This window comes from Ursus maritimus, unplaced genomic scaffold (genome assembly GCF_017311325.1).
Source record: "Ursus maritimus isolate PB19 unplaced genomic scaffold, ASM1731132v1 scaffold_23, whole genome shotgun sequence".
Taxonomy (NCBI): Eukaryota; Metazoa; Chordata; class Mammalia; order Carnivora; family Ursidae; genus Ursus; species Ursus maritimus.
In genome coordinates, this window is record NW_024424786.1 from 36214156 (window position 1) to 36284677 (window position 70522).

The window sequence follows — 70522 nt, forward strand, 5'->3', positions numbered from 1 at the left end:
ACACTGGTCCCAGTAATGTTTGTATGTGCAAATTTCTTAGCAGTTCTAATGAAAAGATTAAGCTATCATGACATGGAACTCTTACAGGACACTTAAGATAAATCCTAAGTATTCAATTTTTCGATTCCCAATAGCTACTTTCAATTAAGGAGTTTAAACAAGGAATTGATCTTATGTGATCACACTGGAAGTGCTAACAAGAACATTTCTTTTTCTATTTCTTTAGTAGATGAGTCTTGACCACTAATACTTCGTAAATAAAGAGTATCTCATCAACCAGTTATTATATCTTTTTAAAATGTGACCCCTTATCCAAAGATGGTAAATAACTTGCCCAAATTCACAGACATATTTACAGATGTGGGACCAAAGAGTCATAGGTCTGATAAGTAAGAATCTGCTCTTGAGATAGAGCCAGGCTCAGACTAACACACCCCTTATTTAGCCTCCTGAAGCCCACACATAACATGTTTGAGTGTTTGAGGGAGCCATATCTTTCAGTATAATTTTGTCGGGGTGAAAATAAACTGTTGTGGGACACCCGGGTGGCTCAGTCGTTAAACGTCTGCCTTCGGCTCAGGGCGTGATCCCGGAGTTCTGGGATCGAGCCCCACATCAGGCTCCTCCACTGAGAGCCTGCTTCTTCCTCTCCCACTCATCCTGCTTGTGTTCCCTCTCTCGCTGGCTGCCTTTCTGTCAAATACATAAATAAAAATCTTAAAAAAGAAAGAAAGAAAAGAAAAGAAACTGTTGACTCCATAAAGTATCTCCTATCACTCCTCACTGTGAATGTCATTATTTACTCATCTATTCACTCAACAGATAGGGATTTTAGGTTCAAAATATTGACCATAATATTTACTGAGCACATTTTTTACGCCCTAAAATTCACTTTAATGATTTTTATTGCACATATGTTATTAGATACTGTAATAGTCTATCAAATCTTAAGCCTGTGGTTCAGCCTTTGCTCCTTTAAGCCACCGTCCAACTGTTCAATATTTTGAGTGGGATTTTCACATTTAAAGTCATCATCTTTCTAACAAATGTTGCTCTTTCACCTCTGTTGCCTATTTAGAAAGGACATTGCAGTATTTCTTGGTTACTCCACAATACAAAAATTAGCCTTGTTTACCACATGGTTCTCACCTTAAGTATTAACTTCAAAGCCCTATTATCCTTTATAAGTTAACATAACTTCCAAACCACCTAATCCTCCTCATTGTACGTCTGCAAGATCAGTTATGAAACTCTCATGATTCTCACTAAGAAAACTATTGTGAACTTAGCTGGCTCACCACGTCCAGTCTTGACGTTCCGAATTGCACTTGCATGTTGTAAACAAAAAAGTTTCAATGTCACAATTCTAACCGAATTATTCCCCCATATCTTAAATTGGGTCTGCTAGAAAATAGGGCTGGAGACCAACTTCCTTGTTCATGCTAAGCCTTACTCTCTATCTGCCGATGCGTAAAGTGTGCTTGCATAATCAGAAAGTCAGAAAGCAGGAACGAAGACAAGATCAAATGTGTCTAAGTCACTGGAACTTTCTACATTATCTAAAAAACATTCCTGAAATATTTGGCATTGAGTATCTACCAGTGGAAAGAAAGGAAGAGCTGTCTCTGCCTTGAACCCACATTCTGTCCAGTCTGTTTGACAGGTCCTACATCTGTGCCTCTCAGAACATAGACAAAAGTGCTTTCTGGTGCTCTGGATAATGGGGGGAAAAAAAAGTTCTACCTACCTAGGTTTATTCCACTGCACAGATGTGAGAGCCTGTAGTCTTAAGCTTTCTGTCTCTTCTGTGTCTATCAAGGACTGTACCAACATGTGGGGGAGGAAAATCTATGTTTCGATCTCTGTGTTTCCTCATTTGCTGTATTTGCACACCTAGAACTCCAGATAAGCGGTTCTGATGTATTCAGACAAAGTTGATATACATCCGGTTTTGTTGCACGAAATTAGAAGCATTATAACCATAATCCCCAATACCAACTGAGTTTTATTTCCACACATTCTCTTTCCATTTCTTTCCATTAATCTGACAAAGACTGTATTTGTTCTTTTTTTTTTTTTTAAGATTTTATTTATTTATTTGACAGAGAGAGAGACAGCCAGCGAGAGAGGGAACACAAGCAGGGGGAGTGGGAGAGGAAGAAGCAGGCTCATAGCGGAGGAGCCTGATGTGGGGCTCGATCCCATAACGCCGGGATCACGCCCTGAGCCGAAGGCAGACTCTTAACCGCTGTGCCACCCAGGCGCCCTGTATTTGTTCTGTTAACTTACTAAATAGAATTATTTCCTTTGGAGCAATTTCTAAGAAATTCATTTTTTCAACCAGCTTCTCTTGGTCTTTGCTTTAGCACCTCATTAACTATACCTTCACTAAAATAAAATAAACATAAAACAAAAAATAAATATATTTCCAATAATACTTAAATTTCAGGAATATCTATCTATCTATCCTCTATCTATCTCAGATCAGGCTCAAGTATACCAAGCAAAGTATTAACATAGAACTGTATTAAGATGACATTACAATAAAAACCAACAAAATGGATTAAACTTTGTTCAGATTGACCAAAGAAAGAAGAGAGAAGACAAAAGTTATCAACGTAAGGAATAAAAGAAAGGATTTCACTGCAGAATGCAGAGATGTTAAAAGGAAAATAAAGAAATACTGTGAACAAATTTAACATCTTGAAGGAAGTAGAATTACTTGAAAGACATAAATTATGAATGACTCAAGAATAGATTTACTCAATTATTATACTCAATAGTATAATGATTATACTCAATAGTATAATGTCTACTATAATCAAAAGATTATATTCAATAGTATAATATCTACTAAAGAAATTGAATGTATAGACAAAACCATTTCAACAACAACAACAAAACCAACTCCATCTTTTTAATCATATCACTGGCTAATTCCACCAAATATTTAAGGAAAAAAATAATTTGACATAATCCCTTCTATTTTACAAGGTCAGCATTACTCCAAAACCAAAATAAGACAAAGATGTCGTAAGAACTACATAGCAATAACTTTCAATATAGATGCAAAAATACTTAAAATTTTATCAAATCAAATCCAAACAAAGTATAATACACCACAACTAATGGGGCTTATTTCAAGAAAGCAACACTGGTTGAAGAAAAAAAATCAATGTATACAATTCATCATATTATCAGAATAAATACAAAAGCCCATATGATCTTCTCAAGATACAGAAAATCTATTTGACAAAACTTATTTATTCATGATAAAGAAAAAACTCTCAAGAAACTAGGAATAGAGGGTAATTCCCATTATCTGGAAAAAGCCATATACAAAAACCTACAGTTACAACATACCCAATGGTGACCTACTAAATATACTCCCTTGTCTCCCAATACTAGTGTATCTTCCCTCCTCAGTCCTGTTCAACATCTACTGGAAGTCATAGCCAATGTAATATGGCAAGAAAAGAAAGAAAAGACCTACAGTTTGGAAATTAAGAAATATAAATATCCCTATTGAAGATACAATCTATATATAGAAAATCCTAAAGAATCTTTAAAAAAATCCAGTTGAGTAGTGTAGAGTAGACTTGGCTTTCTGAAAAAAATCATTTAAAAAAGATAAGAGATAAAGTTTAATTTGTTAGACCATAATTGGATGTTTTTTCTACATTTTTTTTGTCCCCATAGATCAGAGTCTACCGTCTAAGACAGTGTTAAGTGCCAATTACTATATAGTAGTTGACAGCATGCTCTCAAACTGTGACAACAGTTAAGTCAGAATCATACCGTGATTGCCAGTGTCTCATCCTCTTGCAGGTGGTACAGGCAGGATTGTATTAAGCCATCTGCTAGCACCACCTTAAATTTTGGTTAGACATATCCTAAGAGAGGCCACCTATGACTTTGACTACAGCTTACAAACTTGATAGTGTTACAGGCCTTTCAAAAAAGTCAAAATGTGACGATGACTGTGCCCTTGTCAAGTAGTGTGTGGGTTATTTCAGGCTGTATCAGGATCCATGAAGCAAAGGAGACTAAGGACCTGCGGGGCATCAATCACGGAAAAAGCAGAACCTGTGTGCAGAAAGTGTGTGTACGTTCCTTTTTTTTAAAAAAAGATTTTACTCATTTATTTGAGAGAATGAGAGAGAGTGAAAGAGAGAGAGAGCACCAGTGGGGAGAGGGGAGAGGGCAGAGGAAGAGAGAAGCAGGCTCTCTGCTGAGAAGGGAGCTGGATGCAGGACTCCATCCCAGGATCCTGGGATCATGACCTGAGCCGAAGGCAGATGCTTAGCCGACTGAGCCACCAGGTGCCCCTGTATTTTCCGATTTAAAACATCAGTCACACTTTACTCATTGGATTGGTTTTATAGGACCCTGAGGTTAAAAGACCGTAACTGACTTCGTGATGTCAAATCTTCATGGTAGAGATGGAAAAATAAAAGGAATGACGACTACTTCAAGGTGAAAGGGTAAGAGCAGGGTTTATTTTAATTCATTTATTTCATGGAAATTTGTACTCGTTAGGGAAAGTGTCGGTAACAACATGATCTCACAGCTGGCCTATGGTACAACTCCCTGTACAGCGCTAGCATTACAGTCCGAGATGAATGGCTTCTCAGAAATTATGTAAGTCAGTGGTTCTGGTACCTATCCTCCAAGGCCAGACCAGAGTCTCAAAATACCTACAACCTTTCTGGTATGTTCCCTTTTTTCATATTACGAAGGGTGTGAGATGACGCCAGTGGTGATGCTGATGAATCATAGGCTTTATTTATCATGTCCAAATGTAATCATAATTGGGGGTAGAGTAGGAGACCACAGCGGAGTCAACGTCAGCAAATCTGTGACTTTCTCTCCCCTTGAGAACGCTGAAGGCTGTTCACTGCCTGATTACTGATTTACTCCCAATAATACAATTAGAGTAAATCCAGGAATGGTTCGAAAGTTGACATATCAAACAACTAAGTGGGTTGGAAAGCCACCTCATCATAGTCATGAGAAAGAGTAGCCATGGGAAGTCCACACTCATTGGAGGATAAGTCGACAACCACCTGTAGAGGAAGACCACCCAGTAGATGACATTTCATGATATGATACGACATTTCACTTGCCCATGGCCCTAGTTCTCTTAATGCACAGACCCTCCTTGGGGCCACCCTTCTCTTTCTTTCTTTCTTTCTTTCTTTCTTTCTTTCTTTCTTTCTTTCTTTCTCTTTCTTTCTTCTTTCTTTCTTTCTTTCTTTCTTTCTTTCTTTCTTTCTTTTTTTCTTTTTTTTTAAAAGATTTTATTTATTTATCTGCCAGAGGGAGAGAGAGAGAGAGCACAAGCAGGGGGAGCAGCAAGCAGAGGGAGAAGCAGACTCCCCGCTAAGAAAGGAGCCCGATGTAGGACTCGATCCCAGGACCCCGGGATCATGACCCAAGCCAAAAGCAGATGCTTAACTGACTGAGCCACCCAGGTGTTCCTACTCTTCTCTTTCTGACATAAACATCTACGTCCAGCCCAGCAACTTTCCTCTAGTGCCCAGTCTAATCTTACGCACGTGGCCACTAGTGGCAAACAGAATGTGACGGGCTCCTCATGTGACGGAGGGTCTTGGATGTTTTGTACGCTTTGAACGGTTCAGTAAAACTTAAAGAGGTAAATGTGAAAGTGGCAAAGAATATCCTAGAACACAGTTGAAGTCCTCTGGATCACAGGTACTCACTGAGGTCACATCACAGCAGACAGCGCTGCATCCAAACGCAGACAGCAGCACTGAGGTGACGAGTCCCAGGAGGACGAGGATGAGCTTCAGAAACGTAATCCCCTGCAAAGTCAAAGCCCGCGGGGAGGAAAGAGGGAAGGACTGAGCAAGGGAACTCCGCCACGGGCCCTGCGTGCTCTCTCACAGACTGTCAATGGTAGTAAAGTATCCCACTCTGGCTTCACCTTCAGATAGAATCTGGGTGGAGTTACACATAATTACTCTAATTTACAGACCCCCCAATTTGCAATTTCATTTATTTATAATTTTCACACAAATGAAGTGAGATCCTGTTGTGCACTTTTTTTCTCAACATAACCAACCAATCAAAAGCCTGCACATCTGCAAACCATGCCTTATTGAGGTGTCCAAAAATTAGAATGTTTTATTTATTTATTTTTTAAAGATTTTATTTATTTATTTGACAGAGACAGAGACAGCCAGCGAGAGAGGGAACACAAGCAGGGGGAGTGGGAGAGGAAGAAGCAGGTTCATAGCGGAAGAGCCTGATGTGGGGCTCGATCCCAGAACGCCGGGATCACGCCCTGAGCCGAAGGCAGACGCTTAACCGCTGTGCCACCCAGGCGCCCCCCCCCAAATTAGAATGTTTTAGGATCCCTTTATATCTCATAGTAATTTTCACCATATGATCAGTAGATCAGTGTTGCTTTTGTTAAATATATACTTTCTAGAAAGGATCCTGGACTTTGTCTATCATTGTGCTGAATGGACTGAACATGTAGACTTCTCTTTACCTTAGTGAAGACAGCAATTACAATCACTGAGTGAATTCGTTGGCACCCATTCTGATCTTACCTAAAACAAGGATTTTATTTGGCTTCACCTGATGTGCTTAAGTCCTAACATCACCAATAATTCATAGTTCAGAGATATTTATTCACTCAGGGTCAAGGCCCTGACCTTTTTCTTCAAGTTTTAAGTGGTGCCCTATTGCCCACCTATGATGAGAAAGACATCTGCAAGGAGTTTTGTATCTATGGATAAATATCAGGAGATTTTGTCACTGAATTTTTCAATACTTACAGTCATGAAATAACCAGCTGATACGCTTGATAAGAGGTGATAGGATATGGTCACTCTGATTGCAAGGATTATTAGTGACAGTCCTGTTAATATGGCAGCCACGGTGTTTGCCCCAATGCTGCCACAGATGTGAAATAGAATCAGAAACTGAGTCCCTGTTCTTGGACCTGGCAAGTGATTGTACATATGTGTGCATTTTATTTAAAATTCAAAGAAAATTGAAATTCGTAAAAATTATGCACAGGGTTGCTATCTGCGATGGGGTAATTTCTCATCTGAGCCAGATAGAGACAATGTGACCTGTGGGGAATAGGGAAGGAATCATTCTGGGATCTCAACTCAAGGCAAAGAAAAACCTGGGAATCGGAGACAGCTTGATCATTTTGGAGACGAAGGCTGGTCTACGCTATGCCTCTGAATTTTCTGAAACTGTAGATAAACGTACCATCTGTTTTGTCGTCTTCTTTCCAGACACAATGGACACAGTTCCAGATAAAAGTAACTGTACAAAGATAAAGTGTGAAGAGTTAGCCTGCAGATACATGATTCTGTCGTCCTTTTTCCTAACACTAAATACTTCTCAAAACTTCCCCCCAAATTTCGTGCTTCTAAATGATAACTATTAAGGATTTTACATAAATTCTAAGTAATACAGAAATCAAAGGGATACCAATTTACTTACAAAAATTGGTCCCAAAAGGAAAATGAAGGTATGTGCACTGTTTTCTAGTGCTAGATGTAGTTGGTGGAATGAAAGGAAGACCTTTATCATAATCCACAGGCAAATGTTCATTAGGCCGATCATGATTTGGCTCACCTAGAAAATGACAGAATGTCTCTGAGTTAGGAGGACTGAGGTTTACTTTTAGAATCATTTGCCGGGGCGCCTGGGTAGTGCAGTCGTTGAGCGTCTGCCTTCGGCTCAGGGTGTGATCCCGGCGTTCCGGGATCCAGTCCCACATCGGGCTCCTCCACTATGAGCCTGCTTCTTCCTCTCCCACTCCCCCTGCTGTGTTCCCTCTCTTGCTGGCTGTCTCTCTGTCACATAAATAAATAAAATCTTTAAAAAAAAAAAAGAATCATTTGCCCCACAGTTGGGGGTTGTAAATGACTCAAGCTTCCTTTAATTTGGAGAAGTCCGTGATCAGTGCTTACGTTTTTATTCAGCGTTCCCAAATATAAAACAGTTTGGTGATTTGGCTACTTGGCCAACGTGGTTTCTTATTTAAAAGTCCTATTTTCCTCTTGATACGGGAATTCGTGGGACCACTCCAAACTCTTCTCTCAGGTAATCGTGTAGCTTTGATCCAGAGCAAATTCAGGGGAACACAAGCCACCTCAAAATCCTTAGCTGACCTTCACTGTACTTACCCCAAGAATAACTGGCTTCCCCTTGAGAAAATTCTGCAGGTTGTTCTGTGCCTCGTGAGGGAAAGGCATTGGCCCAGACCGGCCCTGGTGGATGGCTGGATCTCTTCGTTGAAGACCCATAGTCGTGTCCCTCGATGCCGTTGGTCTTCACAAGCGCTGCTCCCGTCACGGGCGGTGTGCAGTCACAACACGTGGGAAGCATGGGCTGCCCAGAAAGATCAGGTAAAAGGACTAGTCTCTTTGATTCCACGCAGTAGTTAGTGTTCACGCACATTTTAAAGTCAAAGGTAGGCACTGTGCTACATGTAAGGAACAGGCCATGCAATTGTTTCCATTTTGAAGGGTGGGAAATCTGACATTTATTAAGTAATTAGCAACGTACCTCGGCAGTTCCGAATGACATACTCTCCCTTATATTGAGATCCAGAAAGGCTATGTAAGCAGTGTAAACTTACGTTATAGGAAGCTGAGGATCTTAGCCTGAGTGCGTGTGTCTTAGGGATCCTTTGGTCTTGACATAACGTTGACCATCTTGACCATGAAGCTGAAAATAAATATTGCCTGCTAGTCCTGGTATTCCCGCCCCACGGGGAGACAACGAAGGATTTGTTTCTTTGTTTCTTTGTTTTGCTGGGTAGAATTCTTTCATTTACACCTCTGTTCCTAGGTCGTATCTGGTATAGTTATTTTTGTTTTGTCTCTGAGTTCAGGCTCTTGCTGGAGTTTAAGAACTCACAGCAGTTGACTCAACAAGCCACAAGGTAACAGGCACGCTCTTAGACCCAGCGTTTGCTTCCTCCTGATGCCCCTGATTAACTCACCACACCAACGACCACACCAACGACACACAACTAAGTTATCACACAAACTAGGCACAACTCACCACGTGTCTTTGCGCTGACAGAGCTGGGGAGGTGGCTTGGAACCACGTCTGCCTGAGCCTTCAAACCTTTGCTTTTCTACTTGTGATCTACCTACAGAAATGTTATGCAAAACACCCACATATTAGGAATGCTTTCCTTCTCCGACAGCAAGAAATCTTCTTTTTTTATTTGAACACACGGACCATCCTGAGTATAAACAAAAAATAGTATCGCCTTTTCTGTCTTCATCGTGATGGCAAATGGATACTCCGCTTCGTGTATATTTCTCTTTCAAGTGAAATCATGGGAAATTTGCTATGGTCCACGGAGCTACAATTTCACTTTTCCTCTCGAATTCAGTATAAAAATTTCTGGCTGTATGGTGTGCAGGTGTGTTCGAATTTATCGGGAAAATATATTAAAACAATAATGATGAAACAGGTATTTCTTCTACCTACCTTTATTAAGTTCTGTAAAATCTGATGGTTCTTTTACAGAAATTAATGTCTTTTATTCTGAGGAGATTGACCAAAAAGCCCCAACCAAACAAAAAAGGAAACACTGTATACACTTGAACCTTGAACAACATAGTTTTGAACCTTGCAGTTTCAATCCACGTATATGTGGATTTTTATAGTCCAATAGTACAGTACTAAAAATGTATTTTCTCTTCCTTATGACTTTCTTAGTAACATTTTCTTTTCTTTAGTTTACTTTATTGTAAGAATATAGTATATAATACATGTCACATAAAATGTATGTGTTAATTGACTGTTTATGTTATTGCTAAGTCAACACTGGGCTACTAGCAGTTAAGTTTTGGGGGAGTCCAAAGTTATAGTCGGTTTTCTACTGTGGGAAGGGTGTCCAAAGCCCCCTGTGTTGTTCAGGGTCCACTGTAATAACTTTCAAATGCAAAATGGGAGGGAAAAGTCATGCACATTTGAAAGCTAGTATTTAGATGTTGAATTTGCATTTGTGTTTAATGCAGGCCAGTGATCCTTTATATAGAATTGTTTCATGATATTCTGACTTTATTCCTACCTTTGTTTCAATGATAGTTACTGAACATTATCTTCTCATGCTCAAAATCTCTGTTTTTGTTACCAAAGAAGATCTACATTAGGTATGGAAACAAATGTGCATTTTTTCTTATATCTTGATAACATTATTAGTATGATACTGCCCTTACTATCTTATTTACTTTTTTAAAAAATCTTTAATCCTGTCCCCTATTATTAATCATATCTGAAGCAAAAATATCATGTTTCTCTGAACAAACTATGACTCACTTTTCATGATGGTAAAGTCAACATCCTAAAAAATATTTTTTCATTGATACCTGATTACAAAGCAGTCTTTGGAACTGGGAGTCCACTCAATGTCATATACTTTTTCACAGTTAGAGTAATGACTATGCAGAGGATATAATTCCAGATCAAGAACATCCTCCTTTGGGATCAAAGTTCTTTCATTGACACACACTCAAAAAATGTCAAAGTAATCATTCATTACATAAAATTTAAAAAAGCAGCACTAAAAAACCTAGCAAGCCAGACCTAAGGACCACTAGAAAAGTACTCTGCGTCACAAGGTCTAGCTAGTATATGATTTTTAGGCCAATTGTTTTCTGTCTTTTGAAAATGATTACATGGCTGAGATCGTTTCAAAGCACAATCTGGATGGTTCTATGGGTCTATAAAATTGTAACATTAAGTTTGTTACTAGCGACTCAAGCATTTTTGTTTTATGGAAAAAAATTCCCTGAGATGTCGATATCCTTCTCAAGTAACTAGTTTTATAAAAAGTAGTTTTTATAAGATTATTCCACTGCTGTGGTTTCCTCCCATGGAACAATTCCAGGAAAACTTGTATGAGTCTTAGGGACTGGCATGGAATTGACATGCCCTCTTACAGGCCAAAGGAATACCCATGTAAATACAAAGAAAAGAAAAATACATACCTCTGTCCTAAAACAATATTCAGTCTTAACTAGATATTCATACAGGACCGAGGAACATCAGTAGCTCAGAGTTGGTCTCAGAGTCTTTCCAAGGACATTCCCCCAAAGCAGCAAGCAATTTATGCCCTGTGTCTCTAGCAGGCTCTGCAGGCTGCGGGAATTTGATATACGCAGGTTTTGCTCAATAAGACGGAACTCCCTGTTGTATGAAGAGATAATGATACATCACCCTAAAAGGCATCTTTCTGCTGTGTATTTCTTGCAGATGGGTTTCTATGATGGGGTAAAATGCATGATGTTGATGGAGATAACCACTTATCTCTGCTGTTCAGGTAGCCACGGTCTCGAGTGCCAACCCTTTGCACACTCTTTTCTCAGTGTGAGGGCAAATCTTAATTCCTATTTACCCACCATTCCCCCAAAGACCTTGCTAATGAAGCCTGTGCTTTCTGTTTGGGGATATATTTTGATTTACAAATAAAACCTTAATTTGCCCATAGAAATCCTCACCTTTAATAGAAAATATGGGATTTTTCCGTAAATATGGAGTTTTTACTCTCCTGGCTCCCAAATTATACTTTGTATGTTTTGCTAACAATGCCGGTTCCTCTGCGGTGACGTGAGCTTCCTTACTCCCATTTCTACTACTTGACAAATAATAATAGACAAATAGCACACAATATTTATAAAGCCCATGTCAGGAAATCCAAAGATGGGAGTAATGTGCTATTTGCCCACATCTCCGAAATTATATTCTCCAACAGTATAAGGGAGCTCTTGCATAATCTATAACCTTGGCTAAATTATCCTTTAACTTAGAAAGAACGTAGAAATCTGTCATCTTCTCCACTGTGTGATTCCTCTGGGTTCTTTCCTGGTACTTGCCCATGGTTACCATCATGAATGATGGAGAATCTCTGTACCACCACCCCGGCCTTCCTTCAAAGCATAATAATTTGAGGTAAAGCTTTTAATGGGGGAAAAGATGTTCTTTTCCTATCCTTGCGTCTGTCTACAACTGTGTAAAAGAAGGGTTAAATGTTCCTCTTCTTGTTAGTGTTTCAAATCCATCCAAAGGAACACTCTGCCTTTTCTTCACAAACTTGAGTGTCATCCTTGCTCAGAACCCATGCGAATCTTCTCTGTGTTGTTCCAATTTTGGTATCTGTGCTGCCGAAACGAGCCCTGCTCTGCCTTTTCTTAACTTGAGGAATTTTCAGAATATTCTTTAATTTGCTGAAAAGTTCTGTTACGAAAGGAGTTTGACCTCTTTCAACAGCTTTTTCTCCACCTATTGTAATGACCGTATGGTTTCTCTCCTTTATTCAAAGGTGTAAAACAACCTTGCACAGCTGGCATAAACCTGGGTGGTTATGACATACTTTTTATAGGTTGCTGGGTTTAATTTATTAATATTGGTAGGGATCTATGGGTCTAAGTTCACGTAAATATATCCATATTTTATTTTCTTATAATATTTTCATCTGTTTTGGGAGTTAAGAGCTGGTTACTGCTTGCCTCAAAAATAAACTTTGAAGTTTATCTTCCTCCTCAATTTTCAGAAAGTGTTTGCGTAATATTGGTATTATTTCTTCATTGAACGTTTGATAGAATTGACCAGCCAAGCTGTCTCCACCCAGTCTTCTCTGCATGACAAGCCTTTTAATTATGAATTCAATTTCTTTTCATGATACAGGTCTATTTGTATTAATCGGGGTCCTCCAGAGAAATAGAACCAATAAGATGCACTGATATGGACAATGACATTTATTATACGGATTTTGGCATATGTGATTATGGAGGCTGAGAAGTCCCAAGTTCCACAATCAGCAAGTTGGAGACCAGAGAGCCAATGTATAGTTTGGGTCCAAGTCCAAAGACCTAAGTAACAGGGGAGCCTACTACAAGGTGAGGTGTTAAGGATGGGGTTTATTTCTTGGTGACTAACATAACATAACAAAAAATTATTATAAAAATCCCCCCCAAAAAGGATGGGGTTTATTTTTAATTATTTCTATTTCATAGTTTTGTGGAGAGTGCATCAGAAAATTCACACTCTGACACAGATGGCCTAATCCCTAACTCCAAGTAGCATTCACAGTATGGTCTGAAATGAATGACTTTCCAGAAATTGTACAGATCAGTGTCCTGAGACATGCTCTGCAGGAGCAGACCAGTGTCCTAAATCTTCAACAGACTTCCTGATGTGTCTCTTTCTTCGTCTAAGAAGGCTGTAACATGATGACAGTCCTGACGGCATAAGCATTGTATGCTCGATTCATTATGTTCAAAGGTAATACATTGATGGAAAGCGTAAGTGACCCTAGCAAAGTCAACATTAACAGACCTATGACCTTCATATTGCTGAGGACACTTCAGCCCCTCTTTGGTAGACACTGATATATTTTCAAGAGCACAAACTAGAACAAAATAGGAGTTGCTCATTCAAGAGGTATATCACACAACTGAAGTGGGTTGGGAAGCCACGCCATCATAATCATGCTAATGGAGATGTTATGGGGAGTCCACACTTGTTGGGAGATAAGTCAACTACCAACTGTGGAGAAACCAGGACACACAACAGATGAGCATGTGGTGTTTCTCTTGCTCATGGCCTTAGATCTCCCAATATCTTACGGATCCTTCTTGGGGCTACTTTTGTCTTGTTCTGATCCAAACATCTACACCTATGTAGGCACCTCCTCAATTCGCGCCTAGTCCAATCTTCTGCACGTGGATCCTAGGGGCAAAACTGAGCACTAGGGTCTTCTCATATGGTTGTGTAACATGAAACGGGACTTTTATATGCTTTGTACTACCTAATAGCAATAAAGAGGTAAATATAAAAACGGCAGAGAATGTTCTAGAACACATGCCAAGTCCTTTGGATCACAGACACTCACTGAGCTCACATCATAGCAGACAGCACTTGCATCTAAGTGCAGAGACACTGAGTTGACAAGTCCAAGCACAAAGAGAATGCACCTCAAAATCATAATTCCCTGCCAATTAAATCATGTATAGAGAGGTGCCCGGCTGGCTCAGTCAGAAGAGTGTGTGACCCTTGATCTTGAGTTTGAGCCCCATGTTGGGTGTAGAGATTACTTAAATAAATACAACTTAAAAAAAATTTAAGTAACTCTTAAAAAAATAAAATAAAATCATATATAAAGAAAAGATTGAAGGATTGAGCAAAGTGAGTTTCTGCCATTGACCCTGCTTGCTCTCCTTCATAAATGATTGACATTTCTCAATGGGGATGAAATATTCTACCCTGGCTTCCACTACAGATGAAATATAAGTCAATGGGCAGCATCATTAACCACTATAGTATACAGATGCTCAAATTTGCAGTTGTATTCACACAACGACATGAGCTCCTGATTATCTGTGTCTTTCCTGATGTCACTAACACGAAAACTGAAACATGAAAACTGCTGATTAGCAAACATTGCTTTATTGACACTTATGTGATTTGGAACATCTTAACAACCCTTCTGCACTTCATAGCAATCTCGACTAGGTCCTCAGTGTATCAGTGCAGGATAGGTCCCATGTGATGTCTGCAGAGAGAATCTTGGACTTTGTCATTGTTCTGAAAGGAAAAAACACCTAGACTTTTCATTTTTTACCTTTTGGAGACAGGGATCAAATTCATTGAATGAATTCATTGGCATCCATTCTTCTCTCACCTAAATAAAGGTTTTAGTTAGTTTCACCCGATATACATGTCTTCACCTGACCAGTAACTTACAGCATAGAGAAATGTATCCAATCAGGGCCAAGGCCCTGGCCTTCTTCCTTCAAGTGGTCTTTCAGGGGTAACCTATGCTTTTCTGCCACCTGCCTTGAGAATAAATTCTGGAAGTCATGTTGTATATGTGTAAGCATCGGGAGATCTTTTCACTAGATCCGGAAATCCTTACAACAATGAGCAAATCATCTAATATGTTTTGCATGTCATAAATGAATCTGTCTGAACTGACCACAGTGCTTATTAGCCATACTTCTGCTAATATGGCACTCACAGTATTCATCCTAGGCTGACATATATCTGCAAGAGATTCAGAAAATGGGTTCTTATTTCACATTCTTTAACTGACAAATGATTATACATGTGTGTGCACTACATTTAAAATGAAAGTATCATGAATTGAAATTTATGAAACGTTATGGAAGAATTTGCTATCCACTACTATGGAATTTCCCCATATAAGCCAGAAGAGAATTCTGGGGAATTCTGGGGAAAGAATCATTCTGGAACCTCAACTCAGTCTCAACTGAAGACACACCGGAGAAGTTGAAACAGCTTGGTCATTTTGGAAACACAGGTTGGCCTATTCTGACTCTTAATTTTCTCAAAGCATAGAGAAACTAACCATCTTTTCTGTAATTTTATCTCCAGCCACAATAGACAGAGTTCCAGATAGAGCTAACTGGATACAAGAATAGAGTTAAGTGATTTAATCTATGAATATACCATCTGGAATCTTTTCTCCTAGAACTGAATGGTTCTCAATATGCTTCCCCAAATTCTGTGCTCAAAAACCATGTATGAAACAAGTCCTAGGAACACGTACATATTCTTTTTTTTTTTTTTAAGATTTTATTTTATTTATTTGACAGAGAGAGAGACAGCCAGCGAGAGAGGGAACACAAGCAGGGGGAGTGGGAGAGGAAGAAGCAGGCTCATAGTGGAGGAGCCTGACGTGGGGCTCGATCCCAGAATGCCGGGATCATGCTCTGAGCTGAAGGCAGACGCTTAACGACTGAGCCACCCAGGCGACCCGGAACGTGTATATATTCTAACTACTAGAAAAATCAGAGTGATTCCAATTTACTTACAAAGATTGGTTCCCCAAGGAAAATGTAGGAATTTTCAATTGCAAGCAGAGAGGCAGAACACAGAAAGGAAGGCTTTGCCGTAATCCACATTCAAATATTCATCAAGCCAATCATGATTTGGCTCATCTAGAAAATGAGAGAATGCCTCTGAGTTAGAAGAATAAGCTCTTCTACTTGCAAATTAATTGCCTCATGTTTCGAGAATGCAAACAACTCACGGCTCCTGTAATTTGGAGAAATTTTTTTTAAAAGATTTTATTTATTTGACAGAGAGAGAGACAGCCAGCGAGAGAGGGAACACAAGCAGGGGGAGTGGGAGAGGAAGAAGCAGGCTCATAGCAGAAGAGCCTGATGTGGGGCTCGATCCCATAATGCCGGGATCACGCCCTGAGCCGAAGGCAGACGCTTAACCGCTGTGCCACCCAGGCACCCCGAGTCACTAGATTCTACACCTGGAACTCATACTACACTGCATGTAAATGAATTGGAATTTAAATAAAAACTTAAGAAAAGAATTATAAGATTAAAAGTTTCCGAGGATCTGATATGCAGCGTGGTGACGATAGCTCATAAAACTGTATTGTTGCTTGAAATTTGCCAACAGAGTAGAGCTTAGGGATTCACACGGCAACTGTACAAGGTGATGGATGTGTTAACTTGATTGTGGAAGTCATTTCATAGTATATACACATATCAACTCATCACATCGAATACTTTAAAAATACTATGCTTTGTCAATTACACCTCAGTAAAGCTGGGGAGGAGAAAGACTATCAGAATAAAAGGAATTCCAAAAATTATGTTGAGGAAGATTTTGTGAGGGAGGCTTGTGCTGATGCTCTGGCCTCTTTATTCCAAGGAAAGACAAGAAAAATAATCATCATAAACGTGTGATCGAAATAAGTTAATAGTCTTTTACATTTGAGAAGCTTCCTATGATATGGGTAATGGCTGTAATGTTTATCCAGATTTATCTACATGAAGAGAGAATGACAAATCCTTTATTGATTAGAAGCTTTATCGGTTAGACATGACGGCGATGATGGCACGTGGTATAAACTTGGCTTTCACCTGTACTCAAGCTTCTACTGAGTTGCAGCCTAATCCTTTAATCTGTTTTGGTTTCATATGATTTTAATTGGCAGGGGCACCTGTTGGCCTATTAGGCCCCAGGGAAAATGCACTAATATGATCAAATTATGAAAAGCCCAGGAAGTGTTTCAGGGATTAGATCTTATTATATGGAATCATCGTCTAGGCTGACTGATAGAACTGTGGTCAACAAAAGAGGATCTAAACAAGCTTTTGACCGTATATTTAATTTTTCCGTTTCCATCTCCGTGACTGCAGGTTACAGAAGCATATTCTCACATCCGTACTTCTGTCTCAGGTGTTATAGTACAAGACTGCGTCCTTCTCAATATTTTTGTAGAATGAAAGCGGAGGCAGCAAGTCTTGGTAAGGACCTTCTGAAGCCTATTTCAGGAAAAATAATGCAGAAAGCTGTAAATAAGCCGAAACATCATTCAGAATCATTTCACCTAAATCCTCGGAGTTTTAGTCCAGTCCTGTTCCTAAAGGTATATCCTGGCCTCCAAAGTCTATCCCACATTACCGAGTTGCTGTTATTTAGTACGTAGTCCCCAGAGCGGGCGCGGTAGAGGTCAATGTCAGTCACGACACTGCCACATTTCCCCGCGATCCAGCCATGTGTCAGGGTGTGTGGGAACGTTTTCCAGCCTCTTTTACCTGTGTCCACAGAATTTATAGAGGGTAAAGGAAGAAGAAAGTCTATCCATTTAAAGATATCCAGGATGACACAAACAAAGGAAAGATACAAGATCACAGCCTTCCTTTTCTGTCATGAACATGGAAAAATCAGCCTGGCTATTTCTGGAAACCTTAGCTATTTATGAGGTCCTAGAAATTTAATCTGTGCCTGTTCGACGTTTAATATATATCTGTATGTGTGTGATTTTATGTCTGTCTGTACTTTAAAGTGTAAAGAAGATTTCACAAGAGACTATATGTAAGATTTTCTACATGTATGAGGGACGATCATTATGTTTTCCAAACATGTATTTAGCATTCTTTTTTAAGACACTTCTATGAAGTTAAGGTTACATTTTCTTACTCCTTTAAAAAAAAATCATTTGTATTTATCTGAGCAAACAGCTGTCCATTTGTGGCTTTCTTTTTTCTTTTTTTTTTTTATTTAATTTTATTTAAATTCAATTAATTAGCATACAGTTGTGACTTTGTTTTTCAAGGCTATTTTCATCTCTGTGTGGCCAGATTCTAAGACCTGGCCAAGGGAATGTAAGAAAAATTACTGTGAACCACTCCTGAACCACTCACTTAAAATAAATGTGTGTGTGTGTTTCTTTGTTTCTTTTCCTGCAGGCTAGAATGCACATCCAAGAACTGGAACTGAAGCAGCTGGAATGGATACAGACGTGAAATTCACAAGCAGAAGAGAACAAGGCGGTGAAACCATTCCTGACCTTTTTAAGATCTTGTCTTTTCATAAGCTCAAAGGCCAACACTGCAAAAACCTGCATTGATTGACATCTGAAACAATTCCCGGATCCCCCTGCACCACCAGAATGTGGGGTACAAAAATCGAGCAACCCCCAAAGAGGGAAACCTCCTTAATACCCAGAAGATAGTAAATGAAGTGCTGCTTAGTAAATGAGCAGAGGAGAAAACCACAACATTGCTTGGGCTTCTCAGAATCAGATAATTCCTATGGATGGGTAACATTAAGGTTATCAATGACTTGTTTTTCAAAGTGGGGATTGTTATTATTATTGCTGTTGTTGTTATTTGTTAGTGCAAAAAGGTGCTTTTATTTTAGCACGGGGACAGACCCCATGGACAGAAAGGGGGATTGTGAGGTACAACTGATTATGTACGAATGTTACTATTTTTAATCCTCCTACATTTTGGCGCTGAGTGGAAGCGAGTGCAGATAACAGGCCTTCCACTTAGAAACTTCTTAAGTAACAAATAAATAGTTCCAGAATTATAGGGGAAAATAACAAATCACTCAAAAATCCTGGACTTTGAGCCAAGTGTAACAAATGTGTGAGACTTGTTTTTCTAAGGATTTTCCACCTTGATGAGTGGGGAAGTGCATTCAGTTTGGGGGAGGAAAGTTGAACCTGACATTGGGGTGGCCAGGAAACACAATGTGACCAGGAAATACTGGTTGTCTACCAATTTTCAATATCATCTGCATCCTTGAACAGCAGAACTCCTAGGTTTAACTTACACAAACAACGGCCAAGCTAACGACGAAATTATGCAACTTCCCTTGCAGTTGTGTGTGGCCACAGGACGAAGATCTGGGCATAGGAGGCAGACAGAAAAGAAAGAGCTAGAGAAGTAATCGTACGCAGAAAGAGAAGCCACACCACGCAGGAGGTTAAAGTTACACTGCTCGGTGTGGGCTGCCCACTTCTGAGCTGTTACAGGAAAGGAAAATAAGATGACGACTTTAAGGCACTTTGGAGGTAGTCTGAGTTTACAGCACAAACCACAACAGTATCATCGATCTCTTCATAGGGTGATACTACTAATCACTCTTTGAGTTATTTAAAGGACAGACGGATTTTTGTCTCTTTGCCGTGTTACACAGTGCGTCACACAGGTAGGGATTCTGCATATGTTAAATATGCAAATCAATGAATCAATAAGCTAACCAAAAAATGGAATTACTTGGTGTCAACATGGGTGGACGTTTCTGATTCTCCTGGGCATTCGTCAGTGTGTTGGAAAATGTGATCAGCCTATGAAGCGTGGTTCTCAGAAGTTCTACACCACCTGGTTCGTCTTTGTTCCACTCCAAAATTATGCAAATACTCTCAGCCCAGATCACAAAATAATCAATTGCACCCTCATTCCCCCAAGAACTGCTACTTACCCGATCAATTTTCTCACCCTCTGTATTATAGCTGAGTATGGACAGGGAAAGCGTAATTGAAAATTGCAGACAGTTTAGTATCATCAGTATAACCACGAGACCCTGTTAAAGAGAATAAAATTTCACTAGGTTGGATTTCACTCCCACTGCCTTATGAAAACCTCTCTCCCAGAGCTCCACCTCAGGCCTTTGGAGGGGATCATCTTAGCATTTCATAAAATGGGGACACCAGGTTGAATCTGAATTTAAAAATATAATGTGCTGCTTTTGAAGAAGAACTGGATTTCAGAAGAAAAAAAAAAAGCCAGTGTTCCCATGAATTTTAACACATCAGTGACTGCATTAAAAAAATAGCCTTGGTTAATTTCCTGTGTCCACAAAGATCATTTTATAAGTTGTTAATATTTTAATATTGTTCATTCTCAGATAGCAAAAAAGATGCAATGTCTATAAGGGCAAATCTTTTCAATGGATAGGGGATTCAAGGAGAAATGGTAGGGGGTCCAAATCTCCCTACTGAATCTGGTCTCCTAACTAAAACCAGAAGTCTCCTAGAAGTCGAGGGTTCTTTTATAATAATTCATCTGAAAGATGTGAAATTGTCTGCAGGGCCAAGTCAGCACTGGTTCTCAAAAGTGATGCCAGCCCTTTTTAGCAGATATGTGGTATCAGGCCATCGTGACCTTAATCTGCGTTTTCCTGATGACCACGGGCATCTTTCCATGTGCTTGTTTACCATCTGTCCTCTTGGTCGAAATGCCTTTTCAATCTTTTTCCCATTTTTAAAACTTTTATACAGAAATAATTCAAGGAAGTTACAGGCAGTTGTTAAGAGAGCACGAGGTGGTCCCCTTAACCCTTATCCACTCTTTCCCGATGCTTGTATCCCATGTGTCTACGGAGCAATATCAAACCAGGAAATTAACATTGGTATGATGCGTGTGTGCGTGGTTCTGTGACATTTTATAGTATGTGCAGATTTGTGGCAACGAGCACCACAATTAAGGCACAGCATGATTCCATCTCCACAAAGATATCCCTCTTTTCTTCTGCCATCACGAAGCCCTGTTCACCACTGATCTGTTCTCTGTGTCTATAATATTGCCATTCTGAGAATGTCACGCAAATGGAATCATACAACAGGTGATATTTTGAGATTGGTTTTCCACTCAGCATCCTGCTCTTGAGATCCGAAGAAGCTGTTTTTAGGAATGAGTAGTTCGTTGCTTCTATTTGCTGAGTAGTGTTCTGTTGTCGGGTGTATCATGGTTAAATCATTTATCTCCAAGTGTCTGCGGAACACTTTGCTGTTGCTGGTCTTTGCGTATAGCTCTTAGGAGCATATGAAGCCGCTATGACCAACCAAGTACGGATCTTGTGTGGAATTCAGTTTTTATTTCTCTGAGATTCACGCCCAGGAGTGAGATTGCTGGGTTGCATGTTAAGTGTATCTTTCGTTTTTTAGAAAATTGACAACCTACTTTCCCGAGGGATATTTTCCAGAGTACCATTTTCTCTATCCACCAGCAATGCCTAAAAGATCCAGTTTTTCTTCATCCTTGACCCCTTTCAGTATGGTCACTACTTTTTAAATTTTATATATTATGTGAGGGAGGGAATCACGCCTTGTCATGGTCTTAATGTACATTTACCTAAAGAATAGTCATGTTAAACGTCTTGTCATGTGCCACTTTGACCCACGCACATATTTTCTTCAGCAAACCGTCTCTTCATATCGTTTGCCCACTTTTTCATTGGATTGTTGGTGTTTTATTCTTGTGAATTCTTTATATTTTCCACATGTATACTCCAGGTGCCAGTCCTTTGGCAGGTGTGTGTTTTGCAAACATTTTCTCCAGGTCCATTTCTCTTTTCATCCTTATTTTATGAATTCAGTTCCTATTTTGTTCATTTTTCCCCCCCAAATCATCTTTATCATTATAAATGACTTTCTTTATCCCTAGTTGTATACTTCACTCTAAAATCTACTCTGATATTAGTTCACAGACCAACTTTCTTTTCATGATATGTCTTTGTTTCCTTCCCTTACTACAAACATACCTGTCTTTTTATATTTACAGTGTATTTCCTATAGGGAACATGGAGTTTGGTCTTTTTTTTTTTTTTAATCCAATCCATCCATCTCTGGCTTTTATTTATGCTATTTATATTTATTGTGATCATTTATATGGTTAGCCTTAAGTCCTTTCACCTTATTATTTATTTTATATTTGTCCTATCTATTTTTGTTCACCTTCTCCACCTGCTGCCTTCTTTTGGACTAATTACATATTTTTGTGATCTCATGTTATTTCCTATTTTTGCTTATTAGATGTAATTCTTTGTGTGTTATTATCATGGTTGCTTTAGGATTTATATTATATATATTCAACAATCATATCTATATTCAACTGATATCATAAAACTTTATCTGTAATGTAAGATCCCTTTAATCATATATTTTCATTTCTACCCTCTTGGACTGGATGCTTTTGTTATTTTATACATGATTTATACATATTTTTAAGTCCCCCCCCAAATTGCTATCATTTTTCTTTAAAGGGTCAATTATCTTTGAAAGAGATTTAAATAACACAAAATTCTTATGTATTTACCCACGTTGTCACCATTTATGGTGTCCGTGCCTTGGGTAGATGCTCATTTTCCATCTGGATGCATTTTCTTCTTCCTGAGGAACTTAACACTTTTTTTTTTTTTTTTTGTAATGTAAGGTTCTGATGATAAATTATTTTAGCCTTTGCATGTCTAAATACATGTTTGTTGGGTCTTCATGTTGAAAGATATTTTCACTAGACATGGAATTTGAGGGTGACAGATTTTTTTCTCTCCATATTTTAAAATTTTTCTTCACTCTCTTCTTTGTGTTGTTTCTGATATGAAATCTGCTGTCATTCTCCATATGATATGTTCCCCCCCCCCCCCGCCTGCTGCTTTTCAGATTTTCTTTCAATCACTGGTTTTGGGAAATTCCACTATGATGTGCCTTGATATAGTTTATTTGTTTATTTTCTTATGCTCAGAGTTCATTCAGCTTCTTGGATTCTGTGAGAATATAAGTTTTGAGAAATTTTGGAAAAATTTACCCAACACTTCTTCAAATATTTTCTTCTGTCTCACATTCTCTTTCTGTGGGGATGCCAATTATATGTCTCTTCAATAACTTGAGGTTATTTCATTGGTTATTGATGCTTTTTTAGTATTTTCACATTTATTTTGTGCCTCTTTTTTTCACTTTGGAGAGTTTTTAATATTATTTCTTCAAGGTCATTATTAGTATTTTATTAGTAGTATTTATTTTCTTGAATGTTTATTCTGTTATTCTGTTATTAATCCTAACAGCCGGTTTTTCTTCTCAAACATCCAATAGTTTTCTTACTCTTTTTTTTTTTAAGTAGGCTCCATGCCCAGCGCAGGGCCCAGTGTGGGTAAGAACATGGAAACAAGCAAACAATGAAAATCACCACAGTCATGGACCAAGAAATAAATATGATTGGTCCATTTGTTTGCCATTTTTCATGAAGGTATCCAATTGGGATAAAGGAATATTGGGCTCTCTGCCCTGGCAATGTTCGTATGGAATGGAAATATTTTGCCTCTTGTTAAAAGGACACCAAATTTAGCTAGAAATTTTGAATAAACCTCAAGTGAAGGAACTTTTTGCAGGTACTACCTGATCTCCTGATCCTGGGTCTCATAAGTTTTTTCAGCATTCAGAAGAGAAATACTTACAGTTGCAACTGATTTGATATCAGAACATAAATCTCTGTCACAATCCAGGAAGACGATTTTTATTAGGTTGGTTGAGAGAATAAGAATTCCAACGCCGGAAACAATTGTGCTGAGAGTGTTAGCTCTCACATTTCCTCTCAGCTGAAATACAAAAAAAAGTTCATTCACTGAAACTATTCAAGACCCTTTACTTCCATTTTTTTAAAAATAGAGATTTATTGATTTATTTTAGAGGGGGCGACTGAGTGGAAGGAGGGGCAGAGGGAGAGGGAGAGAGAATCTCCAACAGGTTTTGTGCTGAGTGCGGAGCCCCATATGGGGCTCTATCCCACAACCCTGAGATCAGGGCCTGAGCCTAAATCAAGAGTCACACGGCTCACCGACTGAGCCACCCAGGTGCTCCGTTTCCATGTTCTTATAGGCCTCCATAAGCCTTTCCCAGCAGAGATAGTCACAAAGCATTCATAATACCTCTTCCTGCCAATTACATTAGATGGAAACCCACAACCGAGCAAAGGAAAGCTGGAGGCATTTGACAACCGAATAAAATGTGCCATAGGCAAAGTCATCAGCTGTGGGCCTTTGCTATTTCCCTTTCCTGCTCTAGACACGCCCATAGACGTCTACCCCTATCAAGCCTACAGGCATTCATTCTCTATACCAACATCATTCATGACCGGAAAGTCGATCTCCAATTTTACTTATGCAGATTTGTATTCTGAAACTCCAGGGCAATATATCTTATCTAAACCTGAGAGAGCTTGTAGTTGCATCCAGACCTGGGGTGATCAGATGAATCAGTGGAAAGCAAAGACCTTTGTACTTGTCCTCAAAAGTACTGAAGAACATGGAACTTCTGGCTCACTGGGCTTTGTACAGGATATCAGAGTGTTAGATGGCCATACACTATCCATAAATGAAATAGGAATTAACTGATACTTTACCAGAGCTTTTGTTCGCTTCTTTGCAGACACAACTGTCACAGATCCAGAAATGATAAACTGCTCATGAGAGAGAAATGGGCGTATTAGCACTGCTTCCTGGACATTGACTGTCCATCTCTAAAGGACCAACTTTATCTTAGTGTGTATTTTTTTTCCTATGAAAATCCCTTCAAAACTTTGAGTAGAGCAGATTATTGAATTGTATATTGTACATGACTAAATTTTCCTGGCTATCTTCACATCCTTATGAATATAATTGACAATATTTAAAGGTAAAAAAATCTTTATCTAAAATATAGGGGTGATATCAAAGGAATCCTGTGAATGTTTTAATGGAAGGGGGAGAAGAATGAAAAAGAGAGCTATAGATAAAGTTATTTTGAGGTTCAGACAAGGGACTAAATGCACTCATACAACAAGATATTCATCTCAGTAATTTTGGCCAGGAAAACAGAGAAGTTGAAAGGAGTAGTTCACCCCCTCACCATCATCTTCCACACTCCAGTAGCCTTTGCACACGTGAAGATACGTCTGTGGATGAGCCAGGGATTTTCTAATAACCCACCCAAGATAGTCTCCTAAAGCCAGTGAGCAGGATTTCACTGTATGGCTTTATGCTACACACCCAGAATTTAATAAGAATCCCCAACACATAGACCTTAAGGCTCATATTACAAAGGCAGATGTCGAATGGCTGAGATTGAATATCGAATCGGCATGTTTGAAAACTCCGCGGCATTTGCAGGAGGCTAATGCACAACTGGATGGATGACTGAATGAAGAGTTAATTGACTATTTTAGACATAAGTCAGATGTACTCACAGCTAAAGCTGCCCATAGGGGGAAGCCTATCTTAAATGAGTAGAAACTGATTTTGTGTATTGTGAAATGGAGAACCATAATTCCAATGAGCCCATAGAAGATGAATGTCACACCAATCATTATCTGAGCCACCTGGATGAAAGAACAGAATAAAATATAGACATCAGTGAATATTCCAAGAGAGAAGATTTCTTTGTTCAAACATGGATTTTTTTACTTTGTTCTTTTTTCTTTCTTTCTCTTTGTTCAAACATGGAGGTCACCCATGGATTGAACCCTCAGATGTCACTAATTCTACCCCTGAAACGAATAATACACTATATGTTAACTAAATTGAATGTAAATAATTTTTTTTTTTTTTAAATGAAGAGCTCCAAGTGAAGCCTGGTACAGCGGGATCTGCTCGCTTTAGTGGCAACAGCTAAAATAGCATCACTGCGACCCCTTGTCCTGTACGCTGGCATCACCTGGACAGGTGTTCACTGGCGTCCATCAAGGCCTCCTCCATGGGTTTCCCAGCACCCCACTCTACCACCTCCCAGGCAACCCAACCACCACCACCACCACCACCCAAGATTAAACAAAACTTCTGGGGCGCCTGGGTGGCACAGTGGTTAAGCGTCTCCCTTCGGCTCAGGGCGTGATCCCGGCATTATGAGATCGAGCCCCACATCAGGCTCCTCCGCTATGAGCCTGCTTCTTCCTCTCCCACTCCCTCTGCCTGTGTTCCCTCTCTCGCTGGCTGTCTCTATCTCTGTCGAATAAATAAATAAAATCTTAAAAAAAAAAAACAAAAACAAACTTCCAGTCTCTCCTCACCAACACTTCCACCTGGCTGAGGCTCACTTACCCCCAGTTGTTTGAGATTTTCCTTCAGGAATCTTTGCAGCTTGTTGGGTGGGTTTCCTGAGGTGTCAGACGTCACAGCCCTTCCTAACTGGGTACCTTGGTTTTCACTCGAGGAAACATCTGCAGTTATCTCAGTGGAACCCACAATTTCTCTCATTCTGTAAAGAAACCCACTGTTAGCAGCTTTGGATTCACTAGTGACTACTCACGATTCACAATACTCTGTGCTCTTCTATGAGACGTATCAGTAGGAAAGTAGACACGAGTGTTCCTCTTTGTGCAGACTTCACATCTCACAAATCAAAGGAGTCTCGAGCCAAGCCATGTTTGTCTATGATTACAGAGCCCAACACTATGCCCACTAGGCTCCTAGTAGCAAAAGTAGGAAAACTACAGGAGAAAGAAAATGATGGAGGCTTAGAAATGTCATTTATCGGGAGTCTGGAAAAATTTCTAGGTTATAGAAACATGTCACTCTTGTGTCCGGGTTTGAAAAAGAGTTCTATGTGGATTAGGTGGCAAGATGGCCCAGAAAGAACTATTTCATGTTGCAGCATGTATCGTGCTGCCTTTTTTTTTTTTAAAAAATGACCAAAGACTATCGCATTTTAAGGATATATCACATTTTGTTTCTGCACAGCTGTCAATGGGCATTTTGGTTGTTTCCACTTTCGGATGACCACGATCATCATATACCATGTTGCTATAAACATTAACGTGCAAATTTTTGTATGTACCTGTGCTTTTAGTTCTCTCGGGCATAGACATGGACTGGAATTGCTGGATCATACGATAATTCTGTGTTTAACTATGTTTAACCATTTTGAGAGCTCAAGTGCACATAGATTAGTCTCCATGATAGACTATAAGCTAGGCCATAATGCAAACCTCAATACATTTAAAAAGATAGAAATAATATAAAGTATGTTTTCTGACCACACTGGAATGAAATTAATAATCAATAATAGAACTGAACTTGGGAAACACACACACACATGGAAACTAAGCAATGCACTCCTTAAAGCGGGGGGTGGGGGGGTGAGGGAGTAGTGGTCCAGGAAAAAGCAAAAGGGAAATTAGGAAATGCATTCATGATAAATGACATATACTTATGGAATGCAGCTGTGGCAGTGTTTTCCAGAGTGGATCGACCATTTTCCATTCCCACCAGCCGTGTGTGACGGTTCCAGTTTCTCTGCAGCCTCACCAACACCTGTTATTGGCTGACCTTTTGATTATAACCATTCTAGTGGGTGGAAAGTGGATCTGATCTTGGTGTTGGGTTGTATTTCCCTGTGACTAAGGATTTTGAACATCCTTTCATACGTTTATGGCCATTTGTATATCTTCTTTGGAGAAATGTCTGTTCTGATCCTTCGCACATTTAAAAATTGTGTCATTTATCTTTTTAGTATTGACTTGTAAGAGTTCCTTATATATTCTAGATACAAGCCCCTTATCTGATATATGATTTGCAAATATTTCTTTCCTATTCTGTGGGTGACTTTTTGCTTTCTTGATGGTCTCCTCTGAAGCCCAGCTTTGATTGTGATGAAGTCCACTTGATCTATTTTTCTTCTGTTTCTCATATTCTTTTGCTGTTCTTATTTCTAAGAACCCCTTGTTAAGTCCAAGGTCATGAAGATTTACTCCCATGTTTTTCTAAGAGTTTGGTAACTTTAGCTCATAAATTTAGATTTTTAATCCATTTTGGATTCGTTTTTACTTATGGTATGAGCTAAGGGTCCAACTTCATTATTTTGCACACGGCTTGTCACAGATCGGTTGACTGTAAACAGACGCATGAACTTACTTCTGGACTCGCAACTTTATTCTATTGATACGTATGTCTACCCTTATGTCAATACTGTGCTTTCCTGATTATTATGGCTTTGTATTATTGCTTTGAAACTAAGCGTGAGTCTTAAACTTTATTTGTTTACAAAAACATTTGCTATTCTGGGTCTCTTGCAATTCCATATGAATTTTAGAATCAGTGTATCAACTTTTTAAAAAGTAGCCAGCTAAGGGCCTCCTGGGTGGCTCAGCCAGTTAAGCGTCTGCCTTTGGCTCAGGTCATGATGCCACGGGGTCCTGGGATGATTCCGCATCAGGCTCCTTGCTCAACGGGGAACCTGCTTGTCCCTCTGCCTGCTCTGCCTGCAGCTCCCCCTGGTTGTGCTCTCTCTCTGTCTCTCTCTGACAAATAAGTAAAATTTTAAAAAAATAAAACAAAAAGTAGCCAGCTGGGATTATAGGAGACAGAGTATTGAATCTCTATTGACCACTAGTGGCTATTGCCGTTCTAACAGTATTAAACATTGTATTTCATGAACACAGCATTTGTTTCATTTAACTATACCTTACTTATTTGAATTATGTCTTTGTAGCATTGATTTTTATGCTTCTTTTATTAAATGTATTCCTAAATAGTTTATTCTTTTGGATGCTATTATAAATAGCATTGTCTTATTAATTTCATTTTCAGCTTGGTTATTGCAAGTGTATAGAGTTACAGTGATTTTTGCATATTGATTTTGTATCCTGCACCTTGTTGAACTAGTTTATTAGCTCTAATAGATTTTTTAGTGGATTCCTTAGGATTTCCAATATACACAATGAGGTCATGTGCAAACAGAGACAATTTTGCTTCTTCCTTTCTAATTGGAATGTCTCTTATTTTCATTTCTCCTTCTTCTTTTTTTTTTTTTTCATTTTCTAATTGCCTAACTAGAACTTCCAGTACAGTGTGGATAACAGAGGTGGTGATAACAGGCAACCTTATCTTATTCCTGCTGTTGAGGAGCAAGCATCCAATCTTTCACCATTAAGTATGGTATTAGCCATGGGATTCTCATAGATGCCCTTAAGAACGCTCCCTTCTATTCCTAGTTATTGAGTGCTTTTATAACGAAAGGGTATTGAATTTTGTCAAATGCTTTTCTGCATCATGTGAAGTTTCTTCTATCGATGGTGCATTTTTTTGTGTGTGGTTGTGCAGTACATTCATTGATTTTCAGACAGTAAATTTACCTTATATTCCTGGCATACAGACCATGTGGTCATGGCATATCATTCTGTTATATACTGCAGGATTTAGTTGGCTAGTGATTTGTTGAGGATTTTTGCATCTCTATACCTACGAGATATTAGTCTGTAGTTTTCCTTTACTGTGAGGTACTTTCTGGGTTGGGTATCAAGGTGAGACTGGCCATATAGAAAGAGTTTGAAAGTGTTCCTCCTTCTTCTACTTTTTGGAAGAGTTGGTGAAAATTTGGTAGTAGCTCTTCTTTAAATGCTTGGGAGAATTCACCCATGAGGCCATCTGGGCATGGGATTTTCTCTGAGGGCAATTATTTTTATTAGTAAACCAATCTCTTTTCTCGTTAGAGGTCTACTCAGATTGCTTATTCTTGAGGCTTTCAGTACTTTGTGTCTTTTAAAAATCAATCCATTTCGGCTAAGAAAGCTAGTTTATTTGCATACAATTGCTTATTGTATACAGTTATAGTGCTGCTTTCTATAAGATAGTAGCAATGTTCCCTCTTTCTCTTTCTTTTCTAATTTCTAAATTGAAATTTTATCTTTTTTTCTTGTTCAAGGTAGCTGAGGATTTGTCAGATTTGCTGGTCTATTCAAATAATCGGCTTTTAGTTTCACTGATTTTCTATATTTATTTTTGTTCTCTATTTCATTAATTTCTGCTCTGATATTTCCTTTCTCCTGCTTGCTTCAAGTGTAGTTTTTTTTCCTCCAGTGTCTTAAGGTGGAATATTAGGCTATTGATTTTTGAGATCTTTCTTCTTCTTTTTTTTTTTTTTTTTTTTAAGAAAGAGAGTGTGCACACATGCGTGTGCATGCAGGGGTGGGGAGGGGCAGAGGGAGAGGAAGAGAGAGAATCTTAAGCAGGTTCCACGCCCAGCATGGAGCTTGATTAGTGGCTTGATCTCATGACCCTGAGATCATGACCTGAGCCAAAATCAAGAGTTGGATGCTTAACTGACTGAGCCACCCAGGCGCCCCTCTTCTTTTTTAATATAGGTATTTTCAGGCACAAATTTGCCTGTAAACACTGCTATAGCTGCATTCCATAAGTATATGTCATTTATCATGAATGCATTTCCTAATTTCCCTTTTGCTTTTTCCTGGACCACTACCCCCCACCCCCCCACCCCCCGCTTTTAGGAGTGTGTTGCTTAGTTTCCATGTGTGTGTGTTTCCCAAGTTCATTTCTATTATTGATTATTAATTTCATTCCAGTGTGGTCAGAAAACATACTTTATATTATTTCTATCTTTTTAAATGTATTGAGGTTTGCATTATGGCCTAGCTTATAGTCTATCATGGAGACTAATCTATGTGCCCTTGAGAAGAATGCCCATTCTGGGGTTGGATGGGTGTTGGATGGAATGTTCTCCTTAAGTCTATTAAGTCTGGTTGGTGTGTAGTGTGTTCAAGCCTTCTATATATTTTTTGATCTTATGCCTGGTTGTTCCATCCATTATTGGACTGGGGCATTGAGTCTCTATAATTGTTGCATTATCTATTTCTCCCTTAATTTCTGTTGGTTTTGCTACCTATATCTTAATGTTCTATTGTTAGGTGCATATATGTTAATGATTGTGTTTTCCTGGTGGACTAACCCTTTTATCACTATGAAATGCCCCACTTTATCTCTAGTAACATGTTCCTGCTTTTTTGCATGTCTCATATTTTTTGTTAGAAAGTGGACATTTTATACAATATTCTGTAGCATTTCTGGGAATGGTACTGCTCCCGGGCTCTCTATTTTTATTTCTTTGTTTACGTTTACATTCACTGGCTGGACTATTTTAGTAAGCCCACATCTCCCCCTGTGGTGTGAAGCTTCCCGTTGCCTCCTGGGTAACACAGCCTTGGGTATGCACACAGTCACCCTGGGATGCCCGTGGTTTCCTTCCGACTTGCTTTCATTGTTTCTTTCCCTGCCCTCAACCAGCTATTAATCTCCACTAACTGCAGGCTGATCGCTCTGTTGTTTTCCACAGTGCCTTTCCCGCCTTTTGGATGGCTCCACACACACATGCAATCAGAATCACGCTCCTTTGAAGAGGTAGTTCCTGGTCAGTGTTTGAGATTTGTTCCGGCCCCAGGCAGACTTCTGTCTCCCTTTTTCCCTGCGAAGCTAGCCAGTGGATAGCTTACCATCTATCTCCAGTTCACCTACTGATGCTTTCCCTCCAACCTACGCTGTGTTTGAGAGAACCTTCAGGCTCCAACTTCTCCACACTCCGATTCAAAGGAAGTAACTTCCTTTGGATTTGGAGACCTCTGTCTAGGGTCAGCTACTCCCCATCCCCAGGCAAATAAAATACTAAATAAAATAAAATCCCCAAATCATAGCTCTGGTGCTGGGGTATTGGAACAATGACACATGTCTTTATGCGTGAGACGGCTGCTTCAGGAGCTAAGTGCTCCGTGGAGGAGAGGAACCACCCAGGCCCCTCAGCTTGCCTCTCATGGTGTGGAATCGAACCCAGGAGCTGGAGTGGGGCGGTCAGGACCCCGGTGTTCTCAGCAGGGCTGTGCCCAAGGAAGCCAAAAGTGCGGGTGAGAAGAAAGTAGGAGCGCCATGCTTCAGGTCCGCTCACCTGGAACTTGGCCTCGCAGCAGGGTGGCCGGGGGCAGGGTGAGAAGTGTTGGTGTCCTGCCCGTCGCAGGAAGAGAGCCCTCTGAGTGGGAGCCCGGGGAAGGTGGGCGGAAGACGCAGGTCTGGATTTAAATATCACAGATTCTTGCTTCCCCCCCCGCGTTTTAGTTGATTTGCCTTCAATAAATATCATTCGTTGACTCTACGCGCACTTATAGACACACGAAATACTTTTTAAGAATTTTTACCAGTTTGCCTGAGGATAGCTCTGTAAACCCCCTCACACTGGCGAGCTGGAAGTGGAACCTCTGAACCACTTTTTAGGTAGGATTTTCCTACCATGATGCGTTTTGTTAATCTTGTGTTTATGAAGCAGGAGAGCGAGATTCTTGTTTTACGGAGTCGAAGAATGAATTTTGTGAACAAAGGAGCGTGCGTAAAGCGAGAGAGTTTTGTTAAGCAAGGATGCAGGTTAGGCCCTCAGGAGTGAGAGGGGTCCCGAGCAGGCTGCCAACGTGGGCCTCCACTGACGGTCTTTTATGTAGAACTGACCGGGGAGCTTGTGGCCTTAACATTTTTGTGACATCTTGGTTTGGGGAAGGACTGGTGATAAGATCTTTTATGGCTTACTTCTTCTTTGGGGTCTGGTTACAATGTGACTGCCATCAGAAGGCCCCACCTCTGACAGCCAGGGCAGGATGGTCTGGTTTATTCCCTTATCTCTGGTTTCCTTAGGCCTCAGCATGTCTGGGAGTTTCACTGAGCCTGGTGGTGTAGCCCCCTATGTGAGCCTGGTCGTGTAGCCCCCGGTGTGAGCCTGGTCGTGTGGTCCCCTATCTAGCCCTCCCTATCTAGCCCTGCCTGTCTCTTACTCATTTATGCTATGGTAATATTTGCTAAATACTAGTAACATGCTATTACTCCAGGTATATTTTATATTAAATCATTAAATTCATTAACTGAATAATTCATTGGATCTCAACAATCCTACTTGGTAAATTTTAATCAAATTTTTGCTTGTTTTACTGAATAAACGTGCACACTGAGGTACAGACAAGTAACACGTTCCATGCCACAAAACTACTACGAGGTGAGCATAGCCGTCTGGCTCCAGCGTCCTCATCCTTAAGCATCGTTCTAAAAATAAACGTTGTCGTACACAGCTCTCCAGTTTTGTTGAGTGAAACTTGGAGGACACATTCCCAAGTAAGGAATTAATGAAATAAAGTAGAAGTATAATATTATGGGTCTTTAAACTTCTTGTCAATTTTTCTAAAGGAAAGGAGTAAAGAAAGATTAAGGAAAAATGAGGGAGGAAGGAAGGGAGGAAGGAAGGAAGGAAAGGAAGGAAGGAAAGGAGGGAGGGAGGGAAGGAGGGAGGGAGGGAAGGGGGGAAGGGGGAGGGAGGACGCACTCTGCTCATTACTCTGGTGCCAGCATTGTCTGGTTCTACGTATTTCACTGCAGCCTCAGTGAAATTAAGGTGTGAAGACAATCTGAGACAGTCTATATTTCAACTAATCTAAAGCCAGCAAGACTGTCTACGTGCTGAATTAATTTTTGATAAAAAGAACAAAGTGGAGCAATTTGGCCCACTGAGGGGCTGGGGGCCCACTTCTTGCTGTTTGCTTGCTTGCTTCTGGATCTAATGGGAGAGTCTCATCACCTCCCAGGAGCACTTCTCTCTGCTGACTTCATTCATCATTCATTTGCTCCACAGGTTTCTAATAAGTGCCAGAATTGATCTTGGTCATTCTGTACACCACGGTAATTCAAACAACTCCTGAACATCGAAGGACTTGGAGTCTAGTTCTGTTNNNTTTCCCTTGCCTGAGAAAGGATGCTCGAATGATAAAAACACGAATTCTCCCCAGTTTGTGGTCCAAAAATATGTTACTGGGGCAATCCCACCTTCTTCTGCCAGCCCTGCGGAGTGCACAATTACACAAAGTCTGTTTCCTACTCAGTAGTCCGAAGAGATGAAAACTTTCCCATAGTCACTTTTATTACAAAAAGCCCTACTGGGGCACCTGGGTGGCTCAGTCGGTGAAGTGTCTGCCTTCAGCTCAGGTCATGATCCCAGGGTCCTGGGATTAAGACCCACATCTGGCTCCCTGCTCAGCGGGGAGCCTGCTTCTCCCTCTCCCTCTGCCATACCCCCCGCCCCCCCGCCGCACTCTCTGGCTCTCTCTCTGTCAAATAAAGAATTAAAATCTTTTAAAAACGAATAGCCCTACTCCAAGGATCCCGTGGGAAACATAGCCTGAAGAAGGCTTATTTATGATCAAGGGCAATTCCCTCAGGAAAGCAGAAGTGAGGATACAGGGAAGGGAGGCAGGGGAGCAGGGAGAGGAGACACAGAGGCTCAGAGCACATCTCAGAGCTAGCCCCTGGCGCAGGAAGCAGACGTGGTTGCACCAGAGCCCCACCCTGCCCAGTGTCTATTTATCTCCAGAGTCAGGCTCTATCTCCACATCCCAGAATTTACCCAAGAACCCCCTCCGGGGGCCCAGATCATGAAGAGTGAGGAGCGCTGCGTACCTGGTTGTTCCAGCGTCCAGAGGTGGGGGTCCGGGGTCTCCTGAGGTCTTGCTTCTCTTCCGTGTCTGACACGGACTGAACCACCACGTGGGGGACAGATCCTCACTCTGATCTTTCTGAGGCTCCTCATTTGCTGTACTTCCGCACCAAGGGGTTGTGATGTCTTTAGGCAAATGCGGCTAAGGGTTGATACTTATCAAATGTCACTGCTCAGAATTAGGAGCATTGTAGCCTATTTCTTACTCTAGCTAATAGCTTTATTTGCCACTCCTTCTAATTCCATGTCCTTCCAGTTTGCTGACTAAAGCTGTCTTCATTGTCCCATCATCAGTCCGTTCATGTGGGTCCCTCTTCCGTAATCTCAGCCTCTTTCTGGGCCTCGGGCGGGCAGAGCACTTCTCAGACGCACCTGAGAAGGACCAGGGTACAAGTCAGCGTTGACAGCAACAGTGGTCAACCTGGCCTCGTGTCTCCTTTCTGTGCTTCAGAAGGAATTTACGGCAATAAATATGGACAGATGGGGTGGTAGAAACTCTTAGTGAAATAGGTTTTGAGCTGAGAACCTTAGGACCAATATCTCCTCAAATCCCTACAAGAAGACACTGGAGTACAGTTGACTCGAACATTACAGGTTTGAACCTCATGGGTCCACTTATACACAGATTTGTTTTTTACAAATACAGTGCAGTACTAAAAAATGCATTTTCTCTTCCTTATGATTTCTGAACATTTTCTTTTCTCGAGCTTACTTTACTATAAGAATACAGTGTATAATACACATAACATACAAAATATGTGTTAATCAACTGTTTACATTATCAGTAAGGCGTCTGGTCAACTGTAAACTATTAGTAGTTAAGTTTTGGGGAAGTCAAAAGTTATACTTAGGTTTTTGACTGTGGCAGGGTGAGGGGAGTCAGTGCCCCTCACCTCTGTGTTGTCTAAGGGTCAACTGTGTTAGCTTCCTGATTTTATACCTGAGAGTGCTGGAATTTAGAGAAAAATGGTTTCCTTTACTGATGATTGGTCTTTGGGTTCAACTCAGTCTATATTTATTGTCTTTTTAAATTTTTATTTGTTTTTTTTTTAAAGATTTTATTTATTTATTTGAGAGAGAGAGAGAGCAAGTGAGCAAGCAGGGGAGGGGCAGAGGGAGAGGAGAGAGAGAGTCCCAAGCAGACTCTGCACTGAGCAGAGGCCTGGACTTGGGGCTCAACCCCACGATCCTGAGATCATGACCTGAGCCAAAACCAAGCATCAGACGCTCAACCGACGGAGCCACCCAGGTGCCCCTGTCTTTTTTTATTTTTTAAACTAAGCATGAGTTACATCTTTCCTTCCTTCCTCCCTCCCTTCCTTCCTTCCTTCTTTCTCTCCTCCTCTTCCTTTTCTCCATCCCCCTCTCATTTTTGCATCCACAAGAAAGTATTTTTGCCCAGGGCATTTGTATTAGGTACAGATCAGCTTGATATTTTCAGTTTGTTTTTATGTTTAGTTAGTATGGGTCTCAAGTAGGCTTATGCTGGTAAACTTTATCCCCGAACTAAGGCATGATCTTTTTATGGTCCCCGCTGAATGTGCTGAGTGAGTACAAAGGACGTCTCCCGCAGCTCGAGTGTCCCTCCCTGCGTTAGATGAGCTCTAGGAATCACTGGGCTTTACTGGTTTCCATTTATCCTTTGCCCAGAATTGAGGAGTTTTGCACGGTTCTTCATGATTTATCGTAAAACAAAGACTCAGGGACTCCTAAGCAGATTTCTAGAGTGCATTTTCCATCTAGCTTCCTCTTCTCCTGAGCTTTTCCCTGCAATTTCTAAATCACACAGGCCTCCCTGAACTAAGGTCTCTGTCTTTTCAAGTCAATAAAGAAGCTAAGTTCTCATTTGATCTTGCTTTCTTCCCTGGGAACTGGCCTATTCCTCCAGACAGAAAGCCTGAGTGCAGGGCTCCTCTTCCTTGCTTTCATTCTCTGAGAAATGAAATCCCTGTGTTCCCTGTTATACGGTGTCTGGAAATAATTCTTTCATATAGTCCACCCATTTTCCTACTTGTTTATATTAGGAGAGCAATCCAGGTGTCTGTTAATCTATAAAGTGTGGTTTCATATTGGCTTTATTTTCTTATTTTCTAATGAGGTCAAATATCTATTTTTCAGATTGGATACTTACGCTTTTGCTAGTGTCTATTTAAGTCTTATCTGTTCTTCCCATTGTTTTGTCTCCCTGATTTACTGATTTGTAAGAGACGCTTATGCATGTGGAAATAAGTCTCTGTTGTCTATAACTGTGGCAAATATCTTCTGTCATATAGTAGCTTGCCCTTTACATAACTTCATGATGACTTTGATGAAGAAATTTATATCTAATCCAGGCAGTTCACATCGATACTGTGGTACTATCTAATTCCCAGAATGACTCAAATTTTATGAACAGTCAAATACTTTCCTTTATAGCAATGGAACCAGTAAGGACTCACACACTTATTCAGCTCCCTGTCTCTCTGGTCCCCTCCGTCTGGAGTAGTTTTGCATTTTCTTTGCTATGATTTTGACGGTTTTGAAGATTCCAAGTTAGCTGTTTTATAGAAGGTTTCTCAGTATGGAGTTGTCTGATATCTCATGGTGGTAGGATGAGGCAGGGCTAGGACAGCAGGGTGGTGGGGTTTTTCCACTGCATCTTTGGGGTGGTTCCTGATTTTGGTTCATCACTTTACTGATGATGCCCTGATATTTCCTTTAATGTTTACCTCTATATTTGCTTTGATGATGTTTATCAAAGGGCAGTAAATTTCACTTTGAAATGTGGTATGTAACCTTCTGTGAGTGGGTGCTTTCAAATGTTATGACGGCTGATCTGTCACTGGGATTTAGAAGGGAAAACAGGTGGGTTTGGCAGACCTACTTAAAAACAGCAGATGTTCATGCCCAAATGAAATATTGCATCTGAAGCAACGTAATTTCCCTCATCTAGAAATCTTGTTGGGCTCTATTCACATAGTCACCAGCAAGAAATCTGAATTTGAGTGGGTTTTTGATCAGAAACAACCATGAGAATATTTATAAAAAGCAGTTGTGCGGGCGTTCCTCCTCTGTCCTCGGCAACCAACTGCTCAGATAATACTAGAGGAAAGTCTGCAACCAGAACACAGACTGGGACCTAGAGAAAAAGTCAAATAGGTCCACCCAGAGAAAACCACCTGAGTTTGGGTCTTAAAAACTGCCTGAGGCAATTTCTCTTTGGAATCTATTTGAGAGACAACTGGCTTGTTACTGAGTTGATTAAAACTGCTTCTGCAAGAAAGGATAGAAATATTTGATGATTTCAGCGATGCCTGGGTGGCTCAGTTGGTTAAGCGTCTCACTTCGGCTCAGGTCATGATCCCAGGGTCCTGGATCGAGTCCCAAGTCCCACATCGGGCTCCTTGCTCAGTGGGGAGCCTGCTTCTCCCTCTGCCTGCTGCTCCCCACGGCTTGTGCTCTCTCTCTCTCTCTGACAAATAAATAAATAAAATCTTAAAAAAAGAGGAATATTTGATGATTTCAGACAGACAGTCAAACAGAGAGGAAGCAGCACAGAGAATCTCATTCACAATGTGATTAGGTTCTTTGTAACATGGGCAAGGGAGGGGCCCTATGAGAACCCCCTTGTCCCACTGTTGTGATCTGAATCCTAAGATTCTCTATTGATGGCAAAGCAGGTCATTGAGTTTACTAATGGGCATTCCTGGGTTAATGACCACACTGTTGTCTGGAGGACAATAAAATCTGGATGGAATTAGAGTATTTCAGAGGTGATAGTAACTTATTTAGCAGTAGAAGATGAGTCTGGGTCATGCCTCACAGGGGTGTGTGGGGTGGGGATGGGAGTTAGCAGGAAGGATTTCTAGGTGATCAGGAATATTGGCCCCAGATGGCTGGACAATAAAGGTCATTCCCACGTAAGGCACTCAGTTCTAGAAACTTGTAGAGATTTAGAGGAAGAATTGGTTTGGTTCATATAGGTGCAACCCCCCCCCCAAGAAAATATAACGAAACCACAAAAGCAGCTGCTGGCTCAGAAGATTAGAATACAGGGGTTGATGCCTTAGTCTGACGCAGAGATTCATAAAATGAAAAGGCTACAGGTGCTCAGTCATGTGCCAATAGTCAGAGATACATAGAAAGGCAAGTGTACTGCATTGACCCCTCCTGGTCTCCCTGAGATCTAGGAATGGGTGTTAACTAGGACAGACACTTACGCTACTCTTGACTCCCCTGTCTTATTAAAGGAGCAACCTGATAAGGTAGAATTAATGAGTGGGAGCAATGAACTCTGGATCAGTTTAGGTACTGTGGGTATATTGATGCTGGTCAGGTGTATATTTTAATGCTATCTATGGAAAATAATTGGCAAGGCGGTTTAGTGTTATACTGACCAACCGTGTTTCTCATCAACGTCAGAGCAGTGCTCTCCTGTGAAACTGGAATGAACGATGGAAACATCTGTTATGCAAAATATTTTCTTTCTTTTCCTACTTTTGCAGGGAGATTTTCATGGCTGGGAGAAGATCTTGTTTTCAACTGTATTTCTCCAACAGGAGTAAAATATGACATGCCCTTCTTAGAACATCAGCAAAGGGAAGGCCAGAGACAAATGACAGGTCATTGCCAGCCATGCTTTTCTCTCTCGGGTTCTTTGGGTGTGCCTTACCTGTAGGTTCTTCTCCAGAAGAATAATGGGGTTTTGAGAAGGTTGCCAGGGATTATGTCATTATTGATGAGGCCAAAATGGAGTTCTAAAAGACTGAGGGAGAATTCCTAAGACAATGTAACTTCTGCAAGGAACATTACCTATACTCTTCTCATGTCATGATTCTTCTGTGGACAAATTGGCTTCTGATTCTCAACATGCCAATTTTTCCAATACTGATATTTTCCCTCATGTAATCCATTACTGACTTCTTGGACGATTGGTAGACAGAGGGAGGAAACGTGGGTCAGGCTCTGTGGATCAACATTTGTAGGTCGTGATAAAGGTCTGCATGTTTCAAAATAAAAGATAAAAGACTATCTCAGAGAGAGTCCACATCTTAACCCATCTTAACACCTTATCGGGAGGAAGGAGAGGCTGGAGGGTGCCCGCGAGCACATTGCATAATTATTTCTTTACACAACAGGGGAACTCAATTTCGAAGAAAAAACCTAGTGTAAATGAGAGAAATATCCACTACCTCACCGAATAGTGCCCCAGAGAACCCAGTGCACTGCTTCCTAGGGTGAGCTCTGTGATGGAATCTGAACCAATGCCTTCCAGAGCCATCATCCGATGAGCCTGGTGGAATGGGATGGTGTTGATGGGCCAAGGCATGAATCCCTCTCCTGTCGCCCTACACATGGGGCAAATCTTCTCCGTTTGCTCCTGTTAGAAAATAAGTTTGGCCCCAGGCCAATTTCTGGGGCTTATCCAAATTATCTTTTTTGAGCTGCGATTTGGAAATTTTGTCCAATAGGGGATACATCTTAGGAACAGATTATTCCTTTAAGTAAAGATTACTGCATTGAGAGCATTAATTGAGAAGGCTAAGCCCCTTTCTGAAACATTTCTAATTTTGTAGGGAACACAAATGTTACTATCTTGCTGCAGATTTAATGTTGCAAGTTTAAAGCTACAAAGAATTCTTCTAGGCTGTGTTTTAAAAATATCTCAGTTACTTATTTCCAATTAGCATTAGACCGTTTCCATAAAAATAATAGAAAACTGGCCAAGACAGTTGCCTCATAGCTGTTTAGGCAACCAATATAAGCATCCCAGCGGACTGTCCTGAGACAGGTATGAATCTCAGAGGTGCTTACATTGGTTAGCTAATGTGTGATTTTCCCTTTTACAGTCTTCTTCAACATTTGTAGAAAGATAATTAGTGTGGAATTCTTGTACTGATCTAAGACCTTTCATCTAAGAGGGAGGCCAAATTCAAGAATTAGTTTCTGTTTATTTTCACTACTTTTGGTATAGAGGAAGATTGTTCTAATAATTGTTTGGCAATTGTGGAATTAGTGCAGGAGAATGAAAAGAATACAAACTTTACACTCAGAAATCTCTGGGCGAGTTCTACAAGAGGGAATAGTGAAATCATGTTTGCTGCTTCATTGCTGAATTGTGAGGCGTTCTAAATACTAAGATCAAGGCAATTTGAAGGCTGCAAATAGGGGTGTTTTCAAGAGAGAATGGTGATGATCTGATACCGGAAAGTACATTTTCTTCAAACTGTTTTGTTTGAGAATACAAAAATAAAGGAATAATTTTATTTTATTTTATTTTAAAGACTTTATTTGAGAGAGAAAGAGAGCACAAGCTGGGGGACCGACAGACGGAGAGGGAGACGCAGGATCCCCACTGAGCGGGGATTCTGACGCAGGGCTCGATCCCAGGACCCTGGGATCATGACCTGAGCCAAAGGCAGATGCTTAACCGACTGAGCCACCCAGGTGCCCTAAAGGAAGAATTTTTAAAAACTGAGCTCACAGGGGCGCCTGAGTGGCTCAGTCAGTTAAGCAAGCATCTGCCTTCAGTTCGGGTCATGATTTCAGGGTCCTGGGATCGAGGCCCACATCGGGCTCTCTGCTCAGCAGGAGTCTGCTTCTCCCTCCCCCCCTTTCTCTTTCTCCTCTTCCTCACCCTCTCTCTCAAACAAATAAATAAAATCTTAAAAAAAAGAAAAAAAGCAACAACTGAGCCCACAATTGGATGTGTAGCAGCTTACTAGCTAGGGTAGGAGCAAAGACAGAATATCAGTATAGAAACCTCCTAATGGCCATTCTTGCAACCTGCTGAACATCCTAAGGAAACAGTAGGTAACGAAGAGGATTGTTCAAACAAAATGTGTAGCTTGCAGCTTTATCAGTGTAAGGAAGGAAAAAATCATCTTCTACCCTTCAGGTTCTTCCAGCTGGACTAAGAGCGCAATCTACGTGAGACAGATTAACAGGAGAAAAAACCCAAAGTTTCACTGTATGCACATGGAGGCCCGATACTAAATTGAGACCTAAAGAAATGACCAAGACAGGTAGTTTTTATACTTTTTAGACAGACAATAAATCTGTGAGGAATTGACAGGACAAAGAAAACTGAACTTTGCAAGCTTCAATTAGAAAGAAATTCTAAACAGAATTTGGGCTGGGTGGGAATTAGTAAAAAGGAACAAGTGTTGTTTGTATAGCCTTCCTGGATCTAAAGTTCCTATCTCTGGTGCTAAGGATGTCTCTGTCCCTCTTGGTATGAGAGGGTACCTTCCGCATGGGAGATTTATTTCCTTCTTTCAGGGGCAACAGAGGAGGGTCTGAGTGTCCTTCTTGCATGGGCTGTCTCTTAAGTAAATTGTATTTAAAATAATATATTGGGGCACTTGGGTGGCTCTGTTGGTTAAGCATCTGACTCTTGATTTCAGCTCAGGTCATGAGATCAAGTCCCATGAGATTCTCTCTCTCCCTCTGGCTCTGCCCCTCCTCTCTCCCCACCTCCGCTCATTTTCTCTCTCTCTCTCTTTCAAAATCAATCAGGGATGCCTGTGTGACTCAGTCAGTTAAGTGTCTGCCTTCAGCTCAGGTCATGATCCCAGAGTCCTGGATCAAGTCCCGCACTGGGCTCCCTGCTCAGTAGGGAGCCTGCTTCTCCCTCTGCCTCTGCCTGCCAATCCCCCTCCTCCTGCTCTTTCTCTCTCTCTCTCTCTGACAAATAAATAAATAAACTCTTTAAAAAAATAAAAATAAAATAAAATAAATAAAAATCAATCAACAAAACAATATGTCAAAGTGGTGCGTTTTGGTGCGGCTCCCCTTGGTCCCCGTGTCAGCTGTGAGGTGGTATATACCAGATAAATTCACTGATGAGGTAAGAAAAAAGGACATTGGTAGAACAATTGTTATTGCCTTAGCTGGCAAGCAACAGCCTTAAGAACTTATGATCTTTGTTTATCAATCAGATTAATGAGAACTGTAAGGGTTCAGAACTAGTTACCTCAAGGCGTCGATCCTGGCATGCGGACGATTTCAAGCTGTGAACAAGCAAGGCCCAAACCACTCAGGAAGAAACTTTGACCTTCACCTTGACTACGTAAAAGAATTTAGATAGAAGATCTGCTCCAGGAAGAGAGCTAGCACCATACATAACCACAGTGTCATATGAGCTGGGGTGATGTACAGAGAAAAATTTAACAATGTCTGTTTGTTGAAATCCCTCTATGACCCATTGCTTCTGTGTGGCCCAGCAAACATTTTTTTTTTTAACCAGACTTTTACCCTTTTCATCTTCCTGTGAATTCCTTTCCTTTCCTTTGGAGTCTGAGACCCCAGACCCCTCTCCTAAAGTTTAGGACGGCATATTTACCTCATTCTGTCTGACTCTCTTTGGTGTTTCCATGTCTCTATGGACTTCCTGTACATATGTGATTAAATTCAATTTTCTCCTATTCATCTGTTTCACATCAATTTAATTCATAGACCAGCCAGAAGACTCTTGAAGGAAAGAGAAAAATCTTCCTCCCAACAGAACTTTGTATTTATATGTTTTGTTTCTCTTTCCTTTCATCATTAATGGAGAACTTTTCCTATTGCATCCGAGAGAAACTGCCACTTTCCTAGTTGACACAAAGGAGCTACATTATCTACTTCTTAGTCCTGTTATTTTGTCACTAGATCCTTGGAATACAGAGATTTCTTTAGCAGGGTTCCTTCAAACCCATAGACCTTGCTGCTTTCCTAAACTACTTCTGTCATTTAGGCCCCCTGAATCATCTTAATAACTCTACCCGTTAGGTCTTATTAGGCCAAGATGCTCTTTGTAAATGGAATATCACCCTTTTCCATGGCTCAGATGGATTATCTTTAGATATCCAGAATGTATATCAGGATAAAGGGTATCTTTCTCTACCGGATCTCCCAGCTCTAGATTCTAAATTACTTATACTGGTTTTGTCTGATCTACTAGAAAAGTCCTTATTATATTATGCATTACAGGAAATACTGATACAGACCTTGAACTCTTGAAAAGTTGAACCCTTGCTGAACCTTAAACGTTACCACGAATTCTAAAAACCAACCAGCTAACAACAAAATTTGATTCCTTCAGTAACCCAAAACAAGAAGCCACATCTGGTTTAGAATGAATTGTAAAGGATCTAAAACAAAGAAGGTTGAATGTATTTCAGACAAGACTGTTGAATATCCCTGTCCACTAGCAAAGACACCTCATGAATAAAACCACTCTTGCTCAGGATCTCATAGCTGAATGAGATTATCTCTTGCATTTTAAGAAATGATTTCCAAGGAGAAAATTATTCTTGCCTCCTATTTCTTCAGATCCTATTTATTGCTTTGTGGTAGAGCTCCACTCTACTTCCATTAGAATTCCTGTACGTGAAAAGTTGCTTTCACTTGGGAAAAGCAAAACTCCACCGAGGCAGCCGTACCTCAGGGCACCTGCACACACCTCGCAGGTTGAAAATCAAGACTGGAACCATAATTTGAGGTAAATCCTACTCTTTTTCAATATATGGATGATTTAATCTTTTGCTCATTCTCTAGAAAATTGTGGTTCTCTTTATCTTCACCAAAAACTTGTCCCCAAAACTTACTCTGATTCTAAATATACAACTTTTCTAATATTAGACTTATTTGGGGCATGGCATCTCCAAGACAAGCAGATATCAACAGGCCATCAATGGGGCATGTACTTTTTCTCAACCAACTTTCAAAAAAGAGCATAGGGTTTTTTGAATGGTGGTAAGATATTGTCATCTGTAGGTCCCACATTTCTCTGAGATAGCCTCCACTATTCCCTGGCCAAACTCCAAGACAAGCAGATATCAACAGGCCATCAATGGGGCATGTACTTTTTCTCAACCAACTTTCAAAAAAGAGCATAGGGTTTTTTGAATGGTGGTAAGATATTGTCATCTGTAGGTCCCACATTTCTCTGAGATAGCCTCCACTATTCCCTGGCCAAAATTGAGGTGCTCAAATTTTTACCCTAAGATTCCACCCCTGATACTACCTCTCTCCCTACTTCAGGACTATTGTAATGGTGAATAAAAACATTTAGAATTTTCCCTGCTGCCAAATGGAAATAGACCTCTCTCTTCCTCACTCCCATCTCTTTTCTAAATCATGTCCTTGAGAAACATAGTATTTGTGAATCCTTCTTATGTTCCTTTGATATGTATGTATGTAATTTTTTTGGGGGGGGGGCTAAATAGACCTCTTGCCAGCATTACAACTCAGGAATATTCTTCTTAAAGGCCTAGAGCCTTCTCTTTGAAATGTAAACAATAAGAAAAATAGTGTCACCATTTCCTTGTCACTGTGGGAGTTTGGCTTAGTACCTTGCTCCAAACTGTAACCATCTACTTGTCATAGGGATACCAGATGTTTTATTATTCCTTCATACAAAGACAGTGAGCTAGCACAGATGGCTGTTCCTATGGCTAGATAAATTTAGGGATGAAATATAAAAGAAAGTATGTGCTATCAAGAGGTCTGCCATGAGGTCGGTTGCCATTATTCTTGGGAACATGTATCTAAAGGATTGTATCTACTGAGCTGTCTAAAAATCCCTTTTGTGGATTAGCTATAACTTGTTGAGGAAATATAATTAAAAACAAAACCTGCTCTCAACCCAGAAAATCACTGCCCAAAGGAAAAAGAGAAACAAAACCATTTCATCATTGAATAAGTGTTAAACCAGAAGGTGAAGTGAGTAATAAATTTCTCCTGAGTTCCTGTCAATCATGTAAGTCATGTCACGTTTATATGACAATGTAGGCCTTACAACAATTTTTACATCTTCCCAAATAATGTTTCTCAGATGCAAGATACAAAGACACACATGGCCACCATCTAGTCTATCAGGAGGCAATTTTGCAACTTAGTGAGAGCCACCTGTTGGAGTTGGACTCCTACCCTCCACAGAAACTGGGACGTAGGGCACTGCCTTGATGACTGTGTTTCAAAGTTATGGTCCCAAGTTGTTGAGAAGGACATTCCTGAGTCTTAAAACTGTCAAAGAGACATATTTTGCTTTTCAAGATGATGCTGGAAGGCTGGGTATAGGGACCCAGATTGGGTCCTGCAAGACCAGCCAAGAAGGTCTTTGGCTTCTCGAAGGACATAATCAAATGTGAGCCAGCAGGAAGTGAGAGCAGAGTTTACTGAAGATGTAGAGAGAGAAGATAAAGAGAGCATCCAGGAGACTCAGAAATAAAAGGAAGATGAGTCTCATCTTTCTTCAGGGTCTGGGATTTTTATTGAGAATGGAGGTCTGGCGTACATGTCTTCTCAGGTGTCCAGGAACTGGTTTGAGCAAAGATGAGGGCCCAGGAGTCATTCCTTAGAGACAGGGGGTCTTGGTGTCGAGATATCTAGTGCCAGTGGTCTGGAATACACATATAATGGCTTTGTCTGGTCATTCTTACCTGGTCCTTCCTTAGATGTAATCTATTCTAGAGAAATCATTAACTCCTTGTCCCTTACCAGAAGGACATACGTTATTTGCATTCTGAGGCGTGTACAGTGTGGGGTGGAGGTGCAGGTCCTAACAGAATAGAAGCAGGAAAAGGAGAAAAAGCAGATTTTTATGGAGTCCTTCAGTTTCCCTGTCTCAAAAAGGTGTACATACATTTCAGTGAGACAGAGAAAGAACTTACCAGTTTTCTAAAGTAAATATTACAAGAAAGGGAGGAAGAGGGAAGTCTTTTCCCTCATTCTCAACAGGGCAAATTAATCCTTCTATCTTTAACTTGTATTTGCTCTTACAGGTGTATTTGGTACATTGGCTCATGGTTTTTCAAAGTAACATTGGAAAATGTGTGAAGGGAAGTGGAAGATATAGGCTTCCAGTTCTAGCATGAATAGGTCACAGAAGTGAAAGGCACAGCATAGAGAATATAGTCAATGGTGTTGTAATCATGTATTGTGACAGGTGGTAGCTATGTATTTGGGGAGCACTGCCTAACATTATAAGGGCCAAGGGCAGGTCACCCTCAAAATATACCACAACAGCATATTGATTATCTTGAATCAAAGCGACTTGGTAAACAGTTGTTGCCAGGACACTCAGAACTTCCTCTGCCCCTCTGAAAGCAGGAAACAAATGTCCCATATAGAAAAATACCCTTCCTGTACTAAGAAGTAAAAGGACACCCTTATCACCTGAGAAAGGGACTTTAAAGGCAAGAAAGCTGTAGGAATAAACCTTGTTACTTTTTTGCTAATCTACTACTCCAGCCCAAATTCTGCTTATAATTCCTTACTCATTTAAGGTCCTAACTACCTGTTTTCCTTTTCCTGTAAATTCCTCCCAAATGGAGAGCCTCTTTGTCTAAATATATAAAAACTGCCTGCTTTGGTCATTTCTTTGGGCCTCAACTTCATTATTGGACCTCTGTGCACACATAATTAAACCGTTTTTTTCCCTCCTGTTTATCTATGACCTATAAATTGAATTCTTAGTCCAGCTGGAAGACCTTGAATGGCAGAGGAAGAATTCTTCCTCCCCTGCAACATGCAGACATGTCTAATCACTATGTTGTACACCTGAAGGCAATATAACATTGTGTGTCAACTTTACCTCGATTTTTTAAAAAGGGAAAAATTTGTGGATATAGTAGGCTTGCAATACAACTGTAAATAAATTTGCTAGCATTAAAAATGAAGTAAAACTGTTTTCTGTCTTTTCTACATTTTGTGGAAAGGATTCTGGGTTGGCAGGATTTAAAATTTTCTTCATCATCAAAAATCCTCTCTTTATCTAGACATTTGTCTCAGAAAGCACCTGTTCAGCTTTATTACAAACCACTAATCAGGGACTCCTGGGTGGCTCAGTCAGTTGAGCGTCTGCCTTCGGCTCAGGTTGGGATCAAGTCCCACATCGGGTTCGTTGCTCAGCAGGGAGCCTGCTTCTCCCTCTGCCTGCTGCTCCCCCTGCTTGTGCATTCTTTCTCTCTCTTCTCCCACCCCTGGCAAATAAAGAAAAAAAAATAAATTCTTAAAAACCAAAAAGAAACCACTAATCAATTTTCAAGAGAGGTGGTACAACTTTATGATAAAAAAGCAAGAACAGGGTGAATGGATACGATGGGAATTGGCTGGTGGGACTGATGTGGGGTCATTGAGCATGATGGTCAAGAAAACATTCTTGAGATGTTTTGGTGCAAAAAGGTGCTTTTATTATAGCATGAGGATAGGACCTGTGGGCAGAAAGAGCTGCGCTGGGATTATGAGGTGCAACTGATTATATACTTCTAAGCTGTGGGGGTAGAGATATCGAAAATCTCTAAAAGGATTTCCCTATGTTAAAGAAGACTTACAGGACCCTGGAGGTCTGGCTGTTGTCAAGATAAGGTTGCTTTTAGTCTCTTGCAAAGCATCAAGGCAGCTGTGAGTTCCTCAAGGAATGTCGCACTCTGCGTGTCTCAGGGATTTATCAGTGGGCTACAAGTTGTAAGGAAATCTAATTTTATTGACATTTCTCTTGCCTTGGTTCTCCTCATCAGGATGACTCCCCATCTGTCCTTATATGAGTGGGACTCAGGAAAGACAGACCAAAGAGACTGACAGGGAGCACTAGGTGTATGAAATTAGTTGAAGATTCCATTACCTGATTATTGTTAGTGATCCTGCTTAAAGCTTGACCTCTGAAAGAATAGGAGGTGATTGGTTTTGCTTTTCCTGGGTAGTCTTCTGCCTCGGTGACCTCCTGAGAAGATTTTTATTTACTCAGAAATTGCTCAATTAAAATCACCTACTACTCAAAAACTTCATGGAGAGCAGAGACTAGGACCAAGGGGATAGGAAATCCTGAGAGAGTAGTATAGAAGAACTAGCACACTTTCTAGAAATATCAGCAGAAGCCTGGCAGATAATTACTGACATGGATTCTTAACATCTCAACAAGGAGACATACTACTAATTTTAAATACTGCCAAGTAGAAAGGGATATTTGGGCACATGATTGGTCCCGAAGAGGAAGTACATTTTTGAGCTGATTTTTTTGGAGCAATTTGAGCCAATTTTTGTGACGTAACCTGTCACAGTGGGTAAAGGCATGGATCCCACAGTGTTGCCCTCAGAGGACAGTTCCTATGCATGGGTGTAGTGTTAGCCCAGACAGTTTTTTGTTTTGTTTTTGGTAATGCAAGTGTCTGACAACTTACGCTTTGATTGTGAGAGGCATTCGTTTCAAAGAGGCATCCGCCTCAAAGACAGCTGTCTGGAATAAATACACTGCCAGCCACATGGTAAACAGCCAGGCCTCCTCTTGCACGGACTCCTTCGTTTCAGAGTTCTTTGTTGATTTTCCTAAATGATCCTTTGGGCCACTTGTTTCTTCTCTTCCCAGTGCTTTCAATTCCTGCTCTTGTGTTTTAAATTCACCAAAAAAGAATGAGTCCCCCAAACCCTAGGTCCTCAGCCTCATCCCCAATAAAAGCAGAACCCTAGACCCCTGCTCTCTCCTTCCCTCTCACCCTTGACCTTGCTATGTGACCCCAGTGTGCTGCGTAATTTCCAGGTCTTTCTTGATGATTGCTGCTGGAGGGCGTTTTGCAATCCTAATAACCACAAATGTTGGTCCAGCCCTAACATTCGTTTGGTAAGGGGAGATGTCTGTGGGAGGCTCACTGGGGCCCAGATGAGTGTTCCCAGGCATTTCTAGCCAATTGCACTACTGTCGATGGGCTGAGACCGCACAAAACCCTGGAACTGCATGGTGATAACAAGATTCACACCGTGGAGGAGGGATTTGTCAGTATTAGACTCACAACAACACATCTTGTCTGAGAGAGGAGGATTCCTGTGGGATTGCTGTGTGGATTATAGCCTAAAACCAAAACTGTCCCCAAGTCATCTTAATCATGTTGAAAAGGACTTGCTAGCCCAAATAGTGACAGTAGAGGGAGCACTTTCCCTCGGGAGTGGATACTGTGGACAATCCGCCTACAAGGACCACGGAGCTGTAGAATTGACTAAGTATTCTAATACAACACATGACCATCATCATCACTGGGCTTTTACTCTTATTGAGGAAATACTGTTGGGTATTGGTGGAAAGCTGATGTCTGAGAATCAGTGTTCCAGCCTGTAAGAGGACCAGCTGAGGGGTGGAAGGAATGACTTTGTGAGAGAGATACAATCTACATGAACGATCACTGTCCTTCACGGGCACATATGCCATGAATAACTAGGAAATACTTCTTGTGGTGCATCAGGCTAGAATTAGATGGAAGAACAGCACCACTTTTATTTAGTGAAGTGGGTATGCCCTGGGTTACAAGTCCAGAAAATTCACATAGATTATGTTAAAAATTTCCACTACACAAGAAAGTTTAATATGGAAAGTGTATTGCATAGTTAAAAATGTATTGTAATAAAATCAACTTCACTGATCATATAAAATAACGTAAGATAGCATTAATGAAAACAAGGGCTTCAGGAAATCTTTGGTTTATGAAAACTTATAAAAATCAGGGTAGCATGGGCCCAAATAGGTGAGGATGTGGCATGCACCGACTTCTGCACAGAACTCAGGAGGAACGCAGCAGTGGGGAGGAGCTGGTGTTGAGAACATGTGTGAGCTTTGATAAAGTCCTTAGTGCATGGGAAGTGGAGTCAGATTATTATCTTAAGGATATGTTACCAAGATGAAGAACATCACAGATACTCATCTGGCAGGTTGAATGAGATAAGTCACAGGAAACAAATGGCCAACACAGGACTCTGGGCAATGTTTTCTTCACACATCATACATCAGAGCAGGCCATTGTCTTTGAACACTGTAAGTTAGAGACCACACACCAGAAGGGACAATAACCCATTTGTGTGTACTGAGAATATGCAAAGGTAGGAAGAAATCTTTTCTCATCTTAACCCCGTGCTTTGTCTCCGAGAAGGCATCTAAGTGGGAGGGATACAAGTGCCTAGACTATGGGGGTCTCTATAAGTTGAGCTAGAGGAAATTTGTAAATGGAAAACTCTTGTTTGAAATCTTGCTGTGAATGGGCAGTTGCTTTTGCTCCTGAAAGATGAGGGGGAAAGGTAAATATCTGGGTTTCAGTCTTACAGGGCTGCAGTCCCTGCTTTAAGATCAATAGCTGTGTGTACATTGCTGAGGATAGGAAGCTGTAATTCAATCTAGATTTATCTGCTTGGGTAGGTATGGGAAAAATCTGGGTTATGCCTTGATCCATACATGGAAGTAAAATGTGGTACATTTCCCAGAGACACGAAATCCCCTGCCATTGGATTTTGCTATTGAACAAGGAAAATATTTAAATGTGAATCTATGCTGAGAAGTGTTTTCTTTCCTGGTGTGAACAGCCACGCAGGGACATTGCAGGCAGAGACAGCCCAGGACGACACGATAAACCTTCCTGAGAATGAGAGTATAACCCAACTGCGTCGGCTGGGTACCTGGGTTTTACCCTCCCAGCAGCAGAAGAGTCTGCTGCTCTTCCTGAAGGGACAGCCCCAGGTCCCAGGGGTGAGTGGGCACATGATCTGAGCACAGGCTGTGGGGAGAGGAACAATTCCTGAGTTGGGACTGGGATTTCCTCACGGCTCTCCAATTCTCTAGATCATTGACTGTGATGGACTGAGTGGAGCCATCCTGAACGGCACAAACCTTATAGATTCAAGAAGTGGAAAGAAATGTTGTGAAGCTGTCCATCACTGGAATTTTAAAAATTGTCTCTACTTAGGTAGCAATTACATGAAAAAAGAGTTTTAGGCTAATGTCAATGTCCTGCATTGGACGGGGAAAAAGACTTGATAGGTAGACTGTTAACTTCCTGGGAGGTCATCTCAGGATTGGGGTCTCAGAGGTGAGAGAGAAGTTAACGTGCACTGATTTGCGAGAGAATCTCCGTCCTGAGAAGCTGCCCCTCAAGGATGTCTTTTACCCTCCAGGTGGCTCAGATCCTCACTGGGCTGTTAACACTGTGCCTGGGTGTGACAATCAGTCCTTTTTCTCCATACGACTATGGACATCGACGTTGCATGATCACTAACATAGGCTATCATGTATGGGGTTCCTTCTCCGTGAGTATTAGATTGTTCCAGTGTTTGCAATTTTTCCGGTATCTGCAATACCTTCACCTTTCTCTCTCAAAAATCCATGCACTGCTGTTTAGGTCCTAAGCGTGGGCTGACTGTTTGGGTAGATAATATTGGCAGGGGAATGGGGGGCGCCAGGAGGATGTTGTAAGGATGGGAGTGCAGGTACAAGCTCTGAGTAGGTTCTCTCTCTTTGGTCAGTTCCTCATTTCTGGAGCACTGTCCGTTGCTGCTGGACGGAAAGTAACCAAGTGTCTGGTAAGTGTCTCATTGTTGAGGCTCGGGTAGGTCTAGTGAAACAGGGACTTGTTCAGCTACAAGGCTAAGGCACATACCAAAACCTGCTTGTTCTCTAAAGAAGGACCCTACAAATGTTTGGGCGGGTTGTCCCTAGAAGTGGTTCCTCCATGACACGTAGGCAAGAATGAAGGGCTTAGTGCTGTTGTCTGACTTTCCATGGGCAACATGCTCCCTGTGCCTGAGCCTGAGGCAGACAAAGCTGCAACTATGCCGGAGGGTCCATCCTTCTTCCTTAGACTGGGGAAGATCCCCAAGTAAATTCCCAAACTCAACTCAGAGCTGCTGAATGGCCCTGACCAACAAGTCTAACACAGGAAGAACAGGAGAAGGGTTTGCAACAGCTTATCTCTCTCATTCTTTTTAGATCCGAGGCAGCCTGGGAATGAAAACGGTCAGTGCTATTGTAGCAGGGTTTGGCACAAGTATGATCATTCTTGAAGAACTAGTCATGTATGGAAGTAGGATATGGAGGTCTTCCAGGGAAAGTTTATTTATAGTAAGTATATCCTGTCTTCATCATGGAAATCTGTAAACTGGTTTTGTCTGAATTTTCCTCTGTAAATTCTCACCATGGAACTGACCGCAGCCATTGGTTACGTAGATGCTGGACACCCTCCTGAAGGCGAAGGGATCTAGGCCTTTGCATCTTGCCAGGAGCACTGAGCAAAAAAAGTTAGCTTTTCGATACCATTCAGGTCTGAAGGCCCTGATGTGTGGTCGGTGAGTGGAAAATTCTGTAAGAACTCAGTTCTCGGAGGGGCAGTTTTCTTGTGATTTTAAAAACTATCTGAGGAGGAAAAGGAAAACTGGTGTTCTGCGTGCTCCATGATGTTCAGGGATTCTGAGCAACCAACTGAAGGGACGGGGGAGTGTGCGTTCATATTCTCAAATGCATGGGCAACCAGAGTGAGGGAGAAGTTCACGGGGTTAACTGCAGGCTGCTCTAAGACACAGCTGCTGAAAGACCAAAGGAGCTGTGTAAGCCAAGAAGTCAACACCGGTCATGAGAGGTGGGGAGGAGACAGGCAAACAAACAAAAGCCAGTATGGACAGGCCTGGGCTTACCTGACATTCTTGAGCCTGTGAGGAAAAGAGGAGCATTTTCTTTTTTAATATAATGTTAGTCACCATACAGTACATCCTTAGTTTTTGATGTAGTGTTCCATGATTCATTGTTTGCATATAACACCAGTGCTCCGTGCAATACGTGCCCTCCTTAATACCAGTCACCAGGCTAGCCCATTCCCCCACTCTCCTCCCCTCTGAAGCCCTCAGTTTGTTTCCTGGAGTCCATAGTCTCTCATGGTTCATTTCCCCCTCCGTTTCCCCCCCTTCATTTCCCCCTTCCTTCTCCAAACGATCTCCCTACTATTCCTTATGTTCCACAAATAAGTGAAACCATATGATAATTGCCTTTCTCTGCTTGACTTATCTCACTTAGCATAATCTCCTCCAGTCCCATCCACGTCAGTGCAAATGTTGGGCAATCAGTCTTTCTGACAACAGAGTAATATTCCATTGCACATATGAACCACATCTTCTTAATCCATTCGTCTGTTGAAGGGCATCTCGGCTCCTTCCACAATTTGGTTATTGTGGACATTGCTGCTATGAATTCTAATAATATCCATTCTCGAGTTGTTAATTTGGTATATTTGAATTGGGAGAAAATTCAGGAATTCCTGTTAAAGAAAAGGGTTCATGTTGTAAGTAGATGAACTAGCCCCAGATGTGAAATTTGGCCAACAGCTTCTGCCCGATTCTTTCCTCTCCCAACACCCGCTTTTCTGTCTTCTATAACCTGTGGGGATTTTCCGTGTGTTTGACAGGGCATGCTAACTGGAATGCTGTTTCTCTCTCTGGCGGAAGGCTGCATCGCTTTGTCCCTCTCTATATTTGCATGCAGGGTGGCCTGTTCTGTCAACAAGGTGAGTACTCTGGGTCTTTATGGGGTCTTTCTCTCTCTCTCTCTCTCTCTCTGTGTGTATGTGTGTATGTGTTTGTGTGTGTCCCCTTTTTGTGGGGCAGATTAGGAAAAGAAAGGGGAGAAATGCTGTTTCATAGAGAAATCTTTATCATCTTTGAAGGAGGTAGCGCAGGTGGAGATGGGGGGAAATGGCCAACCACACTCAGCCAAAGAACTGTCCCTAGACGCTGAAGAGTCCTCTTTTTCTGGTATGAAGGTCATTTCTGGTATTGTTGAAGAGGTGTAAGGAGAGGAGGGTTAAAACAAGAATGGGAACATAGACCCACCAGGTGTCAGGATTCTGAAGGAAGGTGCTGAGCAGCCATATTGCTCCTAAGCATATGGGACAACGACGTCCCCCCCAACTGTAGACTACAAGAATCTAACGTTCTGATTTTTCCACAGGTGGTGGTTTTCTTACCAAATAACAACGGCCCCTCAGTAGTCTCTCCTGAACACGTGTATGATGAGGTCGCATTTTAGTAGATCGCAGTGGTTCGGCATTTCCAATCAGTTTGATCTATTTATTCTCCCTCATTTAACTGTTTATCACATACAACTAAGACTGTGAGAATACATGTGTCTGACTCTTCTTAAGTTTATATACTTGCGATCCATCTGTGACAAAACACAGGATAATAAAGACTTATTTTATTTGCTAATGAGGATTATTCTTTTGATTTCCCACCATACATTTACCAACTTTCCAAGGAATCATACAACAGTGTTATTCTAAGGTCCCCAGATTTGCATAAACAGAAATAAGTTGCTTGATTTGGATTTTCTTGTACCGGTCTGTGTTGTGCCAAATCTTTCACAGGAGAAAAAGAAATGCGAAATGCATGTCAGTTATTTCTCATTCCAACAGCTCTGTGTGTCCCTATTTTTTCTTTCTTTCTTTCTTTCTTTCTTTCTTTCTTTCTTTCTTTCTTTCTTTCTTTCTTTCTTTCTTCCTTCCTTCCTTCCTTCCTTCCTTCTTTCTTTCTTTCTTTCTTTCTTCCTTCCTTCCTTCCTTCCTTCCTTCTTTCTTTCTTCCTTCCTTCCTTCCTTCCTTCCTTCCTTCCTTCCTTCCTTCCTTTCTTTCTTTCTTTCTTTCTTTCTTTCTTTCTTTCTTTCTTTCTTTCTTTCAGATTCTGCCCCTCTGGCTGAAGAGCCAGGATATTTCTACTACCAATGAATTCTTAGTCAGTGTCAAGCAAGATAAAACCTGTGTTTTTCTTCCTGGGTTCCTTGATAACACTCTCAGACACAGGCATTTTGGTATTCAGAATAACAGCCCCACAAAACTCATTAGATCCTGATTCCTAAAACGATTAAATATATTACATGGCAAATGGGAGTCAAACATTGCAAAAAGAATTAAGATTGCTAATTCTGGACTTTCTCTCAGGCCCAATATAATCATATGGGTTCTAAAAGTAGAGAACTTTTCCCAGTTGTGGTCATGGAAGTGGTGTGACAAAGGAAAGAAGAGTCAGAGATGCAACATGACAAGGGCCTGACCCACCATTGCTGGCTTCGAAGGGGCTGGAGCCAGGGAATGTGATTATATTGGGCCTGAGAGACAATTCAGGAGAATCTCCCTATTTTATTTTATTTTATTTTATTTTATTTTATTTTATTTTATTTTATTTTATTATCTTTTTAATTTAATTTAATTAAAAAAAATTTTTTTAGAGAGAGAAAATGTGAGTTGGGGGGAGAGGAATGAAGGGAGAGAGAGAATCTTAAGTGGGCTCCAGGCCCAGCACATAGTCTGACACGACTCAATCTCACAATGCTGAGATCATGACCTCAACCAAAATCAAGAGTCAGACGCTTAACTGACTGGGCCACCCAGTGCCCCTCTCCCTATTTTAAAGTCAGATGTAAACAATCCTTTAAGAAGCAATCCTTACTCATCCTGTTTGAGGAGCCATTGGCTTTCCTTCTAGTTAATAAATTACAGATGATATAGATGTAGGCTGGGGAAAACATAATCATTTAAATCAATGATGCTGGACCAAGAGTGTTAAGTGAACTTAGGAGGGAGAAAAGGTAAAATTAGACTCATAATTCACATCATATAAAAGGCAATTCCACATGAATAATGGATTTAGAAAAGAAAATCATCACAAAGTCTAGAAGGCAGTATAGAATGATATATTACTATGTTGAGGCACAGAAAAATTTCTCAGACAAGATGCTTAAAACTTGCCTGAAAGTATGTTTTATACAGTTGTTGCAAAATTAATTTTTCAATGAAAAAGAAACATAAAGAGAGTGAAAAATCAAGAAGTAACTTTCTAAGGCATAACTGCAACACACAAAGCATCAACAGGATTAATGTGCAGAATCTTTTTTTAAAAAAGATTTTATTTATCAATTTGAGAGAGAAAGTGAGAGAGAGCATGAGCAGGGTAGTTGATGGGTGGTGGGGAAGGGTAGAGGGAGAGGGAGAAGCAGACTACCTGCTGAGCAGGGACCCCAATGTGGGGCTCCATCTCCCCATGACCCTTGGATCATGATCTGAGCCAAAGACAGATGCTTCACTGACTGAGCCACCCAGGCACCCCTAATGTGCAGAATCTTTACAGACTGCAACAAGTCAATTTTTTCAGAAAGACATAGAAAAGGACAAAAAATATTAACAGGGACTTCATAGAAGAGGACACGCCGATAACAAAGAAGCACAAGAAAATCCACCTTATCAGTCTTCAGGGAAATGTAAATTAAGTCCATGGTGGGTGCACAACTTCCTGCCAAGTAGGGAATCTGATAACACCAGCTGTTGGCTAAGATGTAGATTAATGTGAAAATTTACTCTTATTTTGTAGGAGGCATTTGATTTAAAAAACACTTTGGAAAACAATTTTAAGTTTTCTCATAAAGTTACATACCATATTTTCCAAAGAACTAGTTCTTGCCCTCCTAGGTATAGACCCAAGGGTATACTTTTTTTTTTTTAAGATTTCATCTATTTATTTGAAAGAGAGAGAGTGAGAGAGAGAAAGGACAAGAGGGGGGAGGGTCAGAAGAAGAGGCAGACTCCCCGCTGAGCAAGGAGCCCGACGTGGAGCTTGGTCCCTGGACTCCGGGATCATGACCTGAGCAGAAGGCAGATGCTAACCGACTGAGCCACACAGGCGCCCCCCAAGGGTATACTTGCACACATGTAGATTAGGACTCAGGCACCAAAAAGAATTTTTTTTTTAAAGACTTCATTTATTTATTTAAGAGAGAGGAGAAACTGCGAGCTGGAGGGAGAGGGAGAGAGAATCTGAAGCCCAACACTGAGCACAGAGCCCAACGGGGAACTCGATCTAATGATCGCAAGGTCATGACCTGAGTTGAAACCAAGAGTTGGCCACTTAACCGACTGAGCCACCCAGGGCTCCACTGAAAGGTATTTTAAAGCAAAGATGGTGTTAGCAAACATTGAAATAATGCAATCATCCATCTACAGTGTGATGGATAAAAAATACACACACACACACACATACCCACATACAGAGAGAGAGAGAGGAGAGTATGTATTCACTTAGGAACATTACAAAGCAGTGAAAATTAATGAACCACAACTCCATGTGGCAACCTCAATGAGCCTATTATGAAGTGAGGAAGAGGAAGGACACCAAGTGGACCAAAGAGGGATATGCCAGTCAGAGGAAGTAGAGTAATGGTGCATATGGTCTATCATCATGGGGAGATGCTCAGACCAAGGAGAGAGGGGATTCTGATTATTTCTGAAAATGATAATTAGGCCTAAACAATAATTAACATTTGAGATTTCTTCATTATTTTTCTTTTTTGTTTTGTTTCCATTTTCTTTGGTTAATTCAGTTATAAGAATCTTTTTCTTTAAAAGTTTTTTAAAAAGATTTTATTTATTTATTTGAGAGAGAGAGAGAGAGACAGAGACAGCAACAGAGAGCAGAAGCAGGGAGGAGAGGGAGAAGCAGGCTCCCCGCTGAAGAGGGGAGCCCAACGCGAGGCTCCATTGCAGGACTCTGGGATCATGACATGAGCCAAAGGCAGATGCTTAACCGACTGAGCCACCTAGGTGCCCCAAGAATCTTTTTCTTTAAACCACCAGCCCATGATCTTTATGAGAATGAATGTGGATATTTGCAGTACCCCCTCCTTAAATGCTTCAGTTCATATTTCATTAGCATAAAGCATGTCAGAAAGGGTTCTCTATTTCCTATGAAAACTAGTGTTATTTTGTGAAGCATAGTGCATGGACGGAGTCTCCCACAATAGATAGAGTCAGGTTTGAACTATGGCCAAACCAGTTATGAGTGATGTGACCTACAGCAGATCTTGTCTTTGCTAAGCCTGAATTCCCCATCTATAGAAGAGGGGTAGCTCTTAGGGGGTGTGCTATGGCTGGAGGGTTGCTTTCTCTTCTAAAGTGTTGCCTTCCATGGGGAGGGAGCTCCACCAGAACAACACTTCTGGCCTCTTTTTCATCCGTCTCTTCCTACTTGCACAGAAAGGAGGAAGCGGTGTGGTACATTTGGAAGGAGGGACGAAGTGTAGAGGGTCACTGCTCCCTCTGGAAGAACTGCCTGGTTGCAAAGCTTAGAAAGGTAGTACTAGCCTCGTGTGGGTCCATCCTTGCCATGACTTTGCATGGTTGTGTCATTCTGAGACCCACCTTTGGGAATCTAGAAGCCACCAGTTATAAGCCACATCTACTGGTATCAGACTTACTGGTCTTCTTCTGTTTTACTCTATGATTTTCTAAGAGGTTAGAAACATGTTGAAGGAAGATAAATAATATTTACTGTGTGTCCCTCAAATCTCAATACTTTGTGTTTAAGTCAGGGCCACTAAAAAGAGAATAAACCTAATATTTTGGGTCACAGAATAATGCACACAAATCGAAACATCTCACTGGGGCATGGAGGATGGACTACCTTTCCGTTGTCTTATAGAGGGGCCTTGCAGGGTGTCTACTTTGACAGTCATTTAGCTCATAATAGCATGGTCCCTTGGTGAACAGTTATATCTGTAAACTATGAAAGAAGCAATAGGATATATTTATAACTCTTTCTTTATCTATCTATGTATCTATCTATCTAGCAAGAGAGGAGAAAGAGATATTTACTTTAAAGAATTGACTCACATAATTATGGAGGCTGGCAAACTCAAAATCTGCAGGGTGGGCCCGCAGCTCGAGACCCAGCCCAGGGAAGAGCTGATGTTGCATTTTGAGTCCAGAAGCAGTCTGCTTGCAGAATTCCCTCTTTCTCTTGGGAAGTCAGTCTTTTTTCTTTTAAGGCATTCAACTGCTTAGATGAGAGAGTTGTTTTTTGCTGTTGCTGCTGTTGCTTAATTCAGAGGTCTCTGACGGCAAGGAATCATGACCGGAAGGCATGAGACTACCCACACTCAGAGATCCTAGTTTTTAATACGGGTACATTGACTGGGTGGAGCTATTTCCTTCGACGAGAGGAGCAAGTATGTTTTGAGAGTGGGAAGGAAGGGTGCCAGTGGGTAATTTTGCACCAGAATTACAGATGGCAGAGGAAACTAGCTCTTGCCCAGAATCTATCTTGCTCTCCATTCTGGACATGGAGTTTAACTGTACGTTTTAGCATTGGATGCTGGTAGTTCTATATCATGACCACATTCTGGAACATTACTGACAGTGAAGCACGCCAGGCCGGGCACCAGGACTTTCACGGGGACCCTCCTTTGTTGTGCCTTCCGTACAGTTTGCTACACATTCATACACGGTTCTAAAGGAATGACAGACCAGGCGGGAGTCAGGGTCACCAGATCACAGCCTGGGGGAACGCTGCCTCTGGCCAGGGGCTCCCAATGTGAGTTATTATGCCTGAGAAATGAATTTCTATTATATGTAAGGTGTTAGACTTCCGTATGTCTGTTTCAGGGTCTATCCCCATCACACCAGTTTCTACGTTCTGTATGTGTTGCACAAAGCACTTAACTTCTCTGGATTTCATTTTCCTAATTGGTAAAAGGTTGTTTACAGGCACTGTCCTCAAATAAGGGTTGTGAGGATTAAATAATTTAATAGATTTAAGATATTTAGGACAAACCTTGGCACATACTAAGCTCTAGATAATATTAATCATCATCTCTTAAAGAACCCTCATTTGATCTCCAGAATGCTAGGTCTTCAGAAATAGCCCTTCATTTTTTTGTTTTTGCTTTTTTATATATATATTTTTCTCTAGTAATTTTCATTTTGAAAACATTTCCTATTTTAGACCTAAAGTTAATAAAAAATGAGCTGTAACTCACGGAAACCTCTGATTAATGGTGTGTTTTACTTTTAATTGAGTTGTTGCTCTATCTTTTAAACTCTATGAAAGATCAGATTTCTTAATGACCAAGGCTGAAGGCAGGCCCTTGTTTGAGGGACGCTCAAAGATAGAAGATACCTGAGAAGATTAGTGTGCTCTGCTTACTTGGTTGTGAAATAGTCTGTAGCTAAAGGGTGGCATGACTTGCTCGTGAGAGTTAAGCAATCTCATATATTCATCTGACACTCACAATCAGACTAGGCTCTAAAAGGGGAACCTTCCAGGGTACCTCATCTTCACTAAAGAACATGGAAGATTTGAAAGTAGTGCTTGTCATCTAGCCATTGCAGGACTGGGGAGAGAAGCAAGCTAATTTCGACTCCTCACTCTCTTAGAGAGTCGGTAACGTGCTTAGCAGAGACCCACACAGTGAGTAGTCTTGGGGCAGAGATAGCTCCTCCCTATTGTCTGGATATTTGTAGAATAGCTGTTCTTCCTCTAACATGAGTTGAATTTGGGGAACTAAAGCTAGATGTGATAAGATCTCACCCTCTCGATCGGGGAGTGGATGGGTTGTAACCTGATATAACCTCCACCGTGGAAAGATAGAAACACAAGACTGAGCAATCTGGGTCTAGTAGTAGGAAGACTTGGAGACTGAATCCATACTTTTTGAGACTATCTAAGCAGATTGTAATGCTGTTTCACATGCCAGGAAAGAGCATGTGCTTAGTTTTACAAGTGACAAGGAGTGATTCACGAACTTCTATAAAGAAAGCACTGATTTTCATGAGAATAAAGGCAGCTAGAAGAATTGTCTGAAGAACTAGGTCTTCTTTATCTAGCCATCTACCATATTCTGGAGGAATAGTCCTCAGGCCTGTTAATGATGTCTTAAAAACAAAATAAAGCCCTTTATTGAAATATAACTAGCATATAAAATACTGCAGTTATTTTGAGACTACAATTTGAAAAGTTTTGACTTACATATACAATCATGAACCATCATCACAATCAAGATAACACAAACATCACTCCCCAAAAGTTTCCTGCCCCTCCTCGCCCCCATCCCCATTCCCATAAATCACTGATCTGCTTTCTGTTGCTCTAGATTAGTTTGCCATTTTGGAACTTCATATCAATGGAATCATACAGAATGTACTTTTTCTGTCTGTCTTCTTTCACTTGGCATAATTATATTGAGATTCACCCGTGTCACATTGTCTATGGACAGTTCATTCTTTTTTATTGCTCAGTGGTAGTATTCCACTGTTTGGCTATGCCACAATCTGTTTAGTCACTTACTTGTTAACAGACACCGAAAGTGTTTTCAGTTGAGGGTTATTACAAATAAAGCTGTTATTGGCATTTGTGTACAAGCCTTTGTACTAACATATACCTTTATTTCTCTTCGATAATTACCCAAGAGTAGATTAGCTGGGTGATCAGTAGGTGTTTAAACTTTTAAGAAACTGCCAAAATATTTTCCAGTATAATTGGATCATTTCACATCCCCACCAACTGTGTATGGGGGCTTCTATTCTCCATGTTCTTGCTAATACTTGTTATGATTAGTCTTTTTAATTTTAGCCATTCTAATGGGAGTATTGAGGAATCTCATTATGGTTTTAATCTGCATTTCCTAACAGCTAACGAGATTGAGTATTTTGTCATGTGTTTATTTGTAATCTCTATGTCTTCTCTGGTGAAGTGTCCGTTCAATTATTTTGCACACATATTACTTGGGTTGTTTGCTATTTTGTTACTGAGTTTTGAGAGTTCTTTATGTATTCTGGGTACATGACTATTATTAAATATATACTTTACAAAAATTTTCTCCCAGTCAGTGGTCTCTGTTTTCTTAAAAAATATACCCTCAAATCCTAATCTCAAAACCTGCCTTTGAGAAACCAAACCCTAGATAGTGCCTTATAAAATATTTTTTAAACACTGTGATACATAGTCACCAAGAAAGAAGCAACATTACTTTAAAAAAAAAATCATTGAGGGGTAGGGTGATTAAATTGGCATTCAGATAATAATGAAGTTGCATTAGATTTTTATTATATGTCATACATTATTGTGTGATAATATACACTTGGTATCTTATTATATTTTCTCAAGTTCCCCTTGACATAAGCAAAGAAGAGTTGGTACATTCAACAGTCAAAGGAATTTAGATTGGACCCAATGCCAGATGGTATGCCACTACTTATCCAAACTATTTGTACAAAGATGTTTCACTTGAATAAACTGTCAACCAAGAAGGAAGTACAGTTTCTAGGAAGAAGCAAGTGTGTAATAATAAATTACTCTGTGGGACCTAAGAACTAATATTTGCTTAAAAATGGTAATAGACCATCCAAATGAAAAGAGGTCTATTCATCTATGGAGTGCTAATACTAGTATTTGCTGGTCAACTATAAATTAAAGCACATATATTGCTAATCGTGTGTGTGTATGTGTGTGTGTGTGTGTGTGTGAAATTGCATAATGAAAGACGTGGGAAGGAGGGTATTTGTAGGAGATTCCTATCAGAAAATCTGTCTTTGGTTGCCATCATGGATTCAAGAGGCACTGGTGTGGTAAAGAATGGTATGATGGTGTCTCATGGATCAGAGTGAAAAGGGTCTATGTCTTGCAGCACTAAGTCTTCATACAATTCAGGTTGAGTCAATAAGTCTTGATAAGGATCTTCAGAATGTGATCTGATCACGCAACTTAGTGCAGAAACCTAGAAATATGACATAATGACATTTACAATGATTTCACCTAAATTTTCAGTGACTTTTGTCTGATCTTGTCAATTTATCTCTGCAATGCTCTATGTAGCTCACTGATTCTCAACTGATGGTACTCTTACTCTCTCCCCCAGGGGATATTTAGCAATGTCTGGGGACATTTTGGTTGTCAACATTGGGGGTGGAAGAAATTGTTGACATCGAATGGATAGAACCAGGGATGCTGCAAACATCCTACAGGGCACAGACCATCCCGTCAACCCCACAACAAATAATTACTCATTCCAAAATGTCAGTAGTGCCAAAGCCAAGACACCCTGGCCAGGCAAGGTTTTCATGACAGCCTAGGCAGAGACAGGGCAATTCCAGCCATGTCTGGAACCACAATAAAATATACTTTTCATTGATCTCGTCAGGTATTTATGTAGCCAACAATCCATGCCAGCTTCTACAGGAGTTTGAGGAGGAGTAAGAGAGAGGGCCATTCCATAAAAATAATAAAATGCAATCCACGAAGGGGTGCCTGGGCGGCTCAGTTGGTTAAGTGTCTGCCTTCAGGTCAGGTCATGATCTCAGGGTCCTGGGATTGAGCCCCATGTTGGGCTCCCTGCTCAGCGGGGAGTCTGCTTCTCCCTCTCCCTCTGGTCCTCCCCCCACTCATGCTCTCTGTCTCTCTATCAAATAAATAAATAAAATCTTAAAAAAATGCTATCCATGAGCACAGTGAGATATGTTGCTTTCTCTTTTGTCCTAGGGACACGGAAACAGAAATATCGATATGATAAGTTTGGGGTATAGCAAGGCCAACCATTTATGAGGGCTTTGCAGAATCTATGACATGTGATTATGTGGGAGACTACATATACACATAGGGATATGTACGTACACATGAGGACATGAACGTGTCGGTGTGTATACGGTTGATAGGATTACATGAAAAATTACGAGGTGTGGAATTACTATTTAAATTATGTGTTCCTGTCAGCCCCGGTCGCCTAATGGATAAGGCGTTGGCCTCCTAAATTATGTGTTCCTAGAGCTATCGTATCTCTTACTTGACTGCCACTTTTTTCGTTAAGTATTTGTTTTATCTGTTATGACTTTCACTAGTTGAAGACATGGGCAAAGCCACTGTTTCCTTATCTCACAACCCAGGAAATATAATACATATTCAGTATATTTTGGGTGAAAGGATAAGAAATGCAAGTGTGAGGGAATGAGGGGAACTGTGTAAGTCACTACGAATGAACTGTTTCTACGAAGGAATGAGTAGAGGAAGAATGGCTGGTGAGTCTAACACAGAGCCACTGATGTCTAAACTCACCGGCTCCCTGTCTTCCCATTAAGAGAGTTTTTGGGGGTGCTTTGATGTGGTGGTTTTGCCAACTCTATTCAACCAGAGATTGAAGTTAACACTTAGCACCTATGATTCTCTGAAATGTTTTAAATGCTTCCTCACCTTCCCGATAAAAAGGGTTACTCACCCAGCTGATCTCATTGCCATTCACCGTATAAGTGAGCCCACAGAGTGAGAAGGAAATAAAACTCTGCATGCAAGTCACTACCATTTGAAGGATCACAACACTCTGTGGAAGAGAAGAAGAGCAAGAGTTTAGATTTCCCCAACCAGCTTTAGCCTGCCATGTTCTCATCCTGGTTGCCCAGGGGGCAAGGGTTGGCGGATATTTTGCAGAACAAGGCACTTCCTATCCAAGATATGCACATTCTCTTCAGACAGAAGATTGGATCTGACACTAAGCTTGCTTCAGTGAGCACCCATACATAAACTCCTACAGAAACAAATACGAGTTACGGGAATTCTAAATGGCAAAGCTCTGCAAAAGAACTCCCTTCACATTCTAGAGTCAGTTATTCATAGTTCAGCCATTTTGTCACAGGTATTAGACAAACACTGACTATGAACACACCAGGATTTCTGTCTGTCTGTCTGTCTCTCTCTCTTTCATACACACACTCCACATATACATATGCATACACATACATACACGCACGTCACATGATTCGAATTTACTCACAGAAAAGATGGATTTACCAACATTCCATTGGCTTTTTTTGTTGTTGTTATGTTAGTCACCATACAGCACTTCGTTAGTTTTTGATGTAGTGTTCTACGATCCATTGTTTGTGTATAACATATAGTGCTCATCGCAATACATGCTCTCCTTAATACCCATCATCAGGCTAACCCATCCCCCCACACCCCTCCCCTCTGAAACCCTCAGTTTGTTTCCTGGAGTCCATAGTCTTTTATGGTTCATTCCTCCCTCTCTTGTCCCCCCCTTTCATTTTTCCCTTCCTTCTCCTAGTGTCCTCCATGCTATTCCTTATGTTCCACATATGAGTGAAACCATATGATAATTGTCTTTCTCTGCTTGACTTATTTCACTTAGCATAATTCCCTCCAATTCTATCCATGTCAGTGCAAATGGTGGGTAATCATCCTTTCTGATGGCTGAGTGATATTCCATTGTATATGTGGGCCACATCCTCTTTATCCATTCTTCTGTTGAAGGGCATCTCGGCTCCTTCTACAGTTTGGCTATTGTGTCCATTGGTCTTTTAAATTAACATTAAAAGGATGCAGACCAGCTCCCAAATTTTGTATAATTTTAACTATAATTTAAAAATTTAATTTAAATAATTTTAATCCCTAGGCTAATTTTCTTTTTCTTTTCTTTTTTTAAAAAATTTTATTTATTTATTTGACAGAGATGGAGACAGCCAGGGAGAGAGGGAACACAAGCAGGGGGAGTGGGAGAGGAAGAAGCAGGCTTCCAACGGAGGATCCCAGAACTCCGGGGTCACGCCCTGAGCTGAAGGCAGACGCTTAACGACTGAGCCACCCAGGCGCCCCCTAGGCTAATTTTCAATTAATGTTCCAGATCAGGTCTCTCTTGAACAGTCAAAGACTGTTCATAGATCAGTGGGGGAGAATAAACTGTACATAGATCAGTGTGCCCAGAGAAGAGAGAGAATTTGGAATGATAAGAGTATGTTTTTCAAATGACACGCTCACATAATTCTTCAATTCTAAAATCAGGTTTTTGTTTCATTTTGTTTTTTAACAAAATTCATGATTACATTTGTTTGGGTTTTTTTTTTTTTCTCCTGTTACTTTTCAACATTGAGAAACATCATTGTAGGCTTTAGTCACTGAGGACTAATGTAACTGAAAACAAGCACCACATGTGAAAACACCATCCAACAAAATAGTACTTACACTTATAAAAGATTTAATCAATGAACACTCAGATAACTCCAAGCATTCAAATAAGAATACATTAACTAAATTCTTTGAGAGAAGAACTATCCCAGTGCTTGAAAGTAGTGTGCTGATAATGTTAGCTCCAATACTGACTCCAACCTGCAAGAGAAAAGCGCATTTCGTAGAAGGGCCTTTTGTATTTCCAGACACATCTTCAGTATCCTTGAAGCACACCCTGGCTCACGGGCTAGTGTAGGCAATCCTTCATAAGCAATTCAATTTCCTTTGTTACTGAAGCAGTTTGCTGGCAATCCACCTCACATCATGGGAGAGAAGGAAATATCTGGTCCTTCTGAAATGAAAGGTCATGGACAAAGCCAACATGATGGGTGTTCTATTTGTTCTGGTATCACTGGTAGGAGTGATCTTTCATATGTCCACCCTGAATTAAAAGCTCCCTGATACAAACACACAAACATATGCACCATCCTCCCCTGCCATTTTAGTCCTCCAAAATGTATCTCTTCAACCATCACAGTGGGGTCTATATGTAAAGACTCCCTTACTTTGCTTCTAACCAGGAGATTTTTAAAAAACGTTTGCTAAAATTCATACAGTTGGACACTTTCTCCTCTTAAAAAAGCTAAGTATATGCCTCATGTTCTAAAGAATTAATAGATCATTGAAGAAAAAGTTGCAAGGTAGTCAATGAAATGGACTGGAATATTCAAATTTTGTGTTGGTTTGGCTTTGTGGAGAGAGTCAGGGTCCACTGTTCTTATTAACTCATGAAATGAGCAAAAGGGAAAATGATACTCACCAGAAATTTTGTTTGTTTTTTTGTACATGAGATGGTCAAAGATCCAGATGTGATGAACTGTTCATAAGACAGGGAAGACATTCATGGGGAGAACTCCTTTCCATCCACATCACCCACCTCCACCCTGGATGACCTAACCTGAACCCCACATCTCTCCCAGTCAATATGTATATTCTAACAGGATATTCCTAAAGAACAAATCATTGAACTGAACCAAGTTGAATGTGAGTGTATTTTGGGTGTATGGATGGAAGAATATTGATGTGGAGAGAAGGTGAGGCAAGAGCTCCACTTAGATGCCATCAATTGTGACACGGTTGGACGGGAAGAATGATGCTGTCCTACACACCCCCATCCTGATCTATCCAAACGTATTCTAACCTGAACGTTCATTTGCTTTCTAACGTATGCCTGGATCATCTCAGTTCAGAATGATCGCTCCCTTCAAAGCAGGGAGCATGGGACTCAAGGGCATTTTTTTTTTCTTTGCCAAGCTCCTGCAATTGGTGCCGAGGCTACTTTTGTCACCTTCTTGCCTACAAATTCCCTATCTACTCAGCATGGTGCCTCTGCTAAAAAGAATCTCAGCTGTTGTCTATAAAAAAAAGAGGATAAACTATTAAATATATTTTTCCTTTCTAAATAACTTCTTTGGTTCCCAAAGTACTTCTGACAGATATACTCACCGACGCTGCAGCCCAGAATGGGTAGCCAATATAAAAGCAGAATAAAAGACTCCTGTCATTAATGAACCAGTAAAAAAAAATCTCAATGATCCCAAATAAGCAGCATTTCAGGCCAATCATTATCTGAGCTACCTGGAGGAAGAAAAACAGAACATAGGGGTGAAGTAGAAACTCTCCACAATTAGAGACGTCTTTCCCTCAATCTCGGGATCACATATGAATTCACTTGATCTTTTCCATTTTAATTGGCTCTTAAAAATAAACCTTGGAAGAGTGAAATCCAAAGAAATTGTGTTGGTTTACTAAGCCCCATGGATGGATACTACCTCATGGGGATATTATGTTTGGGAAAAACATCCCATTTGATCTCTGGGAGCCCAGAACAGCTTCACACCAAAACATTTGACCTAACGGTGCTCCCAGATATATTTTCCTCATCCACTTCTTACCTAATCTTATGAATTGGCATGAAATAAAATTATAGACCACTTAATTTTCCATACTCACCCTCAAATGTCTACAGGACTAAAGGTAACTTACACCCAGGGGTTGCAGATTCTTTTTAAGGAAATGATGCAGCTTGCTGGGTAGATGGTGAGCGGAATCAGATGGGTCTGCTTGTCCCACCTGCATGCTTCGAATTTCATTTGTTGAAATGCTCTCAACAAACTCACCAGTACCAACGACACCGCTCATTCTGAAAAAGACCACACATCGAGTTCTTCATTAAGCCCCAGAACACTCAGGGTGCAAGATGCTGCACACATTTCTGGGAGGGGTTTCAAAGAAAGCAGCAGCACACTTCGTAGTACTATGAGAGGGTTATATTACATAGGAAGAGATGACACTGGCAAAATGTATCACCTGTAAACTTGTTACCTTGGCTCTCAACAAATCTATCTGAAGGAGATGAGAAGCAACCCTTACTAGAAGCCTGGAAGGGTGGGTTCTGAGGCCCTGCAGGATGAAATCAATGGAACATGGGATTCTGCAGCACCCTAGTGGGAGACAGGAAGGGGCAGGTAAATGGGGTGCCACTGGCGCTTGGACAGTTTTATTATCACTTTCAGGAATCAAAGATGCTCACCCTTGCGAAGGGTGAAATCTGATTGAAAGGATGCTTACCTTCATGTCAGGCACAGCCTGGCAAATATCCCACCTCTCCCAGTTATTTGTTCTGGGGCTTCAGAAAATTCACGTATATTCTCCGAGTTTCTATTCTTCAGCTGTGATTGAGGAACAGCAAAGCTTATCTCACCTCATAAGGACTTTATGATGTAATGTTTTTGAGATAATTCATCAAAGTTATTTAATAAGCAGCAACATTCCAGTTAATTTCTTTTCTCCTCAGAACAAGAGCAATTTAAGCTTTCCTATGAATTCTCCTATATCATTGCCTAAAATTTCAATATGATCAATTTTTAGAATAGAACAGAATAGACCTCACTCTTTTGGCCTTTTCCTCTAAGCCTAAATTATTATTTTTTTTTCTAGAAAGCTATACTATTTTTTTTTTTTTGGGAGATAGAGAGAGAGAGAGAGCAAGTGAGCCAGTGAGGGGGGGAGGGGCAGAGGGAGAAGGTGAGAGAGAATCTTAAGCAGGCTCCACACCCAACACCAAGCCCAACATGGGGCTCGATCTCACGACCCTGAGATCATGACCTGAGCTGAAATCAAGAGTAAGAGGCTTCACTGACTGAGCCACCCAGGTGCCCCAAATCTATACTATCTTCATGTACTTAACATAGTAAATGCATTATAAGATTTTGAAAAACAGAGAAAAATTCATGTAAAGTTGGATTAACTGCACACAACTAGCAACGTTTGTCTCCATTCCACCTCAATATTCATTGATATACATAAATGGTTTTTGAGCGCTTAATTATGGTTTATGTGTATACTTGTCTCTGAGTTTTTTACACTTAGTGTTATAGATTAAAAATCTTTCCAAGTGTCTTCTAATCATCACTTTTACATTTGTACAATATTTCATAAAAAGGCTAATGGTATAATTTAATAAAAATTCTCAAGATGCCATATATTTGATATTTTTGCTATTGCAAATAAATATCCGTTTAACATTAATATTTATAATAAAATTTCCTCTGGTGGGATTATGGCATCAAAACGGAAGGCTTATATAGCATGTGTTACACATCCCAAATTTCATGCCAAAAAGGTTTGCTCTGTTTTCACTCTCACTAGATATACCTGGATAATCAGGTTCTGACACCCTCACTGAGACACTTCTTTTCTAAAGATTAAATCAAATATTTGCAAAATATTTCAAGCTAAGTATAAAACGTAGTCACAGATGTTTTTCTTTTTCTGGCTGTGACATCCTAGTAATTTAAGATTTTCTTTATTTTTGTTTCTTTACCATCTAGACCATCGCTTGGCATATAGTGGGAGAATAACCTTTATTTTTAAATGAATTAATGATAAGCAATGAAAGGATGATATTGCTGAAATTCTAAAACAAAAACAAGTAACGCTTTTATGGATAAAACATGAATTCTGATGCAAAGGACAACAGAATTAAGAATTAACTTCCTGAATTACTTTTGACCATATAGTTTACATTTGCCTCTGTGAAAACCTCTCTGTGTATTTCGGAGTTTAAGAAAAGGACATATTCAGCTTTTGGTGAAGAAGATCATTTTATCTTCCAAAACTCTAATTTTAAAATAAAACACTGTCCTAACCTGTGTATGAGCACATATGCATGTGGTTAAAAATTTTACATGGATAAGAAGGGAAAACTAATGATTGTCTCTGAGTGCAGAAGGGGGCAAAAGGGGCTGGAGGCTCAGGGCTGGTAAATAAAGATTTATTTATTTTTATTATGTAACATGGAAGCAAATGGGGCAAGAGCGGTCTGTTGACTCTGGGCAGTAGATGAAGTATTTGTGACACTGCTGTCGGTGCGTATATCCTTGCCGAACAGGTAACAGGAAGAAGATACTGACACAGAACAACCACCGAATTGGCAGAGAAAGGATTTTCTGCTCCCCGCTCCCCTCCCCGGGTCCTCACTCTGCCAGCCTGGGTCTGCTCCCAATCCAGGGATTTTGTGTATCCCCAGCCCAGACTCATCACAGAATCATTGCCAAATTCTACCAGAATACATGATCCCGAAAA

General features: G+C 40.6%; 4 protein-coding genes, 2 long non-coding RNA genes and 1 other non-coding gene across 13 annotated transcripts in view; 1 reads left to right on the plus strand and 6 right to left on the minus strand.

Moving 5' to 3' along the window:
• Window positions 1-1874, minus strand: part of LOC103661312 (membrane-spanning 4-domains subfamily A member 3) — a 12826-nt gene extending 10952 nt beyond the window's left edge. For 3 of the 4 annotated variants that reach the window (XR_005837135.1, XM_040639164.1, XM_008689024.2), the window contains exon 1: window positions 1748-1861. Coding sequence is in view for 2 of the 4 variants with exons in the window: in XM_040639164.1 (XP_040495098.1) it covers window positions 1748-1833 (86 nt within the window). In the remaining 2 variants the exon portion in view is untranslated. Of the gene's footprint in view, window positions 1-1747 lie in introns of all 4 variants that reach the window. The other variant, XM_040639165.1, reaches the window with a different exon arrangement.
• A 2603-nt stretch (window positions 1875-4477) lies between these two features.
• Window positions 4478-11114, minus strand: LOC103661313 (membrane-spanning 4-domains subfamily A member 4A-like). Of its 2 annotated transcripts, XM_008689025.2 has the most exons (8): window positions 11004-11114; window positions 9061-9151; window positions 8633-8721; window positions 8178-8382; window positions 7489-7623; window positions 7252-7308; window positions 5724-5825; window positions 4478-5066 (listed from the first exon to the last, which is right to left on the minus strand). In XM_008689025.2, exons 4-8 carry the CDS (start codon window positions 8295-8297, stop codon window positions 4977-4979), a joined length of 504 nt encoding a protein of 167 aa, XP_008687247.1. In that variant the 5' UTR covers window positions 8298-8382; window positions 8633-8721; window positions 9061-9151; window positions 11004-11114; the 3' UTR covers window positions 4478-4976. The 2 variants fall into 2 exon arrangements, with proteins under 2 accessions (XP_008687247.1, XP_008687249.1); XM_008689027.2 differs by lacking the exon at window positions 5724-5825.
• Window positions 11115-12082: 968 nt separating this feature from the next.
• Window positions 12083-12189, minus strand: LOC121104847. The gene has a single exon (XR_005837223.1). It is a non-coding gene; the product is annotated as a U6 spliceosomal RNA (small nuclear RNA).
• A 4959-nt stretch (window positions 12190-17148) lies between these two features.
• On the minus strand, window positions 17149-34467 carry LOC103661314 (high affinity immunoglobulin epsilon receptor subunit beta). Its single transcript, XM_008689028.2, has 7 exons — window positions 34309-34467; window positions 26140-26296; window positions 25290-25421; window positions 24468-24524; window positions 23524-23664; window positions 19774-19875; window positions 17149-17324 (listed from the first exon to the last, which is right to left on the minus strand). The coding sequence occupies exons 2-7, from the start codon at window positions 26293-26295 to the stop codon at window positions 17235-17237; spliced, it is 678 nt and encodes a 225-aa protein (XP_008687250.1). The 5' UTR covers window position 26296; window positions 34309-34467; the 3' UTR covers window positions 17149-17234.
• A 15206-nt stretch (window positions 34468-49673) lies between these two features.
• On the plus strand, window positions 49674-54313 carry LOC103661316 (membrane-spanning 4-domains subfamily A member 4A-like). Of its 2 annotated transcripts, XM_008689030.2 has the most exons (7): window positions 49674-50173; window positions 50651-50813; window positions 51239-51370; window positions 51587-51643; window positions 52050-52181; window positions 53515-53613; window positions 54057-54313. In XM_008689030.2, the coding sequence occupies exons 1-7, from the start codon at window positions 50166-50168 to the stop codon at window positions 54132-54134; spliced, it is 669 nt and encodes a 222-aa protein (XP_008687252.2). In that variant the 5' UTR covers window positions 49674-50165; the 3' UTR covers window positions 54135-54313. The 2 variants fall into 2 exon arrangements, with proteins under 2 accessions (XP_008687252.2, XP_040495100.1); XM_040639166.1 differs by having other exon boundaries at window positions 49674-50813.
• LOC103661315 lies at window positions 53026-59018 on the minus strand. Of its 2 annotated transcripts, XR_005837136.1 has the most exons (4): window positions 58762-59018; window positions 58553-58651; window positions 54073-54269; window positions 53026-53367 (listed from the first exon to the last, which is right to left on the minus strand). It is a non-coding gene; the product is annotated as an uncharacterized LOC103661315 (long non-coding RNA). The 2 variants fall into 2 exon arrangements; XR_005837137.1 differs by lacking the exon at window positions 54073-54269.
• A 2932-nt stretch (window positions 59019-61950) lies between these two features.
• LOC103661317 lies at window positions 61951-64183 on the minus strand. Its single transcript, XR_568028.1, has 2 exons — window positions 64134-64183; window positions 61951-62642 (listed from the first exon to the last, which is right to left on the minus strand). It is a non-coding gene; the product is annotated as an uncharacterized LOC103661317 (long non-coding RNA).
• Window positions 64184-70522: the final 6339 nt, after the last annotated feature.

Excerpts from the sequence above, each read along its gene's own strand:
- LOC103661316 (XM_040639166.1), top strand. The coding sequence starts at position 50,616 with ATGCTGAGAAGTGTTTTCTTTCCTGGTGTGAACAGCCACGCAGGGACA. Across the intron at positions 52,182-53,514 it reads CCAGGGAAAGTTTATTTATA|GGCATGCTAACTGGAATGCT; the intron begins GTAAGTATATCC and ends TGTGTTTGACAG. Across the intron at positions 53,614-54,056 it reads TGGCCTGTTCTGTCAACAAG|GTGGTGGTTTTCTTACCAAA; the intron begins GTGAGTACTCTG and ends ATTTTTCCACAG.
- LOC103661314 (XM_008689028.2), bottom strand. The coding sequence starts at position 26,295 with ATGAGAGAAATTGTGGGTTCCACTGAGATAACTGCAGATGTTTCCTCG. Across the intron at positions 24,525-25,289 it reads CCCTATGGGCAGCTTTAGCT|TTTATCATTTCTGGATCTGT; the intron begins GTGAGTACATCT and ends TCTCATGAGCAG. Across the intron at positions 23,665-24,467 it reads AGAAGCGAACAAAAGCTCTG|CTGAGAGGAAATGTGAGAGC; the intron begins GTAAAGTATCAG and ends TTTGTATTTCAG.
- LOC103661313 (XM_008689025.2), bottom strand. The coding sequence starts at position 8,297 with ATGGGTCTTCAACGAAGAGATCCAGCCATCCACCAGGGCCGGTCTGGG. Across the intron at positions 7,624-8,177 it reads GGAAGCCAGTTATTCTTGGG|GTGAGCCAAATCATGATCGG; the intron begins GTAAGTACAGTG and ends GTCATTTTCTAG. Across the intron at positions 5,826-7,251 it reads AGAAGACGACAAAACAGATG|GGGATTACGTTTCTGAAGCT; the intron begins GTACGTTTATCT and ends TTGACTTTGCAG.